Source organism: Hippopotamus amphibius, chromosome 2, assembly GCF_030028045.1.
Source record: "Hippopotamus amphibius kiboko isolate mHipAmp2 chromosome 2, mHipAmp2.hap2, whole genome shotgun sequence".
Lineage (NCBI taxonomy): Eukaryota > Metazoa > Chordata > Mammalia > Artiodactyla > Hippopotamidae > Hippopotamus > Hippopotamus amphibius.
The window spans coordinates 102627761-102699849 of record NC_080187.1 but is presented as its reverse complement, the minus strand read 5'-3'; the positions used below and the strand labels follow the sequence as shown (position 1 = coordinate 102699849).

At 35.6% G+C, this 72089-nt stretch overlaps 2 protein-coding genes across 10 annotated transcripts; one reads left to right on the top strand and one right to left on the bottom strand.

Annotated features, from left to right (window-relative positions):
* Positions 1-11772: 11772 nt before the first annotated feature.
* On the bottom strand, positions 11773-48284 carry FBXO8 (F-box protein 8). Its single transcript, XM_057724760.1, has 6 exons — positions 48038-48284; positions 33449-33785; positions 31012-31138; positions 15757-15875; positions 13709-13905; positions 11773-12408 (listed from the first exon to the last, which is right to left on the bottom strand). Exons 2-6 carry the CDS (start codon positions 33775-33777, stop codon positions 12221-12223), a joined length of 960 nt encoding a protein of 319 aa, XP_057580743.1. The 5' UTR covers positions 33778-33785; positions 48038-48284; the 3' UTR covers positions 11773-12220.
* Positions 48285-48359: 75 nt separating this feature from the next.
* CEP44 (centrosomal protein 44) lies at positions 48360-69121 on the top strand. Of its 9 annotated transcripts, XM_057724508.1 has the most exons (13): positions 48787-49001; positions 49923-50028; positions 50979-51026; positions 57168-57315; positions 58556-58702; positions 59088-59210; positions 61211-61372; positions 62368-62574; positions 63067-63142; positions 65745-65869; positions 66124-66161; positions 67617-67661; positions 68837-69121. In XM_057724508.1, the coding sequence occupies exons 2-13, from the start codon at positions 49982-49984 to the stop codon at positions 68937-68939; spliced, it is 1269 nt and encodes a 422-aa protein (XP_057580491.1). In that variant the 5' UTR covers positions 48787-49001; positions 49923-49981; the 3' UTR covers positions 68940-69121. The 9 variants fall into 9 exon arrangements, 6 of the variants coding, with proteins under 6 accessions (XP_057580490.1, XP_057580492.1, XP_057580494.1 ...); XR_009051544.1 differs by lacking the exons at positions 48787-49001; positions 49923-50028 and adding an exon at positions 48360-48777 and having other exon boundaries at positions 66929-67661; positions 68837-68879; XR_009051546.1 differs by lacking the exons at positions 48787-49001; positions 49923-50028 and adding an exon at positions 48360-48777 and having other exon boundaries at positions 65749-65869; positions 68837-68877.
* Positions 69122-72089: the final 2968 nt, after the last annotated feature.

The window sequence follows — 72089 nt, the reverse complement described above, 5'->3', positions numbered from 1 at the left end:
CTTTGCCCTTGGTAGTTCTTCATGCATTTGAAATGCAAGGATGATAGCAGAGTTTATCAATTTGGTCGTCGGGTTTGATAACAGCTGTGAATAAGAAAGAAAGATTATTTTAAACAGAAATTGGAAATGTGGGTAAGTTTTCTGCAGATGTGGTTGTTTTCGAGTTCGTGGCGTTCTAGGGTAACTGTTGTTTGATGGAAAGTGAAAACATGGATGTGAAGCTCAGTGCTTTCAATACACACCAGGCACGGATTTATACCTGCTTTGCTTCCATGGGGGCGCCACTGAAAGTTGAATTGTAACAACTTCATCGTTGATAATGACGATAATTCCATGCAGAAATCATTCATATAAAATCCATTTGTAGCTGTCAGTGTAGCCAAGCCAAGGGTGTGGTGTGGTATTATTACCAGACAATCTATTCTTAACATGCCTTAACATGGTAACAGGATTTATCTGTCTGAACAAAAGAAGGGGTGATTAAAAGGTGATCAAATATATGACGTGCTCCTCACTGAAGCTGGCGGCGAGTTGTAATCCATTCCCACTGACCGCAAGACAAGAAAAAGCCTCCAAGTGAAACATAGGGAGACTGGAAACTTTATGTTAGAAAAAAAAAGTAGAAAAACTCTAAAGAAATTAAGGTTATAATGTATATGCGTGTATAACCAAATCACTTTGCTGTGCAGCAGAAATTAATGCAACGTTGTAAATCAACTATATTTCAAGAAAATAAAATTTTTTAAAAAAGAAATTAGGTTATAAGTCATGGAATGGATTGTAATGGAAGCTCATGGAATCGCCTCTTGAGGATTTTAAATATTTTTTTGTTTTTTAATTAATTAATTAATTTATTGGCTATGTTGGGTCTTCATGGCTGTGCACGGCCTTTCTCTACTTGCATCGAGCAGGGATTACTCTTCGTTGAGGTGCACGGGCTTCTTAGCTGTGGCTCACAGGCTCTAGAGTGCAGGCTCAGTAGTTGGGGCGCACGAGCTCAGTTGTTCCACAGCATGTGGGATTCTCCAAGACCAGGACTTGAACCTGTGTCCCCTTCATTGGCAGGCGAATTCTTAACCACTGCGCCACCAGGGAAGTCCCTCCTCTTGAGGATTTTACCAGTAAAATTTTATATCAATAATCTGGGTTTGACTTTTTTTTGGGGGGGGGTTCTCCCTCTCCCCCACTATCCACACTAATTTTGCTTTGGATCTCAAGACCTGGGAATACAGCTTTCAGTGGTTTTATAATAATTCCATTACAACATTCTTTAATGAATTTATGATAATGAAATTTTATCCTGGATTACAGTCATTTCAGACTTTTCCAAAAGGCTTATGACCTTTTACTAGAATTTTGCATTTTTTATTTCACAAACAGTATTATAACTTTAAAGTAAAACTGCAGAGTAAATCTTTAAAGTAAAATTTTCAAAAACTACAAAATCCTCAACAAATCAAAGTTTTTATGTAACCATATTTCCTACTCATCTTTTTCAATACACAAACAAATCTTCTTCATAGTTGTAATTATTGTATACATTCTGATTAGGTTTTGAAACTTAATATTTTATTATAAACAGTCCCTTCTAGTCTTAACTAGTTTTTATATTTTTCTACGTTAGTAGCTAAACACCCTTGGATTTCTTTCCTAAACATATTCCTCATCATAGTAAATGGCACCATCATCTACCTGCTTTTTAAAGCCAAAAATCTAGGCGCATTCAATTTTTTTTTACTCTCTACTGCCACGGCCCTTTTCCAAGCCTCTGTGACCTTCCGTCTGAACAGCCTCAGAAACCTGGTAAAGGGACTCCTTACTTTTATTCTTCTTTCACTGTATTATCCATTCTTCATACAGCAGTCAGAATGATTGTTTTAAATACATAAATCACATCGCACCTCTCTTTCTAAATCCTTCTGTAACATCCCACTGTACTTGAACAGAGCCCCAATTTCTTACTACCGCCTACCAAGCCCCCTAAGATGTGACCTCTGCCTTCATCTCTAAAACCATCTTCCCTCTATGGGTTCTCTCATTCATTCACTCATTCATTCCTTAAATATTTACTGACTTCTCATGTTTCATTGACTTTTTTAGGTGCTTGGAATAGAAAAGTGAATACAATAGTCTTCCTTCCTAAATCTTCCATTCTATTGTACAAGCACCAACCTTGTTTTTGCCTCACAGCCTCTGCATTTGCTGCTTCCTCTGCTTTGGGATACTCTTCTTCAGATCTGCTCAGGAATGGATGAATATATTTGGATAGATACAGGTATACAAGTATGTCACTATAGCCAATACATCCAGGACTCACTAGCCTGTGACCTCTAAGTCAAGTCACGTTTATGTTCTTGGCGTGCACTTGTAAAGATTAAATGAGTAAGAGAAACGTTATCTGCAATTTTGATTTTATTATCATCACAGACAAATAAATATCTCCGTAATGTTTCCAGAGATTTCTGAGACTCGGTTCCTTAGGGGTTTGACCAAACTACAAAATGTGCTCCTCTGCAGGGATTCTAAGTTACAAAATGCATTTCCAACAAGCTGAAAGAGTGTTTCCTTCCAGAGCCAGAGCTCTGCTCTGCAGTCTGGTACAAATACCCCCGGCTTAACGATATGGTTTTTATCATGGATGAAGATTGGAAAATAATTCAGAGATATTTTTGATTGGAAACAAATTTGGACCCATTGGTGCATTACATTCAAAATGTTTCCCCTGCAAAGTGTTTAAACTTTTATTATTGCATTTATCACATTGTATTATAGTCACGGGTAGGGCGACCACACTTCCTAGTTTACGCCTGTTGTCTTGAAGTACCGTCTGGTTTAGTATTTTAGCACTCTCAGAAGTGTCCTGGTGTGGACAATAAACTCTGTAGTCCCCCAGGTTATGAGGCAGGTGCCTGGCTGGAGAGGCTGAGGAGCGCTGGGTGGTCCTAAGCCGAGTGTGGGCCTGTCGGAGAAATTGGCGAGGCTGGTGACCCAGGCACGTCTGGCTGATTTGCATGCAGAGAAGGGCTTTGAGGGGAAACTGAAACGCTAGAGGCTAAAGGCAGAATCGGCGGAGGAGTCAGGAGGACCTCAGAGATTATGGCTCAGCCCTGTGAGGGGAGAGTCTCCCTGCCTGTTTCTGCTAAGAACGCACCATATTCTAAGACAAGGAGACTGCAGGGAAGGGTACCATTTTGGCTGTTTACTTATTTATTTATTTATTTATTGATTGATGTGGACCATTTTTAAAGTCTTTATTGAATTACTTTTGTTTTATGTTTTGGTCTGGAGCCATGTGGGATGTTAGCTCCCCAACCAGGAATCGAACCCATGCCCCACCCCCCGCCCTGCATTGGAAAGCGAAGTCTTAACCACTGGACCGCCAGGGGAGTCCCGATTTTGGCTATTTTAGAGCTTAGTTACACGTGTATCAGGAAGAGCATCCTGGTGAAGGAAGTGAGGGCAATGAGCCATAACCTGAAGACACGTTGCAACCTTGAACCTCAGGGAGCTGTGAAAGCAGCTTAATCTGAGTTTCTAAGGACTCTTAAAAATATTCAGCTTGGGGGTGAGGGTGGGGTTAGTGGATTTGCATGGGTTTTAATCATCAGTGCAAGATTTAATTTGGTTTAGTATCATTTTATTGGGTTGGCCAAAAAGTTCGTTCGGGATTTTCGGTAACATTTTACAAACCTTTTGGCCAACCCATAGTTTCGAGTACTCCAATTATAGGGCCAATTGCAGTTCATCCATTAAAAAAAAAAGGCTATTTGATAAATAGGGCCCTTTATATCCTGGCAAGGACATGGATTGGCAAGAGGAAACTTTTTTGGTGATTTAGTTTGAAAATTGGATTGTGAAAGGTTCTTTCAATTGCAATAGGATGCTCTTTCTCTATCCAAGGCACGTTGTTAAAGTACTTTGTGATTTGGGGATATTTGAGGACACATCAATATCAACTCGCTCATTTAACAAATATTTTATTTAGACCCTACTATTTTCCACACCCTGTGCGAAGTGATCATATATGTATCTCTTCCTGTGGTTTCTTCTGTCGTGTACACAGAGGACTCTCCCGAAATGTAATCTTAGCTTTTCTCTCCAACCTCTGCACTAGATTACGTTTCAAACTACCTACTGAATTTCTTCACATAATTGCCATCTCTACACTTTAAATCTACTGACCTAAAGGGAATTCATCCTCTCCCTCTCGTCACCATCTTACTTCCAACCCAAGTAAACTTGTCCTGCACTTGTGTTCTCTCTGTTTATAACAGCAACCCCTTCTTTAGGCCGTTTGGAGTCATTTTCAACCCCTGCCTCTTTATGGTCGACATTCAGTCTTTTGCCAAGATGATTTACTTCCAGAATGTCTCTCAAATCTTTCCTCTATCATTTCCACTCCAATAGCAATGCTAAAGTTCAGATTTCCACCTTATTTCACTTGCACAATTCCAGTAACCTCTTCACTGGGTTCCTTATCCAACGTTTGTTGCATTTTTATTTAACATTTTAGACTGGCTTTAGAAATGTCTTCCCAAATCACAGATCAGAAAATGACATCTTTTTTCATGAACATCTCCATCGCCTACAAAAATAAAGTCCCAACTCTCCATTTTATCATCCTTTGTCCAATCTATATGTTCCAGCTCTTCCTTCCACTAAATCATTGCTCAGACTTTACCTCCAGTTCCAGCAGATTATTTACTTCCCTGACCTCAGACACTTGTATATTTCTAGGCCTTTGATCATGCCACTGCCCAGGAGGACACCTGTTGAAATCACATTCCTCCCTTTACACTCAGTGGTTAGTCCTAATTGCTTGCTCTTCTCTCTCTAAAATACTAGGTTTGGTTTTGTTTGTTTTGTTTTTTTACAGCTCTTTGAACACATCTTCTGCAGTCCATTAAGGTTAGTAATACACCAAACGTACTGGGGGGTCTGCCTCCCCTGATCACTATAAATGTTCACGTGACCCTCCAAAACTCACACGTCTCCAGACCTCTGCAAAGTTGCGGTGGTGGGTATAGTATTATAGAACTGTATGGGATTACGGGTGCCTTCCTCCCACTGAAGCCCTTTTCGTTTGTGTTCTCCTTCACCGTACCTGGTTAATTCCCTCCTTGCACAAAATGAGCCATCTTTAAATGCTCACTTAAATATTTAAATTAAAATGTCACTCCTCTTTGCTGCTCTCCCCTAAACGTCTGTGCCGTCCCGCCATCCCATTCTTCTCACAAACCCCGCAGCATGCAAAACGCAATTCTGAGACCAGGTGGAATTGTGGTTCAGCTTCAGTGATACTGGTCTCAGGTTGCCAGCTGCCTGGGAGGTACTTCTTTGGGGGGTATTAGAATAAGTAGGTATTATTTGACTTGTGTATTTGTATAAAGGGGGGAAACTGCTGCTGTTTACCTGGTGTGCCATCTGTGTCATGTACACACCCCAGTGTTTGAACAAATGCATACATTTATACACGTACACACACATTGAACAAGGCAGGGCCACAAGCTCCAAACAGCTAACGGAGGGCCCTGGGAGTGGGAGGTGGGGGGCAGGGTGTTTATTGTGTCATGGCCTTCATACCTTTCTTACACATTTTTAAATTTTACATTTTAAAATTTAATTTAATTAAAAAAATTTTTTTTTCCAATTTTAAATGTGCAAAAATCATCTCTATTGAGAGAGAGAGAGATGCACTTGGCTATTTCAGTCTGATGCAAAACATAAAGCATTTGATTCTGGTAACTTCCCTTGCTCTGATTCCATGATCATCAATCCGCTTTCTGTAGGCTGGTAAAGAGAAAGTACTGATCACGTTTGATAAGTCATCACAGTAACATTTCCTTTAATTCTGGATTTAAAAATCAATGCCACAAATAACCAAATTTTAAAAAGAGAAAAAATAAAACAGATAAAAGAATCAATGCCATTAAAAATATATTTTCTTGAGGTGAGTTGATGAAACCAGATTTCTGAGGGGAGAACCAGATGGAGAACCCACACAAATGCCTCCTGGTAATAAATGCCACCTGGGAGAGCTGTTCGCATGGGCTTCACCTAACCCAGCAGGAGCTGGGCCTCGTGCAAGAGCTTCTCATTTCTCTGGTTCATTATTGACAATGGTCATAATCTTTTTTGGACGTATTATTTTCTCTGTTCTGAGATTACGGAAGGAGGTTAATTGAGGGAGGGAGAGAAATATATGTTTTTTTGATTTGTGCAGTCAGTAAGGACAAAAATCTCCAAAGTGAACTAAAATAAATAACTGTGAATTCTTTCATAAACACAATTGTCTACATTAGGGAAAAATTACATAATGCAGCACCCAAATTGCAATAACACGAAAATTCACACACATGGAAAATATTGTCTATAGTTCCTGAGAATTTTAGAAATACGATAGACTCTCTGATGGCCTCAGGATTGCAAATACTTTGGAAGAAACTCGCTACAGGGCAACGTGATGGGTGACAGCGGCGCTAGTATATACACACGGTAACTTTATTTTGTTTCTTGTGTTGTCCTCTGGGTAAGAGCAGCAGCCTTGATCAACTGTTCTAGGTCTTTCTATGCTTTTCTCAAATTTCCTACCATGGGAATGAAACCGACCGTCCCTGGAAGCCTGACTCCGGCAGAGTATCTTCTCCTCGGCTTGTGTACATGCACACAGCTCAGAAGAGACCACCATCCTAATACTGTTGAACGGGAAAGCACTCTTTGATAATTTTTTGCTTTGATTAAAAAAAAAATTGGCAAATATATATTATGTTAAATTTCTACTAAGATAATCCCACATTAGTATTGTTTCCTTGTGTGGTTAATTAAACAACACAGCAAAAGTATGGGTTGTATTTACCACCTGATAACCAGGCACGTTCAGCCATTTTCTTTTAGCTAATCATATCTTTGAACATTTTAAAATATAAGTACATAAGTAAGTGTATTAAGTCAGATCACAAATTTATAGCTTATTTTAAAAACTTGGTGATAAAATTAGGTCATGCTAATGGTTAAAAAAAGTATTTGCAAAAGTGAAAAATAGTTTTACTTTTTTAAAAAAGCTCCACCTTAATTCTTTAAGTAAAAAAAAAAAAAAAGAAAAACAGAAAACGACCCGAGATTGCAGAATTCCTTGTTTGTTTAATTTTTAAAATAATTTAGGGAGAAGGGACATATTGGTAAAGATTTTGTCTTTAAATAGTTTCCTTTGGAAAACATCAACAACTCAAAATATTTAAAAAGTGATTAACCACTTGCAAGAGACTGAAAACATCCTAGGTATGTGCGTTCCCAAAACATACATTTTCCGATTGAGACTTTTAAACTGTCAATACCCGAGGGACAATGCCATTGACGTGTACCTGGCACTAGTTCTGCCAGTTAATTTTTTCCCCGGAGAGTGGTTTTGGGCGACAGAGTGGCGTCCTGGCTTCCCAGGTTGTTGCATTGACAAACTGCAGTGGAGTAAAGTCAAGGGCCCTGACAAAATCTCATTAATCATTTTAAATTAAATCCAACCCTCCTGTCCAACCAGGCCAAGAAGAAAGCCATTTTTTTTTAAACAAATGGAAATTTCCTCTGTAAAGATTTGGTATCTTTCTCTTGTTGGTCTTTAATTTGATTAGACAAAAATAAAATAAAACAATCCACTTTTCTAAGCTTGAAAACAAAACATTTGTCTAGAGATGATTTAACAGAGCAACCAAGTGTCTTTTAAAAATAAAACAAATTTTGAATAAGATTACATGGAAACATTCTGAGGGGAAACGATACTAGTTAAATTAGGAACACTGTATTTTCTGAATATTTCAATGAATTTATTTTGTGCTATTGAAAATACATGATCCTGAGTAACAGTTCAAGGAAGAAATGAGAAAAAAATCTATTATCCATAATATTTTGGTGTACTGTATCCCAGTCTGTTCTTTCCACTCATAGGCTTTTGCTTTGTTTTACATAGTAATTGCAATGTGTGTGTATGCATGTCATTTAATATCCTTTTTAATATTTATCATTATTTATAACTGTTAACCCACATTATGCATAAACATCATGGCATCATAGTAATAGGTCATGAGGGTCCGTTATGGTCTACTTGACCGGCCGGTGCTTAGCGTGCTGTCTGGTACCCAGTATGTACTCAAATATTTGTTATTTGTTAGAACAGGCCCAAGTTTTAGGCCTTCCAGTTGTTTCTATCTTTCTCTTTTTTTTAAATTAAAAACAATGATGTGACTAAGAGGGTACATACTGCCTTTCCTCTGTTTTGGATTATTTCCTTAGGGTGGATTCCCAAAATGGACATATTCACTTACAAATGCTTGAAAAGAAGCCGTAGGCAGTTGCATTATTAATAGTGATATTTAAGAAAAAGTTCACTTTAAACACAGGAACACAGACTTCAGTTAGAATAAATGGGTTATTATTTTAAGCATATAGACTTCTGAACAAGCTAACTCTCACTGAGCACCATATTAATAATATTTCCAATCATGTAAAAGATCAGTTTAAAGTAACAAGATCAATGGCTTAAACTCTTAAAATTAAAAAAAGACAATCTTAAAATAGCAGTGATTTATCCAAATATTTGAAATTAGAAGACCCAGAGAAATGAATTTACATCTAGAATAATACATAGGTTGGATCTGTATTAGTTTTTTTTAAAGTTAACTCTAAACATTCTGATTTGTAAATTGTGTACCTGAAAGGTCTGGATGTATTTTCTTGAAATGTAAAGAGTAAAGCTATCTTTCTATATATAAACTAGATTATATAGAAACTAAACCAGGGCTAAAATAATTCAATTGTGTTTATTGAGAAACTGCTTTGGGCCAAGGGAGACAGAAGAAGAAGAAGAAAATTTCTCCCTGCAAGAAATGAGAAAGTAGCCCTGGAAGGGAAAGAGTCTGAGAGGACTTTGAAGGACAAATAACACTTCAGTAGGTAAAGAAGGGGGAGGGATTACAAGCTTTCCAGAGAGAAAGCACAACAGATGAGATTAGAGAGTGTTAGTTTGAACAGAATGCATTTAGAAAAAATCCTGTTGATGATAAATTTGGAGGACTGTGAAAGTTTTCAAGCATTTTCTCCCTTTTCCTTTTCTTTTCTTAAAAAATATAATCTGTATTGTATTTTAAAAACATAAGTAGTGATGGTGTATAGAAAGGATGCACTAGCAGCACGCAGTTGGTACGGGGTGTTCTAGGCTTGAAACAGCACAGCCCTTACCAGAAGGAAGGTGTAGACAGGCCTGAGTTGCAGTGGACCATAAGTACTCTTGTGGGTTTCAGCAGAGCTCAGATTACACATTGAATAAGGAGGTATTTGGTCAGAGACAATATAAAAGCCATTAGCACTATTATGATTTTCTAGCCTCAAAGAACTCAGCCCCAAGTGGAAAAGGTAGACTCAAAAAGGCCTGAGTGTAGATGGGAAAAGAACAATCTACTTGGGCTGCAGCACATGCAAAGCTCAGCATCCTTCTTGAAACTCCCCTTCCCTAGCTCTCAGGATGCCGTTCTTCTCTGGTCCTTCTACAGTTTTAACGAACCCTCGTTTTCTTTCTTCTTTTTCTCCACGAAAACCTAAAATGCTGTTGTTTCCCAAGTATTTCTTTTTACTCAATATATTCCCTAGAGGGGCTGTCTTTTCCCATGCTTCACCTCGTATAACATACTCCAAATTCTAATGACCCCCAAACTTAACCTATCGTCTTATTCTGTAGCTGTAATATTCTATTGATACTTTCAAATTCAAAACATCCACAAATTGGAAACATCATCTTTTCCATTTCATTTCACTGGTTGCTTCTCCTAGTAGCTACCTTTGATGATAGGACAACCAGATCCTCAGAAAGCTTTCTCCCAAATCACTAAATCTTATCAATTTTCAGTTATGTGTTTTTAAAAATTCATTCCTCCTCTCTAAATCCGCTGCCACTTGCCTAGTTCTGGCTCTTTAATACAATCTGACAGGCTGGGAGCAATCCTTGACCTTAAGAAGATCACATTTTGATAAAGAAATTGGACATGTAGAAAATGAACACTAGTGGTATGTATGATAGTCTTTGATAGCTTTGATCAAGAAATTGTATTTGAGGTGGATCTTAGGTGATACGTAGGGGGACTTTAAATATTTATTTGGTTGTGCTGGGTCTCAGTTGTGGCACGTGGGCTTCTTAGTTGTGGCATGCAAACTCTTAGTTGTGGCATGCGTGCAGGATCTAGTTCCCTGCCAGGGATCGAACCCAGGCCCCCTGCATTGGGAGCATGGAGTCTTAACCACTGTGCTACCAAGGAAGTTCCAGGGGGACTTTAGATACAAGAGGGAGAGGAGGATGTCACAGAAAGAACAGCTTGTAAAAGGCAAAGAGAGAGGAGACCGCATCTAAGGAATGTTGGAGATGAGGCTTTAAAGTTAAGCTGAGGCCATATTGTGAAGGGTCTTATATGCCACACTAAGGAGACTATACTTAATTTTGTAGTGAGAAAAGAGACATTGAAAGACTTTCTGTAAAGTCCCCCTACTTATCATCTGAGAGCCACCTCAAATATAATGATAATGTGGGTAAATGTAAAAAAGTATTTTTCTTAATTTATTTAAAATGTACATGACTGTTCAAAGCAAATTATACCATTATGTTGTGGAGTTTATATCATATGCTATATATGACATGACAACGATAACAGGGTAAAAACACACCTCTATGGTTATGAAGTTTATATTTTATATTAAGTGGTACAGTATTAACTGTGTATATGTTAAGTAAGGTTGCATATCTTGATGTGGGTTTGGTTTACACAGGTGTATGCATTTATGAAGACTCATCGATTAGTACACTCATTAAAGAATTATTTTGTCGTGGAATTCACAATTATGCACATGTGAAAGATACTTAAATATTTGCTTCAGAATCTTAGAGATTGTTTACTACCAAACTAAAAGTCCCTTTGACTTTCAAAAGTTGTTTTGGTTATCTTATGTTTTGTCTTTGAAAATTCTGTAGCACATTGTTCAGTTGTAACATTAGGGCCAGATCTGGAAGTCAGGATTCTACACCTCCAGCAAGGACTTGCCCCTCCCCCAAAACTAGCAGCTCCACTCACCACTTAGCGTATCATTCCAAAGCTGATGTTTTTCACTGAGAGGCATTTCCAGGGAACTTGTGACTTATATAAATACATTGCTCTTTATTATTCCAGTGCTAAGTGTTTTAATGATCAAATAACTGTTAAGATATACTTCATACGTTTGCTCTCCAATAAGCAGTAGTTTTCCTCTCATTATCCAACACGTAACTTCTGTGAAGCAGAGCCCATGTCTAGTATCACCAGTACCGGGCACAATGCTTAGCACATGGAAGGCCCTTGATAAATATTTACTGAATGAATGACGACTCTTTACTATCATTCACAATATTCCTTTCCTGACTGATTCCGAACAGAAATCATCAAGATGAGGAGAATAGCAAGGTCTGACTACTTCAGATATAAGTTCTAATAACATTTTGTTCTTATGCATGGAAACCTTAGATTTTAACGTGTTTTGCTATGGTTTAAAGGACTTGAGACTTAGCTAATGCAGCAATTTTAAAAATGAAATGATGAATTTATGTTATAAAAATAAGTGTCTGTTTTGCATAGTAACAAATCAATACTCTTTTCGAAGTTCAAAGGAAAGAGAAGCTGGTATTGGTTTCTAGTCAGGTCAGATGCAATTTTTATGAAAACAGTAATAATTTCATATCGGAATCAAATAAATTTCAGAACTCAGTTTGACAGAAAAAGGAAAGGCTTTAGTTAAAATCTTTACAATAAAATAATTATGATTATAAATCTTTTTAGTTAAATATGTACACATTACATGGTATTTTAAAAAAGAATGGAAATGAATAAAGTTTTTCAGGCAAATCTAATGCACAAATATACCATCCTTTTTAGAGTGTAATGTCAGTTTAACATTCCTAAACAGCTGTGTCAGACAATGGCTCTGCTTTGTGCAAAACATGATAAGCAAAATTAAGAAAAAATCTGCAAAATTTTTTAGTTCCCCAAGGAAATTTCTAAAAAACAAAATAGTAAAAGAAAAAAAGGTTGTACACTCAAGCTTGATTGTATAGAGGCTGGAATGACCAGCACTAATGTAACCCCCATATCTGCTACATAAGTCCTTGGGTGGCTTTAGCTTGAAGTGAAAAGTTGAAGTCCTAGCAATTGTGCTTTTATGCAGCCACATGGCCAATAAGGTAGATGTTGTCATAAAGGTGCCCCACAAAATCTTCACTAATGTTTTGAGCAGCACGGCGGGTATTTCGAATAAATTCTCTTTTTGACATTTTATTCTTCACATGAGGGCTAGTGAGGTCAATGGAAAGTAGAATCAAAGAGTAGCACAGTACATAGACAGCATCTGGAATGAAAAAGAAACACCTCAAATTATTAGCTGGTTTTGAAAATGTGGTCCCCAAAGCAAAAATGTTTGCAATTTCAAAAGATGTAGATTAGATTATAACTAAACATAATAGCCTGGGCCTTCCCCAGTCTGGCGATGAAAGTCCTGTGTCCTAGGAAACTCCTCTCCTGGGCAAACAGGAATGTCGGCCATCCTAACTGAACACCAATTCAGTTAGCATTTTCTGCAGATAGTTCAGGAGTTTATAGTGAAAAGTCATTCTCAACTTAAAAATTGCACAATTGGCTTTATTTTCCTCTTGCTTTCAAATGTGATATCCCCATTCAACTGCTCATTAAATACATTTGTACTGTCAGTATATATTCCCATTAAAAAAAAAGTCAGATATTTATTTATATATGCTTTTATAAAAACCTAATTTAATTAGAAAGCATTTTTAATGACAAGAAAATGTATTAACTTGGCACTAGAAAATAAAATGTAAACATCTCATAAGATTATTAAATTATTCTTCTCATTTAAGATATGTATTTAAAAGGTGTATGGAACTCACATGCTAATCTCAAAAGTAAAACTTGAGGGAAAAGATTGCTAAACTTGAGCCCATGCAACAAAAAACTTTCTTCTTTATATCGTTCAGGGCAATAGTTGATGTTTACTGTTAAAACAGTAACAAACCATGATACTTTCTACTACTACTTGCTACTACTATGGTGTTTATTTTTCAGAATCTTGCAGTCTTAATAAAGACTGTCTTGCACAAGCATGTTCAACAAATTTCATACTATAGGAAAAGGTCTTGTAATTTCTGTAATAAAATAAGCACAACATTTTTGATATGAAGAGAGAAAGCTATATTACATGAAAAAATACACAGGTGACTCAGGCTATAGCATGCACCTATATACATACACACAAACAGTGAAAACTAGTTGTATTAAAAACACATTTTAGTAGAAAAATTCTAGGTGTTATCTATGTAATATGTTTATTATTAAAAGCTTTAAGAATAATTTTTCAAGTTTTTGACTAGACTAGTAAAAATATCCAATGCTTAAACAGGAATTTTAAAGAATTTATATACCTAAGTCTAACTTTCCTCCTAAAACAGTATACTTACTACATGTACGTGTAAATAATAGCTATGACAAACCAGTCACTGCTAGAAGCAATAAAACAAGTATTTGTAATTACGGGAAGTATTTTTCCTCATAGTGAGAAAAATGTCTCATCTACTACTATTTTTACCTGGAGATGGGAATGGGAAAAGGAAGGAATTCACTATGTACACTCTTACCAGGACTAAGGCCAAGTTCTCTCATTAAATCAGGGTTACAAGCACAGAATCTATGTGAGAACTTTGTTATAAGTGTTTCAAGATACTCCCCACGCTCTTCAGGGGCATGGATGTGACGGAAAAATTCTCTCAGTGCATTGGGCAAGAATTGATTTCTAAAATTATGCAGTGTTACAAGGTCATCCAAAACATCTCTCCTAGTAGAAAAAGAAGAAGGTACAGCATTAGTTAACTTTTCTCTATTAAAAAAAGATGGCAAAACTCATAGATTATTTATTTTTTGGATGAAAATATTGTTAATTATCAGATCAGCTATTCCTATAACATATATATGTCTTGAAATTTTAAAAAATCAAAGTATGATTATTTATAAAATTAAACAATGTAAAAATCTTTTGTGAATAGAAAAACAAAACAAGGTGAAACTAGAAATTCTAACTATAAAATGAAGGAAAAATGAATTTTTCAGTATTAAAAATGGCAACTTTTTTTTTCAAGCATCTTCTGGGCTAAATCCAAATGACAAACAGAATTCCTTATTTCTTTAATTACGAAAATAAGGAGAATCTTCACCTTCCATACCAATCCACCTCACCAGAGGTAACAACTGTTTATGTAGGCTTTTTAAAGTGTTTACATATACCCTATACTGTTCTAGAATTTGCTTCTGCTTGTTTCATATAGTATATTGTGAACAGCTTTCTGTGTCTTTACACAAAGATCTCTTTCATTTTAATGGCTCCACAGTATCCTATCTTATGGATATAACAATTCTAATGATACACATTTAGGCTGTTTATAATTCATATAAATATTTGTGTACATATGTGCATATATACTTATTTTTTATCAATAGCATTCTAATAGTCACACTTTGTTATAATATGCTTCAGTCCTTACTGAACTCAACCATGATTATATGATCATAATCTTAATTTCTACCAGTCACTTATGGTAGGGATAGGCAAACTACAACAGTTGGCCAAATACTACAGCTCTGCCTGTTTCTATAAATACAGTTTTACTAGAACACAGCTACACTCATTTGTTTACTTATTGTCTATGTCTGCTTTCATGACACAGTGGCAAAGTTATAAGTAGCTGCAACAGAGATTATATTCAAACCCTAAAATATTTACAGAAAAATCTGGTTCTTTACAGAAAAACTGCTGATCCCTAGGTACTTAGCACTTAAGGACAAAAAGAGTTAATGACACCATTTTTTTTTTTTTTTTTTAAGATTTTTTTTGATGTGGACCATTTTAAAGTCTTTATGGAATTTCTTACAATATTGCTTCTGTTTTGTTTTTGGTATTTTGGCTATGAGGCATGTGGGATCTTAGCTCTCCAACCAGGGATTGAACCCTTACAACTACCCGCCCCACCCACCCCTGCATTGCAAGGCGAAGTTTTAACCACTGCACCGCCAGGGAATTCCCAATGACATCATCTTTATGTAAGAAATTTCTTTCAATGACTAATGTGCTGAACTGTAAACCCCTCAAGGACAGGGTGTATGTTTTAATCAACTGCACACGGCTACTTCTAGCAAAGTTCCAGGAATATAATAAATACAAAGGTTGAAAAATCCTGAGAAATAAAAAAAAAAAGAGAATTACAATGAAAAAGCAAACCCATTTTTGAGCATTCTTTAGATTACTATGAGATCTATAATTTTTAAAAAGGTAGTTTGGTGATTTCAAAATTCAGAACCTTTAGTTACCAAACACTTAGATTTTATGCCTAGTTATTAAGAACAGAGGGCTGCAACTTCCTCAGAAATATTTGGTGTGGGTTTGCTATCACAAAGATGTGGGGCTTCCATTCTGTGTCTGTGCCTGGGCTTTTCTTCTTATGTTTACAACGGTAACTTCCTCATCAGCAAGTTCAAGCTCGCAAGAGAAATGATTTGCAAGGTACACGAGTCTTTTCCCTGTCTTCAATTTTGCAACTAGATTGACTGCTGTGTAGTATAGTTTTTAAAGTAAAATATAACTCATTAAAAGCATTACCTAACTCATTTCTGATGAAAAATTATCATTTTTTACCTTTCATCGAGATAGATTCTAAGTTTTTTCCAATTTAGTGTCCTTGTACAGAAGATAAACTTTGCTATTTCCTTCGGTGAATCATCTAGGATGCCTTTGGACATAAAGTAGTTCACTCCCTAAGACAGAAAGACAAGTCTATATAAATAAAATCAGTCTTTGTTTATAAATTTAACAATTAGGCAATAATAGCAGAACAATAGCTATAGATTCTTTCCAGCATTAATAGACTTTTTATAGCTTTAACATGCAAAATACAAGCTAGAACTTGAACTGAAACTGTTATTTGTGGTTGATAGTTTACATGCAATGAAAAGTAGGAAATTCAAAGTTAAGACTCCTGAAGAAATCTTAATTCAATTTTCTGGCTCATGTCAGTTAAAACTAACTATCCAGAAATATGACCTAAATTGGGGGTGGGGCGTGGGGAAGAACTGTTATATAGACTTTAAAAATAAGCCTTATAACAAACACTTTAAAAGCCTAATGGAAAACATGATTCCTTAAAGCTCAGGTACATATTCTAACACACTTTTCAAGGAAATAGCTTCTTGAGAAAAAAGCATTCTCCAAATCAAAGACTAACAAGTTTATTCTGGAAAGAATAATAATTAAACTACTTAAAGTAAAATGGGCAGAGTTCCAGACTGCTTTATGGGTTATATACACTTTGGCTTTAAGCATTGCTATTGACACATTCTGTAAGAATTTAGCTCCAATACACACTGAGGCTACACATATTAAGACAATACAATTTCAATGTTTTTCATAGGATTTATCTTTGAATTTCCTTTTCTCTGCATGCAAAGTTTTCCAGAGAAGCGTAACCCATAAGGTTGTGACCTACTTTAGATTTAAACCAACAACAACAAAACAGCAACAAAAAAAATCAAACACTGAAACCAATGTTCTCTCATGTATATGGAGGTCACATTCAAATAAATGCCTTATGTGGATTTGAATGTGCAGTTATTGAAATAAAAGGCAGGTGTGTTTATTTCAACTCACAGTTATCCAGATACATGCATTCTCATGAATGCTCATGTCTGGATAATAGCACAATGTGTGCAGTTAATTGGTAGAGAAAATGACATATTATATACATACAACATACTGTTTTCACACATAAATTCCTTCAGCATTTCTTCCCTTTACAAACACTTACATAGTGATCAGAAATATTGCGTACATTAGGAATTCAAAATGGTTGGAAGAATTTCTATAAAAACTCTCAGGACAAAAATTCTCTCATAAAATTTTTATATTACATTCTTTAAGCAATTTGGTACCATGAGGTTATGCTTTTGAAAGGTTATAATTATCTATAAACTGTAATTCTAAGATAAGATTTTTATATAAAACTAATTTTATAAGCCATCAGGATAACAGGCTATTAGCAATGTTATCAAGTTTTCATAAGAATTTTGAAAGTATAAAAGCAATCCTAAAGCACTGATTGTAAAAGGCATATAAAGAGCAGAATGTGAGAATGTGTAAGTCTGTCAACTCAATGCTAAGCCGTATTTCAGGCTGCACCGCAGATACAAGGCAAGAGCATGTAACAGGATCAAGATGGAAAGCCAAAGAGCTTGTCTGGGACGAGGCTCTCAGCAATTGTCTGAGGGGGCAGGAACAAGAGAAATAGGAATGCTTATTCCATCCTTTCCTCCATTAGTTTGAACAATCGAGAGTTGACTGTATATTTAATCAATCTACTCTGCAAAATTAAGTCAGATTTGATTTTTTTTCCAAAATTCCTCCATTTAAAAGCATAACAACATATTAAAAGCATTTCCAGTGCTTAATTTTAATCCAAGTGATTCAAAGACAAAGGAATGTCAATTAAGGAGTAATTAATATGTTCTTTACTCATGCTTACTTGTAAATCTGTATTTAAGAGACACAAACGAATTGTAATTTACTTTTTAAAAATTTACAAAATATCAAAAACACTACTGTGATCCATTAAATACTATATAATTCTCTAATTATCTGATATATGCCCTTTTAATATTGTTTGATGCTCCTTAGTTATAAATTAACATTGGCATTTGCCTTATGCAAGCATAAATTGTTGGTCATTTCCTTTTTTTAATGGAACACATGTTTAAGAATTTAATATTTAACCTCAGTTGAGTTCTCCAAAATCAATCAAATGCAGAGGAGTAAGAGATAGTTTTAAACCCAATCCTGAAAACAACACAGGCTTAAAATCAGCCAACACTGTTGGTCTTGAGGAAAGACGACACCAGTTTCAAACCTGGGATTCCTTTGGAAAGGAAGATTAATTATAGTTATTAATCAGGACTAGAACTCTCAGCAGTATATGTGTGTTTCTGTGTGTGTGTGTGTGTGTGTGTGTGTGTGTGTGTGTGTGTATGTGTCTCACAGGCAGCAAGGAAATCAAGAACATTAATATTAACCTATATTAACATGGTTTCCGAAAAAAGGAAGGTTGTAACTCATTATCATTTACATGTTTCACTAAAAAAGTGTCCAATTCTGGATGCCACATTTTATGGGGCATACTGACAAACTAGAACTATCTGAATAAAGGAAACCAGGGCCTGACTGGATGGTTGGAAGGTCTAGACTTCATGCTATGTAAGGAAGAGTTGAGGGATATAGGGATATTAGGTCTAAAGATGAAGGCATTTAGGAAAGAAGAAAAGATTAAGGCATTAAGTCATCTGAAAAGATTCCTGTGACATCTGTGTCATAGGAAAAAGGAATAAACATCGTGTGTGGTTTGAGTGAAGACCTTAAGCTGATGAAAGCTATACCTTAAGCTGATGAAAGCTATAGAACGTCTTTCCCAAATAATGCACGCTGCCAGATTTTCAGTGATAGACACTGACAAGTATGAGTTTTTTTTGCTCTAAGAAAGTTTTAAAATAGTGACTTTCAAGAGGTTCCTTTCCACAGAGTAATGATAGTCAAGTCCAAGTAGAAAGCTAAGAAATGAGCAAGGTAAGGAAACTGAGTATAGCCTACTTACTTAAAAAATGTATTAGTAGATAGGAGGAAAATATGGCAAAATTAAAGAGCAAAAAGATAAGAAAGAGGAGATAACTGGAGCTGCAAGTAGAGAAAAGGAGAGCGAGGGAAAGGACTGAAAACACAGGTGGGGTCTAAGATCCTTCCTCAGCCTGGAGGACAGGATAGCAGTACTGGTTCAGAGGCAGGTTTATGAAGAGAGTATTAAAAGACAAAAACAGAGAACATGTTGGTTTTCTTTTTAGGGAAGGCAAGCCATCTGGAGAGAGCTGGAAAAGAGAGCTGACTTGGATCCTTGAGTAAAACAGTAAAGATTTCCACCCACAGTGGTGCAGGGTATAACAGGGAACCTACTAGGAATGAAGAAAAGGAGTACCAAGCAGCGAGGAAAACCTAGAAGTTAAGGTGAATTCATCTCAGCTCATGTTAAGGTTTTCTTTAATAGAACACGTTGTCAGTGATTCAAAGACAAAAAATCAAGAAATTCTGTAAAGCATTCTCCATGGAGTATGTCACTAAAATTTGTTACGCAAATGATAGCACCAAGGCTTAATCCAGTTAGAGTGGTAAGCTGTTTAGACATAATGTTTATTTAGGTGGCAAACACAAATATTTCAAGAAAACATATGCAAATAGCTAAAACCAATATTAAGAAGGAATTCAGAGTGAAGAAGATGTGTTGGAGCTTAGTCCTCTATATAATCCATTTCTTTATTTTCTTACTACTGTAAGAATGGCTCTTTTGACAGAGCAATTCCTGTTTTAAGATATATCTACTTTGTTTTTTGTCTATTATATAAATGCCCATGTATTTCTCTCCTTTTCTAATACAGCCCATTTTTTAAAAAAATCAAATCATTCTTATCCACAGCGTGCTTCAAAAGTAAAATCTACCACGTACATGTTCAAAACCAAAAAAAAAATACATATATATTTTGGGACAAAGTGAATTTTAGTAAATGAGGCATGCAAAGTACCAACTTCTGCTGTGAACCTAAAACTGTTCTAAATAATAAAGTCTTAATTTTTTTTCAAAAAGTGCTGACTACTAGTACTGAAAGTACTGGCAACTGGCCCAGACACTTGGCAGAAACATTGTGTAACAGTTGGTATCAATAAAAGAAATCACTAATAAAACAAAACTGACATACGAGGGAGTACCCTTAATTTGTTTTCCTAAAGAACAACCTAGGAAAAAAATTTCGTAAAAAAATTTGCTTTAGCTGGTTCTGTTTGAATTTGCCTTAGTATAAAATGCAAAAATCTAGTACCACGACTACTACTTCTCAGGTAATAAATCTGTCCTTTGAACACTATACAACAGAAGGCAAACTGGACACTGCATTTAATTTTCTTTTTAAAAGGACATTTGAAAACTTTTAGAATAACAATCTTTAAATTTTAACAATAAATATAAAACAAAATACTTCAATCAACATTTCTAATTTTTGTTTCAATATGACAACTGATCTATTAATATTCAAGTATACATTTTAACCACAGTGAAATGAACAACTGAAATGTAACATTTTCATACTAAAAATACTGCAAAAATAAGATACAACATATATTGTGAAAGCTTTTATTTTAAAATCTTAATTATTGCTAAAAAATCAGCACATCAGAGGGCAACCCTCTACAGGTGAGTATTCCCATTGTCCTGTTTGAGAATAGCAGCAGCAGTGATTAAGATGACAGCTCTGATACTACTTCTTTTTATAGTGCTATCAGAATTGCCAATGAAAATGTAAAATCTATTAATTTTTATCCAGTGCATCAGTTCTCACTCTTCCTATTTAATTAGAAAACATGTGCTCTATAGTTAAGGGAAAAAGCACACAGACCTTGAATAGGTGAAATTCATCTAGGGATATGTATTCTGGAAATTAAAAAAAAATCAATACCTTGCTCTTTAGCTGAAGTAAAATAAATGCAGATTATTTAAAGGCAAGTTTAAGACTGGGTATCTACGTTTTTATGCTGTCATTTCGTTTCATTCCCCCCACTAAGTTTTGGTATGCCACTCTCCTATGTATAACACTGACCTTCAGCGCATAACTTCAGAAATGTCAAACAATGTATTCATTCACAGTAATTTTATTCATGGTAATTTACTCTAATTATTCCTAATCTAGTCACGATAGATTGAAAAACTATAGCAAAAACTATGCCCAAGTTTTTAGAGTTGTCTATGTAGAAAGGTTATTTTATAAGAGTAATAAGTAATGTTTTCCTCTGACTCAGGTATCCACAACTAGGCTATTCACTGGAAGGTTCTAAGTGACATAACTAAAAGGAAAGGGAGTAATAAACACTGGGAAAGAAACGTGAAGATAATGCTGATGGTCAGTTTGAAATCTGAGCTGCAGATTTCCATCTTGTCTGTTCCCTGGGAAGAACAGAGAGCACATGCTGTCCACACTTCTGTGGAGAAGTGACAGTTGTGGAGAGAAGGCAGAGGGCCTATGTAGCCAATTCCCTCTGATTCAGTTACTGAAACTGATCAGAACACCACAATCTATCTGGAGGATAATGAAAAGTCATGAGTATGGAATACAGACTGAAGTCAGCTTATTCATGGACCTGTTTGAACTGGCGAGGCTTTCAGCTGCCAAGAACAATTTATGGAGGGCTTTTCTTACGTGAAAGTGCACAGCGCTGAGGAATTGCTAAGAACAGTCACACGTGCTAGAAGACGTCAACAGGAAACTCACAAAAAGGAGGGACGGTTCAAAGAAAATGAAAAGAAAAATGGAGAAACATCTCGAGTGGAGTCCAGGAGAAATGGAGGAGAGGAATGGGACAGATCTTTCTTTTTCATAGGAGAGAAAGCAATGACATCAGACAAAATAACATGAACTTCATTATCTAAGGTTTCAAATAACACTAAAAAGTCCCTATTGATTGGTTCTAATAACCTCAAACAGAAAACAAGTCATATCTGTGAATTCTAATAGTGCCCAAGGAGTCACACCTGTAACTAGGACAGATCACTGCCTGCAGATGATGTTACTTCCTAAGTGATAAATTACTACTAATAATTAAATATAGTGATCATTACTGTAACTAGTATAGACAAAATTGCTGGTAGGTGAGGTAAGCTTCTAGAAAAAGCTCCATCTCTAATCTGTCTGTAAATTAGAAAGACAGCATTCTAATCAAAATATGAAGATAAAACTCTATTAGGTTAAGGTGTGATTAATAACACTTCAAATTAGTGACAAAGTGACACATTTGAGCACTAATGTTAGTTTAGAATTCCCAGGTTATAAAAAAATCACACACAAATATTTCATTTGCAATATGTGCATTTATAGACATGTACATAAGTACATACATACATACATTATGGCTGTTTAATAACTGACTCTACTTTGATAAATAAAAATTATAATTTTATCATATTACCTAGATTCTAGAATGTACATTTATAAATGTATTTTAACTGCTCTGAATCGATTTTTAAATAAACAAGATTTTTTAATGTTCTAACAAATACTTTCAAAAGGTGTTAAAATTAAAAAAAAAAAGATTTTTTAAAAAGCCCAAATCTTAATAGCAAACAAGCAGAGAAGTTGGGATTTAAATGGTAATTTCACTGCCAGCACATGTGCATACTTCATGTAATTAAAACATCTGTCATCGTACCACCATTTCAGCCAAGACACGTTTTAATTTGAACATAATTTTGGACCTCGATTTATTGCTTAAAATGTCTTCAAAAAGATTAAACTAAGCAGTACCTCTGAACCAAAAAGTTACTATATATGCGAAGATTGTTTAACACGTGTCAGAAAATGAAATTAAAGGCAAAGTAAATCACCACACAAACCTATAAGATGTTGGTGTGACTGATATTTATACACTTCACGAAGGACCATTACTCAGGTGTCAGATATTAATCTACCACAAATCCAGAAGTTCCAGGAGAGGAAGAACCCCCAAACTTCGAGCAGTGCCTTCTCCTGATAGTGTGGTGTGTATAGCTGTGCTTCTAGTATAAATACAAAGCTACATTTTGGTGAGCACTTAGAAGCACTAAGCATTTAACACATACTATTTCATTAAATCTTCACAACATCACCTTGATACAGGTAATATTATTGTCCCCATACTGGAGATAGGGAAACTGAAGCACAGAGAGTGTAAATAATTTGCCTAAGGCCAAAGTCATACAACTAGTTAAGTGGAGAGACACCTAATAAATATCTGTTGAATGAATGTTTGAATCTCTTTGTACAAAGCTTCCAGACGACTTTCAAAAGAAGCTGTAAACTTGTAAAGATTATATAATTCAAACAGGGGGAAGAAAAGAAAATCATAAAAGAAAAAAAAAATAACAAAAACCTGCAAGTTGGACCAGTACACTATAAATGCCTTGAATTATAAACTCCTTAAGGTCAAAATCACCATTCCAAAAATAAAAAGCAACGTGTCATTCTAATGATAAATTTAACAGCTAATAAGTGGTTCAGAAAGATCTTAAGACTTTGATTATGAAGAAGGCACCTCTAAAAACTTTATATGAAAGGGAAAAAAATCCCTGGTCAGGGAGCTGGGATCCCACATGCCTCTCGGCCAAAAAACAGAAGCAGTATTGTAACAGGTTCAACAGGGACTTTCAAAATGGTCCATATCAAAAAAAAAAAAAAAAAAAAAAAGAAATCTTTAAAAAAATTGCAGTTAATGTAGTGTTTCCTTCATACTTCCATATTTCAAAGCTGCAATTAAATTGATGAATGGTGTACAATTGATGATATCTAATAATTGAGGAAATATTGTCTTTTCAATTTCTGATAAAGCACTCATATTTGAGTGACATCTATTGTGACATTGGTAGCAGCAATTTCACATTCAAGAAAGACACGTAGGAGAGACACTACCTTGGACATTAAAGCTGAGAACTTCAAACCAAAAAAGTGATGTCAAGTTTCACTGAAACTGCAGGTCACATCAGACAAAGAAGAACACTGTAGAGGTGTCAATGTGATCAGATAGGGTATAACGAGGAAACAAAAGGCAAACAGGTTTTTCTTTGAAATGTACTTAAAATGTTAATACAATACTGCAAAGTCTCTAGGTACATTTAACTAAATTGGCAACAAAATTGATACAAAGAGAAAATCTTGCTCATTTTAGCATTTCACGTTTTAAAATTTGCATTATGAGTGTGGTGGTGCTAAAATATTACAATTAAAATATTCTAATTTTATTTTTTCGTCTAGTTCAAAGTCCTAGATCAGTATATTGAACACTAATTTCAGTAAGCTTTTGCCCCAAAACTAAATGAGGTAGCAAATTAGTATCTCCTATAACATACTTAGGAAAACAAAACCAAAGCCCATCAGGTGGTTTGAGATATGAACAAACTATGGAATACTCTAGGCCTGAATCTTTTTCAATTAGATACAAACTAGACAGGGGCCTGGGAAATTGATTCTTTTGAAGCTTCTGAAAGGTTTATACCGGGTCTACAAAAAAATGTCCTTCTGTGGACTAAACCACTTGCTGGGATGCCTTCTGGAGACAAGGAAGGTAAGGGAGGGTGATATAGTATGGTCAGGGCAGAGTGTAAAATAAAGTTGACCTAATAGATACAGGATAAAGTTGTCTTCTTAATCATAAAACCAACACATGATAGATCAGATTGCAACAGATAGAAACATACATACATACACATACCCACATACACCATGTTGCCCTTAAGAGAGTTAATGGCCTCTAGTGTAGTATGACTTGACTAGCTGTACCAGGTTGAAGGTTATTAACTTTTCTAGACAGAGGATACTATTTAGTGTCTGAGAGGCATAGTTTTGCACTTTGACTCTAGCAATGATCAAGGTAAAGGGACTTTGCCAATGAACGTGAGCATTTTAGGTCTCTGGGGTAATTTTTGTAGAGGAGAAGCTGTATTTAGTGAGGAACTCCTCTCATTGTCAACTAGCTCTTTTTGCTCTAATTAAATTCTCATCAGCAAACGAGATTAAATTAATTTGCTAATGAGAATTAGCTATGTTTATTTTTATGGAAAACTTTTTGTTCAGGGTTTCACATCAAACTCCTACGAGTTTGGGTAACAGCAGTAATAATGATGATGAGGAGGATGCAGCATTAGGATGTTTTGATTGCAAACAACAGGAACTGCAATTCAAAAAAAGTACAGGGATTTATTACCTTGTATAAGAAGTCCCAAACTACTAAGGCTCTAGGTTTTTTTTGGTTCACACATGGTAACGTGGACTCAATTCTTTCTTTTCAATGTGTCCTTCCTGATGTGTTAACAACCTACATGGCTGCAAGGTGGCCACAGGTGTTCCTGTCACTACATCCTTATATATTCACACCACTGTCCAGAAGTGTGTGTGTGCATATGCAGTACTCTTTTGCCAGTCTCTTCCAATCTCATAGGTCAGAACTGGATGACATGGATGTCATGGAAGCCAAGGGGGATGGAAGTAACATGATTAGCTTGGGATAATCTATATCCAGCTCCTGAGGAATGGAGCCAGCCTCTCAGCTGGTTGAGGTTCTTTACCTAGTGAGACGTCTAAGTGATGGGATTTAAACCCTGCCCATACAAGACTACTGTGATTTTTCAAAAATAACTCTCACAATAGGATACAGTGGAATTAGAACTCTAGACATGTCCTGAGCTCCGCCTATATCCTTTTGTTTTTCCACACTGTGTAGCAGTAACTATTTCCTTCTGGTAGCTAGGTTTATTCACTTCACCACAGCATAATTATCTACCCTCATACCTTTTTAAATGTTTTTCCTTTTGGTCTGTTTGCTCAGTGGCAGGAGGACCTAAAATGGCAAGAAGCTAGCCTCCCCAAGCATTTAGAATCGTTGTGCCTCTGGTGTCAACATTCCTGCCTTGGGTTTTAATGTCTCTAAACCAGCAGAGCCCTAGAAATAAGGCAAGCAGAATCACACATTTTCAAGTGGCTCAGTAGTGAAAACAGTGTTGCTGACACTTGGAGGCCTGCCCAAAGGCCACTTTGCTCTTGCACTGCTTCTAGTATCTCAGCCACGATTGCTAAATCATGTTAATGTCTAAGCCAATCGTATAACCCTTTCTACTCTGTTCTCTACTGGTCTAGCGGTGTTCACGTGATTCAGTTCTGTTCACAAGAAATGAGCAGAAGCATACTGGAGGCTCCTGAAAAGATTTTTTCTCCCTAATAAGCATAAGGAATTTGAGGAGAGAGTCTGCTGCTTTTGTGCTGAGGGTACAAAAAAAAAAAGAGAGAGAGAATGTGATATCTTGAGTAGTGGTAGCCACCGTGTTATCAAGAGAGGGCAAAAGTCAACACACTGACGTCTCATGATGAGACCACTGTATCACTGAAATAATTCTGAGATACCCATTCTGGGTATCTTTTGAAGTAAATAAATCATATGGTTTAAGCCATTATTAGGTTTTTTATTCTTTCAAGACAAAACACCCTAGATGAAACATACAGGGAAAATGGGTACTATAGGTAGCAGATCATAAAATGTGGTACTGAGTGGAGCACCCTAGTGAAGGGCACTGAGGACCCAATTATTCCTAGATATATTTTAGTTTGTAACATTAGCTAAGAACTTAGGCATTCTCTCTTTCTTTACGCTATGAGGCACTGTTCAAAGCATACCCAGCTTACTGTCAACCTGGTTCAGGTTCTACTATCTATAGCTTAATTTATTCTTGAGAGACTGATCAAATTTCTAGACCTGTAGAACTAAGGTTAAAACCTCAAAAGGCAGTATGTTTGATGAACTAAAAAGCATCTTTAGCAGCCTGTCAACCTTCCCTGGGAATACCCTTGTTGCAGGAGATTTGAGTTAGTATTGAGAATGAGATACCAAGGATATAATGATGAATGATTTGTTCCAATTTATTTGACAAGGATACTTAATCAATGTCTACAGATAGTTACTTGAATACAATATTGCTATCAGGTTTGTCCTCCTACCCTTATTTTCCAAACTAACATTTTCATTCACATGTTAGAGTACATCAATCAAAACACAGAACATGAATAAAGCTCTTATTTTTCAAGACTCAATTCTCGATTTGATTACTTTTTTTTGTAATTAATACTATCAGACCAAAGGAAAAAGAACAAATAATTATAGATCAATAGACTTTCAGTAAGAAAGAACATTACAGGTAAAATAAACATCAGATAGCTGTCAGCGAACAATAGGATATTTCAATCATTCAATCCAGGTGTCCAGTCATTTAGGAACACATATTCATTTACACATAGTAAGATTACAGATAATCTACAATAGCATATCTCGGAATGTGTTCCCTGGAATGTTACTGTATATGCCCCATGCCCCTACCTGCCAAAAAGACACTATGTCAAATAAACTTGCATAACACTGCTTACAACACCCTCCTCTTAGATATTCACAAGGAGCATCAATATATTAGAGGCTTTGACAAGTTATTCTGTAAATAAGCCAACTAATTGTAAGCTATCATGGACAAATTTATTAGACTTGGGAAATCCTTTGACTATGTCCATTATACTGTGGAATAATTATTCCAAGAATACATTTGGGAAATGTGCACATTCTGATGATATTAGGGTTTTCCATCTCCAGGAACAAAAGTTATTTTTCATTGTTTCTATGCTATGAAGTAATGGCAATGAACATTCTGCTGCTGTATACTGGAGCAAAAAATGAGTGAGATTTAATATATGAGATATTGTAAAAATGGAGTACAAACTCCTGAGTTCTTTTCTTATGAAGAACTCCTCCAAATTTCCTGTTTCTATTTTAGCTGGTCCAGTAACGAAAAGAAGATGATATCTTGAAAATAATTTGCACACACACTTCCATCTAAAACATATGCTCAGGTCAAATTCAAAATGTTTCTCGTAACAGATTCTATCCCAGATCCATCTAATAGAATGCATACAATCATGTGTATGTGGGTCTTTTTATATGAACACAGGAAAAATGTGCTTACATAGTTTTAAAAAATCCTGACCCCATTGAGGATATTATTTTAAAAATTTATAAACATATTTATAGAAATATAAATAAAAATAAACCTATAATATAAAGTTAAACCATGTTCACTACCAATTTCAGACTCTAGATTTAAAAAAAACTATGTCAAGAAAACGTTTAATACTAAATGGAGCACGAGGAATACAGCTTACTGGTTGATGGGTAAAATCACTTTATTTACTGCTGTGGAATAAAATCACACACGTAACTCGTACATGCAGGGGAAATACAGCCTAATGTAGACAGATGGTTTTTAGCACATTCCTTTACTAGAATGTGGTCACCTGCCACAAAGTACACAAGCTCATGCACAAGGTCAAGACTTTACACACAGCTGAGATCACAACATCATGCACATCACAGCAGCGTGCTAGACAATCGTACCACAAACTGTGTGGAAGTTCTCCCCCACCCCATGAGCCACTGCCAGCAGCTGCTGTGGAGTTTGGTTACCCATATCCGTGACATGAACGATGTCCTTTGGAGAATCTTGTTCCCTGTGGCTGTAAGTATTCTTATTTTTATAATATTTTAATGATGCTTGCTATCAAAATGTTAAGTACAGAACTAGAAATTATGGAAAAGTAGACTTGTTACAATAGTGAACAATTATATACATCTTATCTCAGGTACTTACAATAAACACCACTTACGTTTAAACATATCATCAAAAATAATTTACTTCTCAGGCTTAAATGAACCCAAATAACACATCTGATGACAGTGCTCCAGTGAGGGGGGAAAAAAAAATCAACCTTCATAAAGTACTTCCTGATTGCTAGCACTAAAAAAATCATGGCAAGAGTCATTCTAAGACCTGGCTAAAGTATGACTCATTATAGTTAAGTTCTATATAAAAACATTTATTAGGATAATCTTACAATTATATTTTGGTTGGAGAAACAACCAAACTGATATTGATTATTTATTAGTCAATCAAAGCAAGTGTAGAATAGTCATCAAAATACGTCTCCTCATTTCCCTGCACCTACAAGAGTACTTCAGTGTCCTTCCACTCCTATTTATGTCCTAAGTGTATTCTGGTAAAGAGAGAATTCTATTTTGTTATTAGGCGACAGCTGCTTGCTGAGTTACTGATGTTCATAAAAGCATAGAAGCAGAATTCTGGAACCAAAAGTCACTTTGAATGGTTCAGTTCCATGCCGCCTGGCAGCAGTATGTGCCCCTCTCAGGACAGTAAACTCAATACTTCTGGAATGCTCCAGGATATCTTTGAATCAGGCCAGGGAGTAAAGGAAAAGAAAATACAGCCAACTCTCAACAACAATGGGAGGTAGGATGGATAAGTAAAAATCTGAAGATCTAAAAATCTTTTTTTAATTAGTAAATTGAATCCCCTCTTTCAGCAAATATTTGACTTCAAATTTTTAAATAATTTTTAAATTAATTTCAGATAAAAAGAGGACTTGAATTTTGCCTCTTTTCTCTGCCCTCCCCCCCCCCCCCCCAAACACTCTGGAGGAGGTATAACAAGAACTCTATAGTCTGATATATGGAAACATATTTTGACACCTAGCTTTTTAATTCAGATATTTAAAACTACCCATATCATATTCTAGTATATAAGGGCCTATCTACAGTTTCATCTTTGCATAAAAAGGATGCTTTATAGCTTATTTAAAAATTGGTACTCCTTTAGCGAGGAATGACTACTTACCATAATCAGTATGAGCAGTCACATCCAACTTTTCTGACTTTGAAAATCTACAACTCAGTACTTACCAAGTTACACTCTCCTTAGAATGTAACATTTGCAAGTGATACAAACTGAAGATGACAGTTTTACTCAGCATTGGTGTAATTCATGACTGGAGCTAGTATGCCTTGATAAACTGGGCATAATAAGACACGGCCTGTAACAGCTGCCTTTCCTGATTCCTGCGTATCTATAGTAAAACACTGTACTACTTTGCCCCAGTTCTTCTCCAGTAATCATTATTCAGTTAACTCAAGATACTGATGCAAAGCATTTCTTATTATAACACTAGTCATAGGAACTGTTTTAATTAGCAACACCAATATTATTTCGGTTTCAAATGTATAATTTGAACTTATAAATCATTCTACTTTCATTAAAAGTATCAGTCTTCTATTCATTGAAAGCAAAAACAGTGGTGAAAGAAGAGAACAAATATAACATGTTGTTTATAATAAATTTGCTTTATAACATATATACTTTGTTGTATTTGGGCTAAGACAACTGATGATATATATGTATTAGGAAATCTTTGTAGCAGTGTTATATTTTTATTCATGTACAAGAAAAATTTAACAAAGAAATCATATATAATAAGCAAAAGTGAATTTAATTTCAAAATGTCATTTGTATTATATGCATATTTATAAAATTAGTACCTCTTTAATATTAATTAAAGAATATTAAGGAAGGTAATTAAGGAGCCCTTAATACCTCCAAAACAAATTTAAAAACTTGATTTTTGAAAATTAAATAAATTAAAATAATCGACAGATAAATTTTTCCACAGATAGTAGATACTTAAACATTTCTGAAAATATGAACCTCTCCAGAATATATTAAAATAAGAATGCCAGTGAGGGGAAACCCAGTGAAAGAATTGTCTTCACATTTTCAGCACTCATATATTATGTTAAGAAAGAATTAAATAATCAATTTTAAGCAGTTCTTTTTGCTTCTCCCATTCTCCCTCTTCTCTATTTGTGTTTGCTTATTGTCTTGAGAAAAAAGAATTGAAGAATTAATGCAAAGTTATTCAATTTTATAACAGAATCTATAAGATGCTTCTATGGCATCATGGAATTAGAGTGTTAAAGGCATTATTTAAAGATGTTTTGATGTGTCACAAACCAGAAAAATGTCCTCTGTGATTATCTCTGATGAAAATAGCATTGTTACTAAGTGGAAATGATGAAATGAAGAAAATGCTGCAGATAAAGTCTGATGAACACATTTTGTGCTCTCGACTTATCATGTAGTAGTATCTCAACCAAGTCTGGTGGCAGGCTGTGTATGTTTTCATGGAAGCTGCCATACAAAGTGAGCAGGTAGCAAGATTAGAACATGACATGGCAAGGTAAAAAGAAATGACTAAGTCACACAGCAATAACTTCAAATACTGGGCTTTGCAGTGATTGAAAAGTCATGTTCAGTGACTTGTAATTTACTTGCAAGTTTATTATGTTGGAAAGCTGCAGCCAGATAATAATAAAGTTCAACTGTTATGAACATTCAAATTCTTCACTTACCTCATCTGGGTTGGCATTAAAGGTGAGGCTGCCTTCATCCAGCTGCATGTACAATTTTCTAAAAGAAAATCCTAGAGGTGGGTTCTTATTGTATATGGAACAGTGACCCCAAGTGGATTTACACAACCTGTAAGTAAGATAAAATCAGACGAGACAACATGAACATATTGAATTTTCTAAATTAAATGTGTATATATATATGATAAAATAGCGCTTTGAAATAATATAAAATTGGATTTTGCAGCTCTAAAGTATAAAATGTTTAATTTTATACTTGTTTTATTAGTTTACCAGAGTAAGATAGACAAATGCCTTCAATTTAGCAATTTTGACAGCACTTAATAAGTGTGAGTTACAAAGGTTAGTAAATATTCCTGAGTCCTACTGAAGTTAAACATCAGTAATGATGCTGATGATGAGAGCCAGCGTTTACCAAGTGCTTACTAGATGCCAGGCACTCTTAAAGCATCTTAATAGTATGAACTTCCTTAATCTTTACAACAGTCCCGTGATTTGGTGCTACAGATAAAGAAACGGACACCTGAAAAATCTGCCCAGGGGCACACAGCTAATTTGTGTAGCGGCAGGATTTGAATCCAAGGAGCATATTCCTGAGCCTGCAATCTTAAACAAGAGTTTAAACAGAAGTAAGCAACTATGTGCTCTCTTGTGAAATATAACTGAATTGGGGGATGGGGTAGGAAAGATTGCTGGGCAGAGGGAGAAATTGTAATGTTATAACTTCAATACTTAAATGAAAAGTTGTGACATTAAGCTTAGCAGTTTTTAAGATACTGCTTCAAAACAGTGGTTCTTTACTATTCCAGCTATACATGATTGTTTAAAAATCTGTAATACTTAAAATGCTAACGGTTCATACCTCAAAGTACAGTGTTTCTACACATTGGGATACTTGTTTCCAACTCTGTTCAGAGGCATTAGCTACTGGTTATTATTTAAAAGTTAATGTTTCATCTTATTACAATGCCTAGAAATTCTGGATATATACCATAGTTTCACTTTCTGATATTCATTATTGATTTTTGGCTCACACTTTCTTTTTTTCTCACATACACAGCTTACAGGAAAACAAAAAAGTTACTGCCTCAGCCTGTAACATCAAAATTTCTGAGGATAGGGGTAAAATGTCTAATTTTATATGGGAATACTTCTTAATCATTAATTTATATCCTCCCATTATTTTTTACCAACCAAATGAAATCACTGATTCTATAACAGTTTAGTAACTTGTTTAGAAAATTATCAGTATTTCAGCAGTCTCTTTAATCTAGTCGCCTAGCTTGTGACTTTTATAACTAAGCTACTATGTGAAAGCAACAGAACCTCTTAATATCCAAATTAAACACACACACACACAACTAAGCCAGCCTTTAATTTATCACTAAGAAAAAAAAATCAAGCATCATATATATAGGCATAATTATGTGGTAAGCAATAAAGAAAGCATTTCTTTTAGAAATGAACAATTCAGATTTGAATCCCAAATTACAAATCTCAAAACTACATTCTGACTGACTTTAGATAAGCACAGAAATAAGCTTTCTTTTTTTTACAAAGTTCAAATATAGGATCACAAATTAAGTTTGATGGGAATACTAAAATGTAGAAAAGAGACTATAAATAAAAGTGAGCCAGTTTTAAAGTACTTTTCTTTCTTCTTATACCAAACAATTAAAAATTAATAACTATACTTTAAACATTACTAATAGAATTTCCTCTCACTTCCACAGTAATTTCATTGTGACAAGACAAGAATAAGATGATATTGGTGATTTTTATCTATTTAGAGGTTGAGAAATGAACTATATAATTAATACTATAATTTCGTAGCACTGGGAAGTCTGAGTTAAAAAAGTCCATCCTGGTAATACATTTTTACTAAAGCTTGGCTATTTAGATAATTGATTCTCGCCATAGATTTTCATTGAGAAATTGTTTAAAGTCTCAAAAAACTTGTTTTTAGACTCTGTTCGGAAGTCTCATTTTAAAATAATGAGACAAACTTTGGTAAAGAATCCTAGAAAATCCAAGATTCAATGATTCTTTCATTTTCATGACTCAAGCATACAATCTATTAGGAGTAACTTAGGTTCCATAGCTTCTATTGCACCAAAAGTTCTTAGATTTATAGCTTAAATTTAAACTGTTATAATAGCTGCTAAAATTTCTACAGTCTACTTTCACTTCAGTAAGTAGATTATCTCCTTGCTTTCTAATATTTGCCTAATTCACTGAACAAATAGTGGTTAGAAAATATAAAAAGTAGATGAAATATTCACCAAAGTTTATGCTAACAAGCAGCACCAACCCCTCCCCCCAAAATAAACAAACCAACAAACAAAAACAAAAAACCCGAAACCTTTAGGCAAGATTATACTTAGAGATATCTGCATCAAACATGGTCGGCTGAACTTACCCTTGCCAGAGAAGTTCATCATTCGCCAGGTCCTGCCAAACACAGGAAGCTAAACAGAGGTCAGTTGCGTTCAGGTAGGACAAGATGGTAAAGCTTAGCTCGGGAGGCAACATTTCCAAATTAATGAATCCTTCCTGTTCTTTAGATTTCCTTGTCTTCAAGAGCTGATATATATCAATGCCCCCTTGGACTTGTTTGCGATGGCTGGTGTTGGAAATGCTGCTGGCAGCCATCCTCCTGCTCTGCTCTCTGCTGAGGTAGCCTTGCTCACTGTAGCCTTCCTGCTGTAGCTGCTGGTTTCTGGCCACTCTCCACAGCCCCTGACCCATCTGCAAGCCTGGGAAAAAGCCAGAATGGAGTAAGAAGGCTACATTAAAAAAGTAATCCACCTTTCCCTGCAGTACAAGTTTACATGAAGCACTCATTTATCAGAATTAACATTGCTCATTAAAGCTTATTAAATGGAGTAGCAAATTACAAAGAATAGTTGGAACATCATAAGTATGAAACTTGGGTGGAGAACTATCTGGTTTGATTATCACCTTTATCTCAGTTTGCTAACCACTTTTAAAGTCCACAGGTGACATAATCATTTTTCACAAGGTAAGATTTAAAAGTTACTGACGTCCTAAAGACTCTTACAAATTATAATTATGTGGACTTACGGGCCAGTATTAAATACAACTCTGATCAGAGCACAGGACTTCACTTTTAAAAGGCCTGTACACCCTGCTTTTTATCACAACCCAGGCTAAGCTAAGCTAGCCCCTTTTAACCAAATTCCCAGATGCATAACAGCTGTGAAACAGGCGTTTCGTTTAATTCTTGCAGTCTGCTCTTAAGTTGTAGGCTGTAATAAAATGTAACATAGGCCCTGAAGTCTAATTCAGAAACCTTATAAATTAGACACCTAGAACTCCACGATAAAGAGCTCAGTATTGACTATTTGGTTCTGCTGCTGCTTTTAATACAAATCATAATTTAGACTAATTCTCCAGTTCTTCTCCACATAGTCCTACGGACTTCTCAGAGGCACCTGGGAAAAGACAGGAGAAGGGTGGGGGTGCTCCAGTCTCTTCTGCCTCCACTTGACCTCCAACTAGAGCAGCTCTACATTTATCTCTCAGAAATATCAGACTTCCTCATATACAAATATTTAGAAGACTACTGGCCTAGACTTTCTATTTCATTTGGGTTTGCAAATAAGCAACTTTTCCTGGCCAAATAAATTCATTAAGAAAGATGAAATCAGGAAGAACTTTTAACTAACACAAATAACTGTTTTTATGATCTCTTTTATAAACAAAATATTCTTGTTTTAAAAACCCCAGTTGACTACTAAGACGTGTGTGTTTTAAAAATTTGGAGGAAGAAACCAATTTCTGTTCAAAATCATTAAAACAAATATCACAGCATGACCTAACCTTAAAATATGGTTTTGTCTTAATTGGCTGTTTACAATAAGAAGTAATAATCAAAAAATAAAAAAGCAACCCCTCCCCAAGCCCATGGGTGACCAGAAATTCTGAAAATTATTAGGAATAATTTGAACATTGAGTAGAATTTCAAAGAATGTCAAAGATTATTTTTTCAGTATTTAAAAAGGCATGTATATTTACTGAATTATTGGCTATTATTTGGATAATGGCCACTGTAACAGGCTACTTGTTGATTAAAACAGAAAAAACAGCTCAGGATAATTTTTCACTCTTCTTCCTTATTGTGAACTGCTTGGAAATCCAAAAGCTTAAGCTATAAAGAGATGGGGGAGGGAGGGTACAGATAGAAGGAACATATTAATAATTTTTAAATGTGGGGAAATTTGTTTTTGCAAAGAAACCACAAAAGGTAGTAACTTTTCCTCCCTACGACACATATCACCATAATGGTAAGTTTCTGAAGTAGTGGTTAAGCTATAATAATTCTTGTTTTCTATTAGAATGATTGAAATCCCAAACTGACAACACCAAATGCTGGCAAGGATATAGGAATTTAAAATGGTACAGTCACTTTGGAAGACAGTTTGACAGTTTCTCACAAAAATAAACATGCTTTTACCATATGGTCCAGCATTTATGCTCCTTGGTATCTACCCAAATGAGTTGGGAACTCTTGTCCACACAAAAATCTGCACACAAACCTGCAGCTTTAGTCATAACTACCAAAACTCGTAAGCAACCAAGTTGTCCTTCAGCAGGCGAGTGGATAAATTGACTGTGGTCCATCCAGACAATGGAATGCTTAGTGCTAGAAAGAAGTGAGCTATCAAGCCAGGAAAAGATATGGAAGAAACTTAAATGCATATTACTAAGTGAAAGCAGCTGATCTGAAAAGGCTAGATAATGTGTGATTCCGATTATAAGACATTCTAGAAAAAGCAAAACTACAGACAGTAAATGAACACAGAAAAAATACAGAATATCAACAAAAATTTGTAAGGAGTTTTAAGTTTCCTTAATGTTTAAGTATGCTATGTCATATTACAACATAAGCACAACTTAATTGTGACACAAAAGACTCGAAAACATTTAAAAATTTTTATCATAGCTATTTCTGTTTATCTTAACAGGAAAATACCTAGAAATTGAATTGATTGCTAAGTTTATTCAAAATATCGGTTGTCATTTTAGATAATCATATTTATTCTTCTCTTTTGCATTTGCACCCCTAAAGGGAAATAATCAAACATGGTGACTCTGATGTCTGAAGTCTCAAGATTTAAGGCATTTAACATCAGTTTTGTATGTACTTTCCCTACAACATCTTTCTCGTGGCATATGGTTAGGCAGCTGTTATTACTCTCAGGGATGTTGCTAGGGAACGCAGAATCAGGGTGATTTCCCTAGGCTCTGGACTTTAATGGGGATCACTTAAATAGAGCACTGGATAAAGTGATTCGGAAAGCATCCAGCAGGTAGAAAAGAGGTTAAGCCAGCAGCTGGTTCTTAGGATTAAAAAAAGTTGATGGGGAGGCTGGAGGTTTGAGGCTCATATACACATGATTCAGACAAAGAAAACTGCACTTTCTATGCTGGTACTGCTAAATAATACTGCAAATTACCCTTGTGGGACGTCTTTTTCCCTTTAAAGCAGTTCTTGATATGGGGCAAGACCACAGTATGATAAATCACTTGAGAAGGATTAATATTACAGACATCCTTTGGAGAAAGGAAAGGGTGTCTATAATGTTCCTTCCCACTCCTAGTCTTCCTGAGGGTAACAGTGGTGTGGAATGTGGATAGAACTGTCAGAAAAGTGATAAAACTCTCAAAAAGACATGAGATCCATTGCAGAAGTTGTGAAGCAAGTCACAGAGGGAGCACAGTGTTGTGGACTCTGAAGTTGAACGGACTTGAGTTCAAATCCTGACTCCACTGGTCAGCACTTACAGGACCTTGGGGAATTTACTTGACTAGTCTAAGCTTTGGTTTCCTTATATTCAAGGTGATAATTTGCATATAATATAATAGGAATACATATAGCTCAAAGGGCTGTTGTATTAAGCATTACATATAAAGTCCACTTTACAGCTAATAAAATGTTAACTCGTTTGTTTCGACAAAACCATATTTTCATAGAGGGTAACTGATGAGCACATTAGTAAAACCTGAATGATACTTAAATTTACATCATATAAAAAAAAGAATCCAAGAGTGAGCCTACACTGATGATCAATAAATACACAAAGAAGAAAGGAAAGCTTTTCCTTACAGTAAAATTCCAAATAATGAGTTAGAAAAATAATCATTTTACAATCATCATAGAGAAATAATTCGGGTAAGAATTGTCAATGGGTGCTTTATCTGGAGTCTGATAAAGAATGGAAGATTTACAGAGTCTCAGAGTACCTCCCCATATATATTACTCATCAATTACAAAAAGAAATTAAGAAATAGGCTGAAGACTAGATAAAAATACTATATCAACGTTAACTTTTCTGAATTTGATAACTGTACAACGGCTTTGTCAGAGTGTATTCTTGTTCTTAGGAAAGACACTGAATTGTTAAGGCATAATGTATATAACCTAGTCTCAAATGGTTCAGAAAAACAGAAACATCTATCTCTATATAGAGAGAATGTTAAAGTAATGTTGCAAAATGTTTAAAATTGGGGAATCTAGGTAAAAGGTATGTACCAGTTATTTTTATTAATCTTACAACCTTTCGTAAACAGAAATCTCCTGATTGAGGAATCCAAGCATGTGAAATGTGAAAATAACTTGAGTTTGACGGGAGCTGAGTTTAAGAATTATTGCCCTACCACCTCAGCATCATACAGATTGAAAACCATCACTAAGGAAATCAGTGCTCAGCATCATGGTTTAAGAGTAGTAAGAGACCCCTGTCAAGGCAAACATCAAAACAGTAAGAATTATTTTTGCCATTTGTGGTAGAAATTTTCATTTTAAAGGGTGAAGAAATTTTCTTAAAGGAAGTGGGGGAAAAATATCCCTTTAACTTTGTGTGTGCAGATTTAAGGCTTGGAATTCCTCCTTTTGTACATGATATTATGTACACAATGTTTTTAACATAATATTTAATAATATAAATATTAAACAATAATATTGTTTTTGTACTATAAACCACAATTTCTTTAATACTTACTCTATGCCAAGCACTATGGAAGTTTTCATACATTATCTCATTTTTGTCCTCAAAACAACCTTAATAGGTAGACATTATTCTAATTTTATAGCTGAGGAAATAGTGACTCAGAGAGGTTAAGCAACTTTGCCCAAGATCTCAGAGCTGGCAAATGGAAAATTCAGGATTCAAACTCAGGTCTATGTGAATCCAAAGCTTTTATGCTTAAGCACCAAACCTTATGCCCAGAACTGGCAAAGACACTCTACCATCTACTTCTTCGTCACTAGCTCTCATCTCTTTTACCTCTGTCACTGCTTATTACCTCCACTGTTGCTCCCAGCTGCAGCTGCTCTTTCAGGCTACGGTTCTTGTGGAAAGCACACAGACTTTGATATGAAAAAGGATCTGGTTCAAACTCCAACACGGAATCTGATTAGCTTATAGTCTGTGGTCCTCATTCTCCTCATCAGAAAAACAGTGAATAACTCTTATCCCATGAAACTTAGAGGGGCTAAGAGAACCAAACCCATAGGGAATTTACCATAACAGGTGGTTTTGTAGTCAACACTCCACCCCCCCCCCCCCCAAATGATAAGTCTTATTTTGGTTCTCCCATTTCAGAGTACATCTGATTATTCTGGACTTAATGATAAGTTATAATCCTGGTTTTAAATTTCATTAATTTAGGATCTGTGAATTTGGAGATGCCATTTACCTTTGCTAGGAGAAAAAAAACAACAAGTAAAATACCTAAGGTTAGAAGAAACTAACTGTGCTTAGATTGACACAGTTTGGCGAATACCGTCAAGTATTTAGTCATCAGTCAGTGATAAAAGAGATACCTTTTTGGCAGTTAAGTACTACCATCATCTTTAATCACTGTAGATGTGTTTCTAGAAATGAAAATTTTAAGACTTCATAGGAAGATTCAACATATCAAAAGTCCTTTTAGTGGTATCACAAAATAAATCATTTAATAAGAAATTTCTATTCTAGGTCTTTATGATATCTTCACATCCCCAGGAACTTGAATTATAAAGAGCTTTATGAACAGAATGTTCATGTCGTAAATCTCTGAAATCAATGTTACAACTGTTGAGATCTATATTTTTAAGCATATTTCTTGATTATAAAATACGAATTACTCACACATATGTTCCTTAAGACAACAATAATTTTGGAACTCACCTGTCATATTGTGCTGTATTATCGTTTATTCAAAGAAATAAAAATTTAAAAATACATACAGGTAGTCCTTGCCTTATACAGTACCATGGTAACTACTGGATGACAATTCTGTGGGACTGTGCACAGCAAGGCCAGAGTTTTAATACGCATGCATTTCAGTTTACATGGTACCATGCAGAGTAAGAACGGCCTGTAAGTACTAAGACAGGGGACTGATTCAACACAATAGGCTACATGGAAAAATCTGGTACCAAACACAGTGCCTTAGACCTACAAAGCACTCAGTAAATATTTGCTGACTGAAAGAATGGATGAATGGTAAACAATAAGAAAAACTGAATTAGATGAACCTCGACCTAAATTTCACATCTTTCAAAAAAATCATCAGAATGGATCATAGACTTAAATGTAAAGCATAAAAGAATAAAACTTTTAGAAAAATACAGAGAAGGAAATCATAGGGATCTAGATCTAGGCGAAGAATTCATCAAAAATATAATCCATAAAAGTAAAAGCTGATAAAGTCGACCTCATCAATATTAAAAACTTGTGCTCTTTGAAAATCCATGTGAAGAAGAGAAAAACACAGGCTACAGACTGAGAGAAAATATTTGCAAACCACACATCGGACAAAGGACTAGTATCGAGAATATATAAACAGTTTTCAAACTCAACAGCAAAAATATCAAACAATTCAATTAAAAAATGAACATAAGACATGAACAGATATTTTGCCAAAGAGGATAAACAAATGGCACATAACCACATGACACATGTTCAGCATCATGACCCAGGAGGGAGGTGGGTGCAGTTATAAAAGGGTCGCACCAGGATCCCGGTGGTGTTTGAACTGTTCCGTATCTTGCGTGTGGTGCTGGATAAGTGAATCTGCACAGAATCTCATACATGCCTATAAACATGTGAGCAAAAATAAACTGCAGAATTCTGAATAAAGTGTGATGTATGAATGTCAACATCCTGGTTGTGACAGTATATAATGGTTATGCAATATGTCACTGCTCAGGGAAACTAGGCAAAGAGTACAAGAGGTCTCTTGGCATGTTTCTTGCAATTGCATGTGTATCTATTGTACATTTAAAATGGGTGAATTTTACAGTATATAAATGATACCACAATAAAGTTCTTTAAAGAACTAGAGACACTAATAAACACTCTAAACAGGGTAACCAAGGACACAGCAAGTCTAGTACCTAGTTTGACAAATAGTAACTATTTTAGACCTTAAGGAAATCCAACTAATTATTAAAACTCTATGACCTATGAATCACCTCTGACTTCATGGAATGTACTATATAGATCAAAAGAAGACAGAATCAAGGAATACAAATCCTTAAGGATACAAATCTATAATAATGTTTTGACTATTTACCTAGGATGTATCAATAATTGGGTAAAGGTATAAACGCAAAAGGATTGATGTGTGCCTGTTACTTGGTCTAATTAAAAAAAACAGCATAAATGCAAAATACATTAAACAAAATTGGTTTAATTACTCATTAAAAAATCAAAGTACATAAACTAATGTGATTTAATTTAGATTGCTTCAAATAATTTTATAATATTTCTAATTTGTGGGAATAATGATCTATTTGTTAAAAATACTTAAAAAATCGGTGTTTAACCTCCTAACTACTTATATATCCTTGTTTCTATTAAAATAACAGTGACAATAATAATAGTACTTTTTTTACACACTGAATTATTTAAAAGAGCTTTTTTTAAAAAAAATCTAAGTATTTAGGCCTTTTTTTAAAAATTAATATCTAGTTTTATTACGCTAAGACTACAGAATGTGGGCTATGTGATGTCTGCTCAAGAGAACTATGTAGGTTTTCTTGACAGTGCTACTTTGGAGAGTGAATTTAAAGTCGGAGTTCCAATTATGCCATATGCTGTGTGACCGTAGATATTTCAAACAAGGTTTCTGATCTTCGGTTTCCTATAAAAGGAGGGAAATCACTCCTCTATCTATTTTACAGGATTGCTGTGGGTCTTCACTGAGATAACGTATAAAAAAAAGCACTTTTTACTTGGTAAAGCAGTATGTACGCCCTGACTCATTTCCTTTTTTCTAATGCAAAAATCTGAGTAATGGCTATACTTTTCTGACATATTTTGGATGTAGTTTTCTCATTTTTTAAAAAAGAAATACAGTGGTAGTCTAAACAAATCTGTTGTGACAACACAAAGGCACTTCCACTTAGCAGGCAGCATAGATTAATTACCAAGAACTCTATCAAGTTAATTATTAACATTTATGAGAACAATACTTTCCTATTATTGTAATATCTTGTTCTCTTTTCAAAAGAGTAGAGTATTTCCACAAAAGAATGATAGAGATTACTTTATTAATACCTGTTGGTATATCTGATATAAAATTATCTGTAAAATATATTAAGCAGCTTTAATCAAACCATCCCTATGTAACAAGTTAAACATCAAATAAAGTATTATTCTAAAAGAACACACTGCACCACTGCTTTTACTAATTCTAAGGCACTAAGTATTCAAATAGTACATGTTGTGGAAACAACTATATGTACTAAAGAATGGTTTATACACCATTGAGATGGATGGATGACATGCAGTGGAAGATGGGAAGAACACAAAGCAGTCTGCTTTAAACACTCATTTGAAGCAAATGAGATTCCATAAAGTCTCTTCCTGAGCAAGCAGTGTTAAAATCACGGGTTTGTGATGAGTGACATGAATGAACTCATTAAATACTCATTATGAATGGTTAGTTTTCTGAAGTATTTCTTAAGTGTCTAAATAGTGGGATTTACAAATAAGAAATTTCCTATCTCAGATAAAGATCTAAAACATGTACCAAAAGAGTTATCTCTAAAATGCAAATTCTATTAAGACTTAAAGATGAGGAAATTCACTCATTTATATCATTTTAGAAATTTTCAACTTTTTTTCCAACTACAAAGTAACAACCAGATTTTTAGTTACTTTAAATTTTAAAAATCTTTTTAAGTGTTATCATGTGATAGTATTCAATGGCATAAGAACATGGGAGATTCTGTGAGAAAATATTTTCTACATTTATAACCAAATTGGCAGCCCAGCATTTATTTCTCTACTTCCAAAAGAACGGACCACCAAAGTAGTTTAGAACAGACTGAGTAGAGGGGGGAAAAAAGAAAAAAACCTGATAACCAATCACACTGCTAACACTGAAAGGCAACAATTGTAGAGAAATGAAGGAAGAATAAGTCCACAAGGAGGTCTTTCTAAGGAGAAAAGGGAAATAGCTAAGTACTAAGAGGTCACAGGGTACATTAAACACATAAAAAAAAAAAACCCACTCATTAAATTTAAAGATCTGGTCCTGCAAGAGCAGTTTTTGTTACTAAAAGGCATACCATTTGTAGTTTTTTTTTAATTCAAAAAAGATTTACAATATTACTTTGTTTTCTGAAGGTTTTTCCTGTTCTTTAATTTGATTCTGTAACGAGTGTTACCAAATGGCATCTAAACAAATGGCATCTAAACAAAATTAAGATTTGTCATCTCAAATGTAACCAAAAAGCAGAGAATTGGGGTCTTATTTAATTTCACTTATTTCTTCAGCTTCTTTTACAAGAGATGTTCCACTGTCTGTTTTAACTTTCAAATAAAATAAATGTATTACATTTCTCACCAGCATTGTTTTTAATTACACTGATTCTTTAACTGCACTCTTTACTCAACCCAACTGTAATCAGCAGTGGCCGTGGTAGCACGTCCCAACCCACCTCCTCAGGAAACACCACACTCCATGCCCACTGACCGCGAGGCCACTCCTATGAGAGTTGTGGAACTGATAAACAAAACAAAAACTGTCACTGAATTACTTTTACCACAAATAAGACAAGGTATTAAAATAAAATGAATATTGACAGCAGCCAATAGGAAAGTCAGGAGTGAGATGAGAAAACATCTAACGATGGAAAGAGACTGACACAAAACATGCACTTGATTCAGGCTCCTTCAACTAGCTGTGAGTAGAGGGCACAATACTCGAAGCCTCACTTTCCTCACCAGTAAAAATCAGGCTTTGAACTTGATGATCCCTAAGTTATCTTTTTTGCTATAAAATTCTGTGATCCTATAAAAATTAGAAAACCCTAAAAAATTAAAATAAAAGGAAGAGGTGGTGGAGATGGACGTGTGTGTGCCTGTGTGTGTGTATTTAGCATCTGTCCTTTCCATATCCTTCTCCCCATGTTCGTGACTTCTACAAATCACTGCTCAGGATGAGCATACAGGGGCTCTCCAAGCATGGCTCACTTGCTAAAATCTTGCTCCTTCTTTCAAATAGCTTATGAAATCCCCTGCAATCTGTTCTTGCAGAATACACAAACTGCTGATCACAGAGGTAAACTCCCAGGTTTAAACCTGCTGCCTAAACTTGAAAGCAATATCTTTTCTCATCTCTACATCACAGAAGCACTTGCCCTAAACAGAATATAAACTCATTCAAGTTTTACTGTAGAATCTATGTCAATAAACATCAGAAAAACTAAACCACAAGAAAAAAAATAAAGAAATGGGGAACATAAATTTCTAGAAGTGGATGTATTTCATTAAAGTTGTTTTAAAATAGTAAGTAAAATAATTCAATGGAAATGCAACATGAGTTAGATGTATAATTCACAGACTTCGTATTAATGATTTTTGACACATTATCATAGGTCAGCCAATGGATTAGCCTCAGTTTCCAAATCTGAATCAAAACATACAAAAAAGAGAGCTGTATCAATACACAGTAATTGGTTAAGTAATGAACTATAAAATCATAAATTTGAATGACTAATTTCAATGCTCTGTGATCAAAGAAAAAGTAATTACTTGGTAATTCATTTTTTATATTGTGAAATAAGGAAAATAACTATTTTTTTGTTTTGGTTTGGTTTTTTGTTTGTTTGTTTTTACATATGTCTTTTCCCCATCTTGGATTCGAATTCAAATTTCATTTAATTGTACATTCTTTACGTTGGAACCATTCATGTTAACATGCAAATTTATTCAAGCACCAATATAGAAGAATGTAGTGTTTTTGAGCCCAGAATACTAGCTTGCTTGCTTGCTTTCCTTCTTTCTTTCTTTTTTAAAGAAAACAGAACTTAGAAGAGAAAGGAGGTGGCTAAGTTATTATTTCCCTAGGAAAAAATAAGTCCAAGACCACCAATTATTTGCGGAAATAATGAATTCATTCTTAGGAAAGAGTAATCATCACCACCACCCTCATCAGAAAGCAAGCATATTGTGTCCTGTTGGCTTTGGTAATCCCATGCAACCTTCTTTCTCCACCCCAGGGCAATATACAGTGGGTAATTTTATGGAAATCACATGTTGCTTTTATTGACCACTGCCTCATTTAATTTTAATTCCATAGACAGGAATGCCGAGGAGCTGGGATTGCGTACATTGAGGCTGTGGTTCTGATATAAACACTGCTTGGACATACATGCATGATAGGTCAAATAACTTTCAGGAACCATGAATAATTGAAAAACATCTGAATGCATTATGAATGACACATATGTTTATGTTTTAGCATTCAACATCTATTTTCATTACACTGTTGAGAATGCAAAGCTCAAAGCATCTAATGCCTTGTAGGCACTGGAGGGAAAATGATTTTCCCAAATGAGAAGTGTAAGATAAAAATGGCCTGGAATTTGATTGTCAGCATCCTTCTGTGTTCCCTGTGTCCTGTTAATATTGGAAATGCTTCTGTTCTTGCTGTAAGTCTAGCCAAATGCAGGAGATGAAGGGAGGAGCTCATGTTGCCATCTGATGGGTTATATGCTTCTCTTGCCTATGGGAAGAATTGAGGTCAACACCCATGGCAAAACAGGGCTCTAGGGGCACTGTCATGGGCGGTATATATAGGAAAGGCACATTCTTCTGGGAAACAGATAAGAACCAAGAATCAAAGTCTAGGTGATGGTCTTGGACATGCTTCTTTAATCCCACAGGCTCACCTTGGCTCTGCCTTCTTTGTAACCCTGAGGCTGCATGTACCATCTCTCCTTATATTCCTTCCTCTTGAATGATAAAAGCTACCATTTATCAAGGCCCAGATGGTAGAGGAAATTAGCGAAGACCACAGAGCTAGCTGTGGGGGAGCTAGTAGTAAAACTCAGTTCCACCTGATCCCCAAGGCCCACTGCTTTTCTTTTTTAACTTTTTCTTTTTTATATATTTAGAGTGTATAATTTGGTATCCCAATCTCCCAGTTCATATCCCCCCACTTTCCATACTTGGTGTCCATATGTTTGTTTTCTACATCTGTGTCTCTATTTCTGCCTTGCAAACCGGTTGATTTGTACCATTTTTCTATATTCCACATATATGTGTTAATATACGATATGTGTTTTTCTCTTTCTGACTCACTTCACTCTGTATGACAGTCTCTAGGTCCAACCGTCTCTACAAATGTCCCAGTTTCATTGCTTTTTACAGCTAATATTCCGTTGTATATATGTACCACATCTTTTTTATCTATTCATCTGTTGATGGACACTTAGGTTGCTTCCATGTCCTGGCTATTGCAAATAGTGCTGCAATGAACACTGGAGTGCATGTGTCCTCTTGAATCTATGCAAATCTAAGCACAATAAACACACAAAACATTCCCTATTAAACTGATCATAAGTATAATAAATTACAAGACATGGTTTAGCTTATCTAAACCGTAAGATATTTTGTGAATGAACTATTTCAACTGTTATTTTAACAAGCACCTGTTTAAAATTTGGCAGACATCTAAGGGGTCAACACTAAATCTGGCAGACACCTAAGGGCCCAAAACTACATTAGTTAATTGGCTGTAACCTACTATAAATGAAGTACGTTAACCTGATAGGGAACACCTATTTAAAAGCCAAATTACAATTTGAGGATTGACATAGTCCAGCTGGTGTTAAGCACCTGAGGTATAAAAGATGACGACATCTTTCAAACCTAGAAGAAGCATAGGCAATTGCACAGTGGGTCATAGCCTAAAGAGTGTCACAATAAACCCTTGAAGCCTGTACCTTTCATTTCCAATAAGCTTATTTGCTTCACTGACAAAAGCTGTGCTGGTGATGTGCATCAAGGCAATGCTGAAAGAAGGTGGCACCTGACATCTAACAACACTTAAAAACAAACACACAAACACATTTCTGTCTCAGACACACCTCTCCCACCCCTGTTTCCTCTCATAGCAACATAGAGACTGCCACATTCTTTCCACATTAGAAAGGCTTACCTCTAGCCTTTCCTAACTTCTTCCTACCTTATAAGCTATCTTTGCTCATGTTTATTTTGAAACTATTTCAACCACATAAAATGGCAATGGGTAAGGAATACACACTCATATATGTCATTCCTCAAGCAAAGCTTTCCAAGAAAAATAATAAGCCTCTTTTCAGGTATTTAGTAGGAAAAAAAAGAACACCCCCCCCCCACCCACACCCACACACAAAAAGCAAACAAAACTTTCCAAGGAAAAAAATCCTTGTATAAATTTGTCTATTTCATTACAACCAGGCATATTTTTGCTCAGTTATTTCTTTCTATTAACCCTTAAAAGTTATCAGCCAGAGTATCTGTGTTAGGCTGCCTCTAAGAATCCCATAGACCCCTGCGTCTTGGGGTTCATACCCTTATGTAATCCTCTTCACAGCGATTGAGTTGGATTTATTGACTCACTTCTATTACAGCAGTAGTGATGGGATGCCACTTCTAAGATTAGGTTATAAAAGACTAGAGTCTTGGGTGCTCTCTCTTGGATTGCTTACTTGAGGGAAAGTTAGCTGCTATATTGTATACAGTATCTCAGACAAATTGTCAAGTTAACTGGATAAAGATGGCGAGTTTCCTACTCAACCTGAAAACAGAATAAAATTTAGTTTTAATTCTGATATCTGCTCCATTTTGTAAGCCATTTTCTTCCGGGGTAAAAATCCCCCTATCCCAGAAATATGGTCACCAATTCCAAACATTTAAAAAAAACAACAAGGAAAGCTGAAACGGAAAACATAAATTAGCTTCATTTTGCCGTAATAAAGGTCATGATCTATCTATTGATGTGGAGAGAAACATCTGGGATCCTTGAAAATAAAAACTCCACTTGTTAAAAGAAGTAGATTCAATTATTAAATTACTAAATACATACAGAACCTAAAAATAAAAAACCTTTAAACGACTGAGGATTGGGATCCATTTGTGATTTCACCCAATTTTAATAATATTTAATTGGACACCCACCATATAAGAAACTAGAGCCCAGTCACAGAGAAACAAGAAATGACAAATTAAGAATTTGCCAAGTTTATAACCAAAATTTAACAGCTTAAGCAACTGGCAATCCATCATGACCTTAACTGTATGTGCTTGTATTCATGTTACTGGAAAGTATGTAAAGCGCTGAAACTGTGCCTATGCACCAAAAAAACCTCTCTACTTGAAAAGCAACACCTGGGCTAGAAGCGAGTAACATCTGCTGTTTCCCGGCTTTATTTGAGAGTGAAGTCAGGTCCTACCTGGGGTCCCAAGCTGACCTACACCCCAGTGACCTAGGAACACAAGGAACACACCTACTCCCGCCTTCTGACACGAATTCCTCACTTTAATTAGCCAGCACGGCTGTCACTCAAGGTGCTTTGCACTATCATTGGTCCCAAAGTCTCGCTGGATAGCAAGTTTCTGCCAACTGGCAAGCACCGGTTGTCATTATTTCCGAGAAGAAAAGTAGGGGTATACGGGGAAGAGAGGCAAGAACTCTGAAATATCTAGGGTGACGCCCTTACCTGAGCGACCTGCGATCCCCACCGCCGCCGCGACGAATCGGCCTCTGGGCGGGGGTTTTCAGCCAAAAGGAAAATTGCTCAGCCGGGAACGGGTGCCCAGGCCATGGAGAAGCCGGTTCAAACTTTACTTGTTCACGCCGGTAGGGGTGAGGTCGAGGAGAATCCCAGAAACAGCACCGGATCCCTCCGAACTCAGCGCGCCTCAGGCTGCAGCAGCCGGAGCGGCCGACTCTCCGAGTTTTGACGTTTCCTATTGTTGCCGGAAGTGACGTCTGGGTTCTGGGCGTTCAGGAAGAAGTATTTTCATCCCTTTTGTCTACGATTCGCCACAGAGTCCCGGTTTCTCACTTCGCAGTCTGAGCCCCTCTGAGCCTCAGAACGGGGCAGACTTCGAATCTGCACCTTGGAATCGCACTGGACGTGGAAAAGGCTCTCGGCAGGGTCAGTCTTCCCAGAGCTCTGGACGGATGTGCTGTGGAATCTGCAGCGGGGAATCCAGGGGCGTGGGGGACCCGGCAGCTTTGAAGGTCCTGCCGCGGTGCGTGGCGGGTCTCCACCCGCTGCTCCGAATACAAACGGTCGGCGCGACAAGCGCGCCCGGGCACCGGCGTCCGGCCGCAGAGACTCGTTCTTGGAGGCTGGGCTCCCGGGGCTCTCGCACTGCATATGCTACCGCCTCCTCTGCCCGTTGTGCGGGGCCGGAGGCCTTCGGAGCCCGTTCTCTGCTCGGCCGCTGCTGGGTGAGCGCGGGGGAGCCGGCGGGACTGCACCCGGGAATGGGCGGGGGTCCTTCTCTCCGCTTCCGTAACCGAGACCCCGGCCAAGGCGAGTGGCCAGGTCTGCCTTTTCATCCTTTTAAATCCAGTGGAGGGGAAGAGAGTCCTAGACGTGCCTTGCCCGTGAACCCGACTGGAATATCCTTTCGATAACGACGTCGTGGGAAGAGCTCATCCTCTCAGATCAGGTTGTGACTTAGGTTGGGAGTTCCTAGACGGCCCATTCCTCCTGTTGGAGTCTCTGAGCTCCTCGGAAATACTGATGAGAAGGAAGAGCTGAGAACAGTTGATGTTTGCCTTGCTTTGCATTTCCCTAGTGTTTCAGTGTTTCTCCACTTTCTTACAGGACTGTAGATTTTTCCCTTACTGTGAAAAAAAAAAAATCCATCTTGAAATGTGGATTCCGGAATTAGGGCTGTTGTTCTAAAATTATCCACAAACCTTTTAACGGTTTTATATGTGAACACAGCAATCCCGCAGTTATGTACTTGACCCTTACTCCCCGTTTCTCCCAATATTCTCCTCTCTTTGTTTTTGGTAGATAGTATTTAGCGTTATGAGCTGTCACAGACTCTTGGCCATCGACCATAATCAGTCGGTTTAGTTACTTCATTCTGAACAAAAATCGCTGAGTTCAGTGGCATTCCTTTGGGAGACATCATTGAATGACATCTAACAGCAGTGAGATTCAACTAGATGAAAAACCTTAAAATGCTGTTTTATACCATTTTCACCATGTCTCCTGTAATAAATTCAGTGGGGCAGATCTAATTAGTAGCAGAGACCGTCTTAATGGTTGAATCTGTGCTACAAGCTGAGTGATATATGCTTTTGCCTTTTGATTTCCTTTTATAAGGATTATAAAGCAAAGATGTTAAGTGATTTCTTAAGTTATTTTTCATGTCTGAAACTACTTTGTTAAAATGTGCACAAGTCCTAAGTTGGCTTCTTTTTAATGTCTCAATTTCTGGTGTTTTTCAGTTTTATAATAGGTAGTAGAGCCTTTCATGAAAATGTAGAGCAGTAACTAATTTTTTCTATAATACTCAATTTTTTTAATCCCTTTATTTTTTCTATCCTGTTTTATCACTTATCTTCTTCACCTGCAGATCCCAGCTGTACTTGTATCTTACTCTTCAAAGTATTTATTCTGCTGGTACTGAAGAGGATGTGTTCCAGGGACTTACTTTGTTGTCAGAAATTGCATTACCAGAGGTAGAAATAATGAGACATTGGGATATGTTACAGGACTTCAGAGACAGGAAGGATGGGAAGATACCATGAAGTGTTAAATAAAACAAAAATTCCATGTACAACAAAAAATGGAATATACATCTGAAAGGATTAAAGGAAATCTGTGGGAAGAGATAAAATTTATATTAAAAAGTTATAGAATGTCTTAGGAGAAAAGGTGCCGCTAGAAGAATTGTGTTACGATGCATGGGTCAGGAACTTCAAACAAGCTGAGACCTACTGTATTGGCCAGGGGCAACACCCAAGAATATGTATATTTTGCATTCAATAGCTAGATTAGTTCCCAGTTTGTCTTTCCCGGGAAAATAAAGGCTGGTCTTAGGAAGTCATCTTTAACTGCTTCTGTATGTACATAAATCCCCCAGTCATCCTAAAAGATGTTAAAGAAGGTTTACCCTTCTTGGCCAGTATATTGTAGAATGTGATTTTTAGGATCACTTCTTTTTTGTAGTTCCCTCCCATTTGACATTACTTGAAGTTCCCTCTGCCTAAAAATGTAAATGTTTAGTTGCAGTAGTTGATTGGCTGAAAAATATTGACTAAAACCCATGCATGAGCATGTATATTCAGTAACATGTTGTTTACCATGTTGATAAAGGAGCATGTATGTTCAATAACATGTTGTTTACTATGTTGATAAAGGAGAGGAGCCTTGGAAAAGGAAGATACTCTTTTCTGTAAGAGGAGGAACGGGTACAGAATTGGGTGGCCAGTGGCTTAAAATAGAAAGCTTACTAAATTCAGGATTTTGTGAATTGCTAGCCCACCTCTGGTTATGTATGGATTTAGGGAAGGTGTGTAAGAAGGTGATTTGTATCCTGGGCAACTGCTGGAATGTTGACTAGGGGGAAATGATCATACTAACTACTTTACCTGGTTTATGGATTGTTCTGTTTTGTTTTTAATGTCAGTGACTTCATTTTAGAGGAGCTGCATTCCCAGAGGATTCAATACTCAAGGTATTGTTATATGTTATTCCCCTTCTATGAAGTGTCCAGGACAGTTGCAAATACTAGCTATTTTTAAGCGCATTATTGAGCTTTGCCTCACTGGCTGATTGACTTACAGTTTAGAAGCCATTTGTCTCTTTCCGGCAAAAGTCCTTAACCATGTATTTACCTGTTTAGGTTAGGAACGTCCCTTGGGAATAACCTCATTTGAGCATCTAGTGAAAGCTGTACCCCAAGCAATAAAATGAGTCATTTAAAAATGTAATTCCATGGTATTATTTTCTTTGAGATTTAAAAAAATGAACCATTTAACTTACAATCCCAAATAGTGTTCATGTCTTTTGGTGCATATAAATGTACACATATATTCTGCTATTTGTATTCATTGGTGTCATATTCCTGTTTCATAGGCCCTAAGTGTGTTAGGAGATATCACTAATAAGTGTCCCAAAGTAATTGTACTAATTTTCTCTTTCACAGCGTTGTGCTCTGTTTCAGATGCTCTGCAGTCTCACATTTTGGATTTGCTTTGTAATGTCCTAATGATTAATGAGGTTGCACATCTTTTCACATTTACTTTTTTGTAAAGTTCCTGGTAGATCTCTTTGGTGTTTTTCTATTGAGCTGTCTTTCTTTTTCTTGTTACTTTGTAGGATTTTTTTAGGCTATGAATCTTTTTGTTGGTTGTATATATTGACAGTATAAATTTCCCCTCAGTGGCTTATCATTCCACTCTCTTAAGGGTATCTTTTGAAAAACAGAAGTTAGTAAGTTTAGTGTGGTTCATTTTATCAGTTTTAAGACAAGAAATCTTTCTACCTGAAAATCATAAAGATATTCTACTCTGTGATCTCCAGAAAGCCTGTTTGTCTTACAGTTTACATTTAGATCTTCACAAACTTGGAATTAATTGTGAAGGATGTGAGGTACCCTTTACATCAAGGGGTCAAGATTTATTTGTCCCATCTGGATGTTCAGTTGACACAGTACCATGTACTGAAAAAGACCATCCGTTTTCCAGGACTACTGTGCATCAGTTTTGGCATGAGTCTAGTGTCAATATATGCGTGGTCTATTTCTGTATGTTTTTCTGTTCCATTGTTCTGTTTGTAGATATTTTTAATAATTCTGAATTTAACTTTATAATGAGTCTCATTATCCAGTGGTTGAATTTTCCAGTTTTGATCTTCTCCAACATTGTGTTATTTATTGTTTATCTTTTGCAGATCTATGCCAATTTTGGAATCAGCTTGTCAATTTCCACCTTCAAAAAAACTGCAGGGAGTTTTGGGGAATCATGGGATGGAGGGAATACATTGAATTATAGATAAACTTATTGAGTCTTTAAATCCTTGATCAGGATGTAGACCTCTTATTTAGGGCTTCTTTAATTTATCTCAATAAAGTTTTCTGGTTTTTTGTTTTGAGGTCTTACAGATCTGTTTTAGATTTATTCACGTGATATTTGAGGCTAGTGAATTATTATACATGTATTTTTTAACGCATTTAAACATAATTTAGAAATTATTTGGGGAATACAGAGAAATACAATTGACATTTGTATATTGGCCTTCTGTCCAGCAACGTTGCCAAATTTATTTCTTTTGAATTCTTTCGAATACAATTATGTTGTCTGTGACTAATGACATTTTTATTTCTTCCTACCTCTGAATCCTTGCAGCCACGATCTCTGTAGTTTTTATTGCCTCTACAGTTTTGCCTTTTCCAGAATATCATAAAATGGAAACCAAGCAACCAAGCCTCTTCAGGCTGGTTCCTTTTACTTAGCAATATGCTTAAGGTTAATTCATATCTTTTTGTGGCTTCATAGCTCTTTCTTTATTGCTGAATAGTATCCCGTTGTATGGATGTATTAGTTTTTTTAAATCTTTACCTGGTGAAGGACATCCTGATTGCTTGCAGTTTTGGGTGATTAGGAACAGAGCTGCTATAAACATTTGCATGCAGGATCTTGTGTGTACATTAAAATTTCAAATCAGTTGGATAAATAACTATCAGCACAATTGCTGATTGTATGGTGCTTAGCTTTGTGAGAGTCTGCCAAACGGTCTTCCAAAATGGCTATGTGATTTGCGTTGCACCCACCAAAAATGAGAGCTCCTGTTGCTTCGTATCCTCATGAGCATTTGTACTGTCAGTTTTTTGGATTCTAACCATTGTAATAGATAGGCAGTGGTATCATTTTTTAAAATTTGTAATTGCTTAATGACATTTGATGTTGAGTATCTTATGTGCTTATTTGCCATCTGTGTATCTTCTTTAATGAGATTTTTTCAGACATTTTGCCCACTTTTAAATTGAGTTGTTTGTTTTCTTACTCTGACATTTAAGAGTTTTTTGTATACTTTGAAAACAAGTCTCTTATCCAGTATGTGTTTTGTAAATATTCTGTCTGTGGCCTGTCTTTTCTTTCCCTTAACAGCGTATTTTGTAGAACAACTCCATTTTTTTATGGGCTGTGCTGATATTTTCTAAAAACTCATTGCTAAACCTGGAGAATCAGAGGTATTTGCCTAGCTGAGCAAGTTATATATGTTGGGGGCGGGGGGGGAGGGGAAGCAGAGTGAAAATAAAAATGTAGGGTTTAGCAGCTTCTTATATGGACTTTCAAACAACCATTCTTATTTCAGGTCCCTGGCCTTACCCCTCAGCCTTTCAGAAGTCTCAGGGCCCCTCATTTCTGAACCTGTCTTGCTGTTGTTAGTTTCCTCCTAAATAGGAGGATGGGGTTGACCTGTTTTTGCTCTGCTAGGTTGGTTATCACTCATCCATCTGTTTTCCATCTTCCAAAATTTTGTTAACACATCCTTTGTCACATGGAATCCCCTCTAGTTTTCTTTACCCTAATGAGTATATACGGTTTCTAATCGTTTATTTTCATTTTAGTGGTGTTTAGAAAAGGGAATGAAGGGGACATGCATTTAATCAGCTGCCATATTTAACCAGCTGAATCCTGAATGTTTTTAACTCATCTATTTTTAGTTTTTAAGCGAACCATCTGACTTACAACTGGGTAAGTTCAGAGCCCTGGGAATACCGCCCAAATCCGTGCTAAATTTCTTAGTCTCCATTTCTTACTGACTTTATTATGTACCCTTTATAAGCATCCAAAATAGTCATTGATGGAGATTATTTTAGGATGGTATGTCTTCCCAAATGGTACTTTGTTGTACCATTGGGAGAGTATAATATCAGACCCATTGTAAGAAGGTGAACATAAGGCAAACTTATTTTTTGTAATGAAAAAATACTCAGGGGAAAAGCGCACCTGACATTCGGTACTAGACAGTAGTAGACCAGTAGGGAAGATAAATTAGGGGAGAAGTAGCTACGATAAATATGGTAAGTGTGTATGAGATATGAACAAAAGAGATTAGAGAAGCTTCAAAAATACAAAGAGTTAAACTGTTTCATGGATTTTTTTTTTAGGTGAAAAATTAGATAATTTTCAAAGCTGGATCTGAATTGAATGTTAAATAATGGCAACAGGTGACTTAAAAAGAAGCTTGCGGAACTTAGAACAAGTGCTTCGCTCGCTGAATTACCCTAGAGAGGTGGATTGTGTAGGGTAAGCTACAGTATCGAACTTCTTTGTATAATTTTCACTAATGATGTGAGGTAATATTTGACATGAGGAGAGTATCTAAATAAAAATTTTTATTGAGTCATTTTTTCCTTGAAATGACTAAGATATTTCAGAAAGCAGTTAGGAGATTGTTTCTAAGTAGGAATGAAAAATTCCAACTCAAGATATTTAAAACAACTTTTAGAAGTAGAAGCACAATATTGTCAGAATGTGTGGTCTCTGTACAACTTTGAATCTCATGGAAGTGTACTGGATTTCATTAGTTCTGTAATTTACCACCCTCACACATTTAGTTGGATGGTATTCCTCTTTGATTAGGAAGATTCTAGTTAAATAGATTTCTTATGACAACTTATACCATGCTTGAAGATTGTTCTTTAGCTATCACACTTAAACCTTTTGCTTTAGTTTCCACTTTCCAAATGTGACTTACTTGCCTTTGTAGAGTGTCACAATGTACATTTCTTCTCTAATTCTGCCAGTGTAATACAGTACTCCCATCATCTTCTATCCTTTGATACCTCTTTTTCTTCCTACCTGGGAATCACTGACTGATTAAATATTTCCCCACTAGAATGCATCCTGACATCTGGTGCTTTTGTTTAGTTCACTGCAGTCTCCCCACATCTAGAACTGCCTGGCACATCTTAGAAGCTAATTAGACGTTTATTCAATCAGTGTGTCAAGGGACAAGTCCAGATTAGGCATATGTTCAAGCAGTGAGTGAAACTGGGTTAAACCAACTACTCAGTAGAATCCTGGATGTTCTCAGTGTAAACTAGGAAAAGCTCACCAAGAGAAGGCTGCAAGTGAAAGGAATGTGAGGAGACTAGGGGAAGTTTAGCTCTGATGACTTATGAGCATCTTATGTGAGAAGCAGAAGGCATTCCCTAGTCTGCTCGCATGGTGTGTACCAATCATATATTGGTTCCTTAAAACAGGGAAATCTCTACTATCCAGACTTGCAGGCACTTAATCAGTTTGAGTAGCCAAGTTTTCTTCCCACTTTAAGCATTAACATTTTAAAAGACATTTTGGATAGGAATAATTCTAAAATATACTGATTATTCTCCTGTCTTCCGAGCACAGCATTCAAACACTTGATTTTCTTATTGACTCGAGTATCATTAAGAACAAGTTTAGATTAGCTTATAACACAGTATTGTCTGCAGGGTTTTTTGAGTCAGGTAACGCTACTTGCTGATGCTTCAGACTGCTCTCCCGGATCCAACACACACACATAAACGTTCAAAGACACCTCCACATATTTTGATTCTTTATATTTTTTTCCATTTTAAGATTTTTTTCTAACATCTGCTGGTTTTTGTGTTGGCCTGCCAATTTATAATACCTGTTTCTCTTACTGTTTCTAGTCTAAGTCCTTAGAAATCAGATAACCAAGATTTTTGACATTGTTTAACCTAGGAAGTATTAAATGCAGACCTGGCTGTTTTCTATTCATAATGTGCGTAAAATGGACAGATTTTGCTCTAAAAAAGTACTATTTCATTTCCTATTTTGAACCGTCTTATAGAGAGAGCATTTTGCCAGAGAGAAATTGCCAGAGCATTTTTCTCATTGGGTAAATTATAATTTTACCCATAAGCATAAAAGAGAAACAGTTTATGTTTGTCCTGAAAAAACAAAATATAATGTTATATTTGTTCTCTGCCTTATTTTAAAAAACTGGGCAGGAATGGGGAGATTTATGTACGTGTTTGAATTTTGTGGAAAATAAATATTTTAAGTAAGAACATTATTGCATCAGTTGAACAAATACTTCCTGTGCCTTGTCGTGAGAGAATCAGTGAAGGCACTTTTCCTTGACAAATAAAATCTGTGTGCAGAAACAGACATCTGTACAAGGCAGAGCGTCATGTGTGAGATACTTAACACCTGGGAAGTCATTCTGGGAGGATCCTTGTGGATCAGAAAGATGGCTTCATGGGAGGCTTGAGATTTGACTGATGATTCATAAAGAATGAATGACAGATAACTGAAGAGTAAGATACCTTTCTAGGCTGGAGGAATTTAGCTTAAGCTAATATGGTAGATTCCAAATGAGCCTGATGTCCAGGGAAGATAGTAAACTGGTCAGCCTAGTCACAGTTGACGCCTTTTCCAGCCCTGTCTTCCTCATCTGCAACTGAGAATTCGTAATAGTTTCCCTTTGCAGGTTTGTGATAAAGAGCAAATGAGGTAATGTGAGAAGTGTTTGCAAAACCATAAAGTCAACCTGCGCACTATAAGATGGTACATTCACTTTGTTAACAGGAGAAAATGGACTAGGCCAAATAAGGCGAAACTTTGGAAAGTCAATAAATACCGTGGTAAATAGACTGTTGGTACTAAAGAGTTTTTGTTTCATAGTTAATTTTGCTATACTGATTTAGAGGAGTGTATGGAATCTAAAGGGTCTTGTGCATCACCTAATTATTATGGCTGTCGTGTTAAATTATGAGTTATTGACAGCATTTCTTTTATTTCCTTGATTATCCAACTTTGTGGAAATAAGCTTATTAAAAATCTTTTTTTCCTAACAGTTTGGTAAAGGGAGATACAGCAGCCTCTCTGCCCATCATCAGCTATTCCCTTACCTCCTATTCACCTTATGTAGCAGAACTTCTGGTGGACTCCAATTTAGAGCTCATAGCAAAGAATGACTTGCGCTTCATAGATACCGTCTATAAGGTATTTTGAATTTATGAAACAATAATTCTTTCAGAAGTCACTGAATAGTTTTTTTAAGATTAATAACTTCTTAACTTCTTAAATATATGTAGCATGCATAGTTGACAGTATTTTCAGATGCATTTATCTCATGTAAATGCAGTCCCTGTTACAATCAAGATGCATTTCAAGTTTGCTTTAATTTTCATACTCTAATAAATATGATGACTGGTAAACATTTGTCATTTTTCATTTGCCTTTTTTATATCAAATTTTAGTAAAATTTGGTATACTGGCAGAAATTGGGGAGAAATGTGGTTTTATTGAGTAAAATTTGTGGTTCATATACTCGTGAGTTGATTTAGTTGTTTATAAGAAGGAACTACAACTTATGTTGGAACAACTTATGTTCCTTGAGGTCTTATTATTTACTCTGGTAATACTCTACCATGTCTTATTATTTACGCTGGTGTCTACACGTGTGCTGTATGTATCCTGAACTTAATTTCATGTTTGGTTTTTTCAGAACCCTACTTTGTATCATTAATTTTTGTTCATGTACTGTAGTTTTCTTAACCTTTTTAAAAAAATAGTAAAGCCCATTTAGCAAATTAAATCTCATTTTTTTCTTTTTTAAGTAGAGAGTTTGATGAAATGGTAGTTTTTATATATAATCTGTGTTTAATCTTCCCTTTTTTTGCCTCTCACCCCAGAAAGCTTCCATGGAAGCCTGAGAGGCACTTTTAGGAAATTCCAGGGTCCACAAATTAGGTTTTGAAAGTTATTGGTTTAATCTATTTCTCTCATTTTACACATGAGAAATCAAAACTCAGTAGCCTACTGACTTGTCTAAAAATCAAATCATGATTTCTATAAACAAATAGAACTGTGGTTTTCTGATATCTGGTATAGTAATCTTCTAGTGAGCTAAAGAATTGTTTTTGTTTGTTTGTTTTTGTTTTTTTTAGTACCTATGAGGATATTTGAACTTTTTGATGACCTGCTATCTTTTTCCATCTCTCTGGACAGCTCTCTATACTGTGGTACATCCCTAGCTACCTGCTTTCTACCTGTTCTCCTACTTGGTCAGGACTCACAGCACCGCTACAAGTTTCTTTAGTGCCCTTTATATAATGGCTTAATCCTCCCCTCTCTCCTCTCAAAAATGACAGTACATCCCTGACCAGGTGGTCATTTATCATTTTGGATTTTTGAAAGAAATTGCTTCCAATTATTGCATTGATCTGCTTCCTCCTTACAGCTTCTTCGTGATCAATTTAATTATAAACCAATCTTGACGAAAAAGCAGTTTCTCCAGTGTGGATTTGCAGAATGGAAAATCCAAATTATATGTGATATTTTGAATTGTGTGATGAAAAAGCACAAGGAGTTGAGTGGTCTTGAGAAGGTAATTTTATTAATAGATTTTAACTTTTGCTAAGTTTTGCTGTATTTTAATGTATAAAGTCAGTACCCTAGTCAGCAAATTAATGCGTAGTGCAGTTGCTGTCCCGTTCACAGTTCTGGGTAACCTTATAATGCCTGATGTTTGCTTTAAATAATTGTCACTTGTTTTTGCACATTTGTGACTAGAGCTACTAGTCTTAAACTAACAGTTCAAACATAATACATTTTCATCACTTTGTAGTTTTCAAAAGATATGTAGTCTCATTAGACTCGCATTATTTGGCAGTCACGTTTCATATGAAAATTTAAATGATAGAGGAATTTAATATATATATATATAGCATGCTTTCCCACACAATTTATGACATCTTAATGCCTTTTTTTAGACTCCATCACAACAAAGAAAAAAAGTCAGTTCTGCTAAGTCAGAACCTTGTTCAAGCGGTGAGAAGATATCTGCTGAACCTGTGGGCATTGATGTCACTGGCAGGTTTATGACTTCAGGAAAGGTGGGAAAATACAAAGAGAATGTGCCTGTGTCGTGTAGTGTTAAGAGTTATCTACCTAATCAATCCAATGCACAGGGTTCAGTTTTCTGACTAGCATCTGATGAAACATTCTGCTCAGACATTAGCATGTAAGGATTTTTAACAATGTATATCACATATTATCTGGGAACATTCCTAAAGTTATATAAGAACAGGGTAGAAATGTACAGTTGAACAGGCTTTCTCTTTCCATTTCTAGTCTCTAGTTCTGCCTCGTGCAATCATGAACATTTACACTTCATTACATATCTAGTCTTCCTAAAGACCCCCCCCCCCACCTTTACTTACAGTGATGGGTCATGGTTTACATACATTCATATTTCTATACCAGGACTGTGAATTATCCAGTGGTTGATAGTTCCTTAAATCTATAATCTGGTTTTGGGGTTGTGTTTTGAATATTTTCTCTTTGTTGGTGGATACCTTCCCTGCCCGTGTCCACTTCAAGCACCTGTGGCTGAATGAGTCCAGTGCATTTAGGGATAGTTTTTCTCCCTCCAAGGGAAAGTGAAGCCAAAATATTATTTTATAATGGTAAATATACTTTCAGCTGTCTCCCACCTGGGGCACACCCTTTGAGATTGAAGGATAGACTGCCAGATGAATAACTGATGTGTCATTAGATAAAGGATGTGAGTATTTTTTGGCTGAAGTAAAATCTGTGGAATTATTTTTCCCCAATTCAAAATATGAGTTATATAAACAGAATCTGTGAAGATATTTATACTTTATGCCATTATTGGAAAGTAGTGACATTTAACTGTAATAAAAAGGCTCTTATGTCAGTAACTTAAAAAAAAAAAATGCCTGTTTTGCTCTAGGCAATGAGCAAAAAATGAGAAAAGGAATGCAAGGGTCTTGTATCCTTTCCCAACTAGAATTTATCTGAACAAGGATTTTCTTACACTGATTTTTTTAAATCTTCATTGTGCTTAGCACAGGATTAGGTATACTGTATGGACTTACTAAATGTGAGTTAATAGAACTGAATGCACTTTTCAATCTTCTATTTCAGTATGGGGGCTGAGGAGTGATCTAAGTGTCCTAACAAAGAAAGATACACAATTTTAAGACATTAAACTTGTTTTTAATTTTCATAGAGCAAAGTTTCCTTTGTTAACCATCAAAATTTTATAATTTACATCAAATCTTTAATTATCAGAAATTTGAATAGGTATTAAAAGAATTCCAGTTTAGAAAAGTTGGAGTAAGTGCATTCCTTTGTTTACATGAAAAACCGAGTCAATACTGAAGTAAATCTTCTCGTTTCCCAGTGCCTGTCTGGAGTGCTAGTTGTGACTTCTGTCTCACGTGTGCTGCGTTTTCATGTTCATATGTAGATTGTCTGCAGAAAAGGAAGTAGGCAGAAGAGTCCTGCGTAAATGTGGGTTGACCTGTTGCCTTACTCTCAGGACTCGCCCTTTGATTGTTTTTGTTTTTTAAGGTCCGATGTTTTGTGATTTGTTTCATAGAAAAAGAAATTGTAATGAGTCCTACTCGTGTAAAGCCAGTTCTTGATTATATGTGAATAGTGTGTTAACCTTTTAAAAATGACTTCTTATGGGACATTTCAGACATTTACAGAAGCATCCATTCTGAGTTTCAGCAGTCTGTCAACTCTTTGCTAATTTTGTTTCATCTCAATTGTAACCACTTTTCCCAACATCTTTTCCCCCAAATCTGAAACCTTTTGAAACAAGTCCCAGACATGATTGAATAAACATTTCAATATTTTTGTAAAATATAAGAATGCTTTTTAAAAATCATGACCACAATTTTGTCATCACATGTAAAATGATATTAATAAGTTTGTAATATTTGGTGTATGCATATGTGGCAATTTAAACTTCTGTAAATCTTAAAGGGAAGATAGGATGTTTCTTTTGAAAAATTACTATGTGTGTGTTTAAAATAATTGTGGAGAACACGGAAGCATCTCTGACATGTTTTTCTCTGTGCAGAAGAAAGCTGTGGTGATCCGGCACCTGTACAATGAAGATGGTGCTAACATTCCTGAAGATACAGTAACAGCTGTCAATGAAGCATTTGATGTTCGTGACTTAAAGGCTGCTGAAGTAAAGATTCCTGAATTACAGGTTCCTGAAATTAAGTGTGAGCAGCAAGTAAGAATCTGGGACTTCTTTAACACAGGTCGATATTTCTTGCCTTGATATATACATGGTTATTTCAGCATCTAATCTTTGGAACATTTCTAGCCTTTTAAATTATTGATCATGGCATGTTACCTTTGTTACCATTACTTAAGAATCAATGTCTTACTGAATATAATTCAAAAAATACTATTTGCTGCTTATGTTTAGGGTCCTAGGAGAGATGCCATGGGTGATGCAGAGATGAGTAAGACATAGGACTTGACTTCAAGGAATTTACAGACTAGAGAGAGAGAGAGAAAGAGAGATACTACTTTGTTTGTTGCAGGTTCTTTACCACCTCTTCCCCATATTGATGAATGGAAAAAAATGGTGCATTACCGCCTTTTCATTTTCTTTTTAGGGCCCTGGCTGTCCTTTGTGCTCTCTCTCTCAGAATATCATTGCTATTACTTTATTGCCACAGACCCCATTATAGTGTCTAGTCTCTACTGCTTCTGTTAAAATTTCTATTTCTGTCTGTCTTCTGTGTCTTGTGACTTCTGTACATCTTGGTATTCAGTTGGCATTTAAAAACTACCAGATGACCATTAGGCTTATTTCCTGTTTATAGCAAATGGAACGATCTCAATGCACTCTTATTTCACGGTCATTTCCTCTTAGCTTTCTGCTAGATCTAGTTATAAGAAGCTAGTCACAGCTTTACTGTATGAAGTGATACTGTTCTGAGAGCTTTATGCAAATTAATGCATTTAATCTTAGAAGACCCAAATGAAGTTGGCACTCTTGTCATCTGTTTTTTTTTCTGATAAGGAAATTGAGGCATCAGGGGCATTTCACACGAGCTAGTTTAAGTGTCCAAGGTGTCTACCTCTAGAAGCAGCACTCTTAACTCTCATGCTGTCCTGCCTGTTGTAACTAATGAAACAACACAGTGGAAATAGGAATACATTGAATTCCTGGAATTTTAGTTTGTGTAATATTTTTAATCTTTCTAATCATTGTAGGATACGGAAGTCAACCCTGAGATTATTGCACTACAGACTATGCTTGCTGAATGCCAAGAAAAGCTTAAGAGACTGACTTGCATGGAGAGCAGATTAGAATCTTTGGAAGAAAAGATGAAAGGGAAAGTGATGGTGAATGAAAAAACCTGGGCTAATCTCCTAAGTCGTGTCACTCTTCTTGAAACAGAAATGCTTTTATCTAGAAAGGTATTTTCTTTCCTTTTCATTTATAGAATATCTCGGATACAATAAAGTATTTCTTTTATTCATTATTCTCTTATTTGGAATGCTAAATAAGAGAATATTGAGGTAATGGAACGTGTTTAGTTGGAATGAAGTCCTGTTTAGACACAGCCTGTTGGGTGGTGGTTGTTGGGGCTATTGCTTTTCTCCTCATCAAATAAGATAATCTGACAAACTTGTAAGCTGAGCTTTTAGAGACAGTTATATCATTTTCTGGCCCTAGGCTGTCTTTCATTCCTTCCTAGAAAGTTAGTAGATTCAAGGTTTCTCTCTCCTTCCACATTTAAAAGATCATTTTTTATATGTAGGGATACTTATGTTTTGCTTGTAAATAAAATAATCAGAAGTATTTAAGTATTTATTATGTCATCTGTATATTTTATCCTTAGCAGTAAGAGTATAAAATGAAAGCGTCTCTTTTTATTTTATTCTAAATACTAAACTGTATTATTCCAGAATGATGAATATGTAGAGTTTAATGAGATGGATGGAGACTGTGCCTCTAGTAGCAACATGGATAGTCTCAATCCGGGTAAGTTCTTGGTGTATTGGAATTAGTGATATGGTTAGGAGTTTTCACAAAAATGTTTTTATAGTATGTGGTCATTTTAATATCCTCAAACCTTATTTTTTTAGAAATTGCAAAGCTCCTAAGAATAAAGAAAATCTCAAACTTACAGACTATAAGTCAAGGATTACTAGAAAAGCCAACTTCCATGTCTTACATGCAGTAGTTGAATAAATTCCAGTGTACAAAATTACAAACTTTTAGAGATGTTTTGCTCTTTTAATTGCAAAGTGGTTTACAATAATAAATGGACCTCCAAAGTTTCTAATTTAAACTTAAGTAGTAGCTTTCACATATGTAAATAATATGTGTGAGAGGGAAAAACATGTTAGTCAGTAACCTGTAAAGTGTTAACAAGCCTCTTGCATTTCAGCAGTTCCCTGATGAAATGAGAAGGACTTAAAATGAGGACAGCTCTTCTCTGTGTCACTTAACTTCACTAGGCTACTAACATTTTCATTGTGACTGGGCAGCAGGGATGAGATTTCTGCTGATGAGATTTCAGTGACAGCTTTTATTTTTATTTATTTATTTATTTTTAATTAATTTTTTATTGGAATATAGTTGATAACAACTATGTTAGTTTATAGTTGATAACTATATGTTAGTTTCTGCTGTACAAATGAATGAAATGAATCAGCCATACATATACATATGCCCACTCTCTTCCAGACTCCATTCCCACATATTTTTTTGATTCTTATGCTTTTTGAAAAGACTAATGTCTAAATTTTGTCTCGTGTTTGTAATTAAATCATATTTGCAGAATAGATATTTTCTCCAATTGAGAATTCATAATGAAGTTACATTTTTAAATCTTCGGGTGTTTGACCTCATTAAATCTTTCAGGTACTACGTATATGACAATTTAACAACACATTGTAGTGCTGACTGTGGGCCTGCACTGTTCCAACTGCGGTAGTAAAAAATTTAATTCTCAAAGCGAGATAAGTGCTATTATTATCCATATTTTATAGGTGAGGGAGTGAGATGAAATAACCGGGAAAGGCCACACAGCTTTTAAATGATGGGACGTGTTTGAATTGAGGCAGATTAGCTTTAATATTTTCTCTTCAACACTACGTATGTAGTGCATGTGCCAGTTTCATTGCACAGAGAACAGTTTCAGTAGTTAGGTTATTAAATATAATTGTTGGAGATACTGTTTCTGGCACTAGATTTATTATAGACCACAAATTTCAGATGTGGTAAAAGTTGACTTTTTTCCATTTATCATTCATTCATTACTCAACAAATTTCAAAGCTCAACTTTAAGATCGTTGAGAGCAAGAACTTTATCTTATGATCTGTCTAGCATAATGTCTGTGCTTCTGTCCCCAGTATCTATCTGTACATTGTGGAAATCAAGTTTTTATGCATTGAAGGAATACTGAATGCCTGCTATTTGCTAAACATTGCCTCTTGCAAGTTCGGTTTCTCCTGTTTGGGCTTAGTACTTTTTAAATAACGTGTTACAGAACATAGTTTTAACCCATTAGTCCTATGCTAAGACTTACAGTGATGAGCAGATAAGACAATTGTCTGAAATGGATTATAGATTATGAATGAGTTGAATACCAGGTGTCAAAAAATTTATAATCTGACCCTGATCAGTTAAGAGTCAAATTTGTAAAGCCTTACACATGACACTTTTACCTATGCATGCTACCTGGAAGCAGAGGGTTTGACTTCCTTTTGATGTTGAGAGCAACAGTTCACCAGTCTGATCTTAGGGTCGTGTTATGTTGGGAATGGTTTTTGTGAAGTTCTTGCCGATGAGTAAGTAGATGAATGGCACAAACAGGCAAAAGCAGTAGACAGAAAAGACTGTGCCTCCATGAGAGACAAAAATCCTCCCGTGGTAACACATTGTACCCTGGCTGAGGCTGTCTCAGTAGGGCCAGGCTCACAGTAACACTGTGTAAACCAGTTTAATTGGGTACCCGATTTTTTTTTTTTTGCCTTTTTGCGCCAAATGTAGCATGACTAGAAACGTAGGGCTTATGGCATTGGTTGGATAGGAACTTGTCTTATCTGTGATGTTCTGTAATCAATTTGGTTGTAGGAAAGACTTGCCATCATTTTGTTGAATAATATCAGGATACTGGAAATGGAAAGTTGTTCATTTCTTTAGAGAAATAAATCTGTGGATTTAAGCAGTTTTTTTAAGCAGTTTTTTCCATACGTATCAAGTCAGGGTAGAATGTTTCTTGATTTTTAGGAAGTATATATAGTTGGTTTTAGTAATAGCTGCCACCATTTTAAGAAAAGAATATACATGGATCAGTAGCTTATACTTAAAAGTACATTAACCTGCATATTCAATTGATTGTTACCATGAGAGAGATAATATTCCTTTTTGTGATTTTTTTATCGGCCAGCTTTTATGATCCAGATCTCCATATGCAGGTCATTATCCTAAAAGAATATTAAAAACTTATCTAGACCTATACCAATAGCCATTTTATATTGAGATGTTTATTTTTCTTCCCTCTGTACATAAAATTTTAGATATTTGACTCTACTATGAAAGGAAAAGGTAATCTAAAAATTAATTTCTCCACAGATAGAAAAAGCAAGGAGGAAAGGCAAGCAAATATTCCTTTGTCCTCTGGCTATAGTACGGTATCATCAGATTCAACTCCCAGAACCTCAACTGTTAATTACTGTGGTTTGAAAGAGATTTCAGAGGTAAGAGGAACCGGCAACCACTTAGGTGATTTCCTTTGTAGGGTCAGGAGAACAAGCAGGCATTAGATTTAGTTGTAGATGCCACTGGCTAGAAAAATAATGAAACTGTAAATCTTAATCTCATAAAAATTCTTTGTGATAAATAAACAGTACTTAATGCAGTGTTTTAGACTGTGTTTTATATGTTCACGGTCCATCTTTGATTATGGTTTACTTTGAGAAATCGCCTAAATTTGTTGCTTTTTAAATTAAAGGAAACAACAATCCAGAAAATGGAAAGGATGAAAAAAATGTAAGTAACAGAAAGGGGCAACAGAAATTCATTTCTCTGTAGGGAATTGTGTTGGATTGCAGCATGTAAAGAAAGTGCATGTGTGTTTCAAACCGTGAAGGTCTCTCAATCAGGTGTGGAATTTCCTTCAAGACTCCAGTGGATAATAAATCCACCTACAGTTATGTGTTTGTGAGATGAGTCACTGCTTTTGTTTCCAACAAGGGATGTAAAACATTATTAGTGGAGTTAATTGCAGATTAAAGAGTGCAGTGATATTTTTGATTAATCAAGAAGTGATCTATTTTTGATAACTACTTGATGAAAATATTAAATTATGTATGTAGATGGACGGTTTGGAGACATTTAAGTATTGTGAAAGTATTGCTCGTCCTTTTCAGAAAGTTGTTGGTATAGTAATACTAAATATACTTTCATCTAGTACCAATATGAAATTACATGATTTTGTTAAAGAGCAGTTGAAAGAAAATATGAAATGAAATTGTATAAGATTATCATGCAGCCTACTACTTTAAAAAACTATAATTTTTTTTCTGGAAATTTGAAATGTGCTGAAATAACTTATGCTTCAAGAATTAAAGACTCAATTGACTCTAGTTGTTTTTCCTCCCCTTCTGGCCATAGTATACTTATTAACAGTAACTGTACCTAGAAATAAGCACTGAAATTTATTTAAGGCTCAAAAATGTAACTTCAACAACCTAAATCCTGTGCCTCACTATGAATTAGTTATTTACTTAATATATTATTTATTTATTATATTTCAGGTTTGAAGAAACTGCAGAGTTATTGAAATGTCCAAATCACTAATTATAGAATTTTCTGCATGAACTTCTCTAGGACTTTGGCTCCTGTACATGTTGTATATTTTAAAGAGTTCTCTATGCAAGTTTAATATACTGTAATATTTTTGTTAGAATTTGAATCCGATTTGGTATATTAGCTTTTTCATCCAATATTCAATAAATACTTAAATATTTTTGCACTATGATTATATTGCTTTACTGTTTTACTATTCTTAGGGAAACTTAGGTGCCAGTACATTTCTTTTACAGCGTGAAGTCATTCCAGCACTGTATTTTTGTGTTGACATTTGTTGGCAGTGTGCTAAGTAATATGTTTTTTAAAGTACAGGCTTGAGGACCATGGTTTACATCCTGTTGGAAACTCTCCACCTGGGACTTGCATATTGTCCCCAGGAGGCTCTCATACATACCATCTTGCCATCTGTACTGACGAATATGTTGTAATGAAAAGTTTAAAATGCTCATTGAAATTGAAATAAAATGAAAATACAACTATTTCATGCTCAGTCAAAAGGTAGCAACACATTTTCAGTTAATGTTGAGGAAGTAAGGGCATGATTCTCCTTTTGTATTTGGAAGCAGGTTGGACAGTTGTGAAAATGTGTTGAGTATTTTTAGTGCTTTATTCTGTAACGTATTTTAACACCAGCAGCTCAGACACAGGTGGTGGCCATCCTGGATTACAAGATACACAGTGAGTTTTTTTTGTTTTTTGTTTTTTTAAATGATGGGAAGTTATATATTTTTCTAGAGAGAGAAAAATTCTTAGAGGAAGTTAAATTAAGAGAAAAGTGAAATTCGTTTTAAATTACTACATAAATTCTTTTATTTATTCATATGTTTATATAAATGTAATTTGGTGTTTGTCACATTTGAAACATTAATAGTAAGTTAAAATTCTAAGTAGAAATAACTTTTAAGAAAGCATTTATGCAGGTACATGTGTAGTCATCGTACTTTAAAATTATGAACTTTTGAAATTAGCATACAACTTTTGAATTTAGTAGTCAGTGAATATATCTAGAATTAATGAATCCAGTTAGCTTTATTTTTTTAATTACCAAAAATTATAAATCAAGAGATTTTGAAAGAAACTACTTTATCAATTAAACTTGTAAAAATTCAGTATCAGCATGGAATTGTAGCACCACCTTGTGGTTTATATGCCAGTATTTTACCTTTTGTTAAGACGTGATTTCCTGTAAAACATAGGATCATATTTTCCCTTTGGAAAAACTCAATTCCAATTTTAAAAAGAAGTGTTTTTGAAATTTTCTTTTTGTGCAAGAGAGAAGAAAAAGTCATCTTCTTTTCTCATGGTCTCTTTTTCCCCTCCCTCTCTTATCCTCTGTGTAGTATACTCGTACACATATACCAGTTAGATGATTTTAAACATTTAAAATTTCCTGATAAACATTAAGTGTGCCAAATATAAGTTTCTATTGAAAATACCAGTAAAAGGTGTCTTATATTATGTAGTGGAAACTTGGAATTCAAATTTTTTCATACTTTTATCTAACAACTTAAACAGGAACTAGTGAAGTCAAGGCATAACACCACCGTACAGTTATACTTACAAAGAATCCCACTGTACTACTTTGACAACGTAATCTTTGGGGAAAAAGAAAGCAAATCTGACTTCATTGAAGTTATTGAAGAGAGAGCAATTATTTGTTATTCTAGCTCTCTTAGAAATAGTAGAAAAAATTTTCCCTCATAAGTAATTAGTAGTTTGTAACCATAAACCAGCCCCTTTGATTAACTGGAAGGTCTTGAAAAGGTAAGGGAGGGGAGTCCTGGAGAGAATATTTGGAGCTACATAGTTAATTAGAATTTTCTCTAATTCTATCCCCTTAATTCTCCCATAAGTGGAATGAAAGGTGTGTATTACACTGCCCGCAAAGGCGTCAGCAGCTGGTGCGGCCCTGCCTGTACTAGGTGCCGTGAATACATCTGGATAGCGATCCAGTAGAAACACTAAGAATGTGTAAGGCCAAGTAAGAAGATGTAATGTCAACTATATGAAAATTCTAGGCAAAGCTAAGGACTATTAAGTTGGAGAAAGTAGTTCAATATTTGTTTGTTTGTTTGTTTTACTCTAACACTTTGTAATGTAATGTTTTAACATGTAACACGTTCCCTAAAAAATAAAACTTCAAGCCTTTGGAGCTGCGTTTCATGCTGCTCATTCCTCACAGCTTTACATCATTGACAGGCACTTGGGGAAGCATTAAAGAGCAAAAGAACCTTGTCAATTTTACAAGCTACAACACTTTTTGAGCTCCAATAACATTATAGATTTAATTTTTACTTTTTAACAACCCCCAGGTTCATCTAGTGAAAATGTCAGGTTTCTTACACTACTCACTCAAAGAGTGAAAAAAGACAGCAGTAGCGACACTGAGAACGTGCAGATTTATTGGGGTGGGAGGGGATTTTTTAAAATCCATACTCATTTTATCATGATTTTTATTGATATCTGATACTTGTAGGAATGGGGACTGCATAGTATATAGGTCTTATTTTTCTCTGAAGTCCACTAAATCACTAATAAAATTTATTTGATTTAAAAAGATTTTCATGCAAAGTATTCAACTCAGCAATTTAAAGTTAAGAACAGAGCACTTATTCAATAAGTATCCCAAATGTATAAATTGTTTGAATTATATATTATGGATGGGTATTAATAAAAAGAAGAGAATCATAATTTTAATTACCCAGAAAGGTTGAAAGGTGGGAATGAGAGTGGTCGGAAGGCTGAGTATTTTGGAATAAGTTCTAATTTGTAGATAAAATCCTTCAGTTCGCGTGAATCGCTGTGTACGTGGAGCGAAATCAACTTATTAAATCGTGGGGCGGAGCGTTTCAGTTTGTTTGGTGTTGAAATCCTGGAAGGCACATGAGTTTTGATTGTCTCTGTGGATTGGCCTCTCTTAAATTGTGCTTTTGCTGAGGATGCTTTTGCTATTTCTTTTGAGAATGACTTTCCCTTCCATCTGGAAAATTTCTGTTTATCCTCCAGGACACTGTACCTTCCTTGGAAAGACTTTACAGAAGCCAAATTATGTACTCTCTCTTTGCTGCTTTAGTGCCTTGTGTCTATTTTTCATACCAGTTTCATAGCTATTTGTTCATACGAAGTTAATCTCCATTACTTATGATTTTGAAGTTTTTGGTTTTCAGTCTTTCTTCCAATGTTTATTTCCCCTAGTGCTTAGCATTTGTTCAAACTAAGTGGTACTTAATATTTATTTGTTGCCCGAATGAATATCAAATTATAAATTATAATCAAGTTTTCCTGATAAGTAAGATTTTATCAAGTTGAAAGCTGTGGTCTGCTCAGTCCTGCCATATCCTTTCTATGGAAGGAATGTATTGACAGAAGAAAGATATAGTCAGTATACATTCTAAAAAGGGCTATCATACCTTATATGTATGCTAATGAATAAATTTAGAATGACGCTTCAAGTGTTTACTAGGTGCCAGTCAGTGTTCCAGGCACTGGCCTGAGCAAGAGTACAAGATAAACGTGATTCCTGTTCTCACTCAACTAACAGCTGAGCCCGAAAGACAGCTAAGCAATAACAAGTGTCTAGTAAGTTCTGAAAGGGAAGAATGATGCATCTGAGGAATCTGGGATGGAGGAAATGGTGTTAACCTGAGTCTTAAAGGATGAACAGGGGGGTAGCCAGGGAAGAAGGGGTAAGCAAAAGGTCTAACATGAAAAAATCAAAGGCTGGAGAGGAAAGCCATTTGGAAGAAGCTCACTGGGGCGGACATGCTGAGTGTGCATAGGTGTGGGAAGAGGGCACAGTGGCTAAAGATCAGTTTATACAGGTTCCAGCAGAATATCAACCAGATTTGAGTTTTTGAAGAATTTGTTTTAGTGCTTTAGAAGAATGAAGAAGAGGTGGCACAGCGAGAGGGAGAGGAACCATTTAGGAGAAAGAGATGGTAAAGGTGACTCAAATTACGATGACAGAGGCGATGGAGGGAGCTCATGGGGTTTGAGAGAATGTATTTCTTCCCGTGAAGACTGTCTTAAATAAGAAGCTCAGTAAGTCCAATTTAAGGACTGTTTGACTTAGTATCTGCATTGGTTGATGGGAATAGAGGGATACTGCACTAATGTTTAGTTTAATACCTTACCTAATTAGTCCTGGATCTACAGTCTTATTAGAAATACATAATCCTGAGCCTCTCTCTGGACCTACTGAGTCAAATTCTGCATTGCACAAAGAACCCAAAGTAATTTGTAGCGACCTTAAATTTGAGGAACCCTAATTTACATTTACATACCTCTTTTATTATCATAATCAACATTTGATCTGAGCCTTCAAATTCAGATTCTTTTGAGTTGCTTTCATCTAAATACAACTTTTTGTAGTCCATGTTCAATATGTTGGACACTTTCCCATTTGAACGGATGGTTTTAAGCTTTTGAGTGCATTTAGTGAAATGTTTTTAAAACTCAGCTGGGTTACATATAACTAGGAGTTAAAACATCCTTTCTCTAAAATTAGCTATAAACTTTGTGGAAATTAATGTTTGGTGTCTCATCAGTAATGATCCTTCACTAAGCAGGTGCAGAACATGCCAGTATCTTCTGTCTGAAATATCTACACGTATGCTGAGAAATTTCCTAGTTTTTTACCTTTCTTATGTTGCACAAAGTATGATGGGCAATCTTCTGCATATGTAGACACTTTTCAGTATTATGTCACAGAGTCACCTTTTTGAAATCATGGAAAGTGATTATTAGGGATCTGTATTTTACAAGTAAATTAATATTCAGTGATACTTGGTCTTACGAATGTTTTTGTTTGTTTTTGGCTGCACCGGGAGGCTTGCAGGATCTTAGTTCCCCAACCCGTGATTGAACCTGGGCCTCTGGCAAAGAGAGTGCCGAGTCCTAACCGCTGGACCACCAGGGAATTTCCTTATGAATATTTTTTAAAAAACATTTATTAAGTACAGCCTAATTTGAGAAGTGTTAAAATGAGAGAGGAACAAGATGCATCTTAAATTTAAGAAATATATTTAGGAAACAGTCTCAATAGATGGATTGGGTCTGAGGAGAGGAAAGCAAAGGAGCGCAGAACCCACTAAGAGTTCATTAACT

Coding starts and splice junctions, on each gene's coding strand:
- FBXO8 (XM_057724760.1), bottom strand. CDS start 33,777: ATGGGTCAGGGGCTGTGGAGAGTGGCCAGAAACCAGCAGCTACAGCAG. Junction 31,139..33,448: donor GATGAACTTCTCTGGCAAGG/GTAAGTTCAGCC, acceptor TCTTACTTACAG/GTTGTGTAAATCCACTTGGG. Junction 12,409..13,708: donor AGAACTTGGCCTTAGTCCTG/GTAAGAGTGTAC, acceptor TTTTCATTCCAG/ATGCTGTCTATGTACTGTGC.
- CEP44 (XM_057724507.1), top strand. CDS start 48,704: ATGCTACCGCCTCCTCTGCCCGTTGTGCGGGGCCGGAGGCCTTCGGAG. Junction 48,778..50,978: donor CTCTGCTCGGCCGCTGCTGG/GTGAGCGCGGGG, acceptor TTTTAATGTCAG/TGACTTCATTTTAGAGGAGC. Junction 57,316..58,555: donor TCATAGATACCGTCTATAAG/GTATTTTGAATT, acceptor TCCTCCTTACAG/CTTCTTCGTGATCAATTTAA.